General features: G+C 35.4%; 8 protein-coding genes, 1 long non-coding RNA gene and 1 pseudogene across 11 annotated transcripts; 5 read left to right on the forward strand and 5 right to left on the reverse strand.

The window, feature by feature from the left end:
• On the reverse strand, positions 5,942-7,211 carry LOC104710957. The gene is made up of 2 exons (XR_755156.2): positions 6,696-7,211; positions 5,942-6,624 (listed from the first exon to the last, which is right to left on the reverse strand). It is a non-coding gene; the product is annotated as an uncharacterized LOC104710957 (long non-coding RNA).
• LOC104710958 (probable S-adenosylmethionine-dependent methyltransferase At5g38780) lies at positions 7,717-9,241 on the forward strand. Its single transcript, XM_010427618.1, has 3 exons — positions 7,717-7,861; positions 7,986-8,630; positions 8,740-9,241. The coding sequence occupies exons 1-3, from the start codon at positions 7,793-7,795 to the stop codon at positions 9,070-9,072; spliced, it is 1,047 nt and encodes a 348-aa protein (XP_010425920.1). The 5' UTR covers positions 7,717-7,792; the 3' UTR covers positions 9,073-9,241.
• LOC104715252 lies at positions 23,059-23,544 on the reverse strand. Its single transcript, XM_010432672.1, has one exon. The coding sequence runs from the start codon at positions 23,542-23,544 to the stop codon at positions 23,059-23,061; it is 486 nt and encodes a 161-aa protein (XP_010430974.1).
• On the reverse strand, positions 24,452-26,000 carry LOC104715253 (glutathione S-transferase T3-like). The gene is made up of 2 exons (XM_010432673.1): positions 25,942-26,000; positions 24,452-25,226 (listed from the first exon to the last, which is right to left on the reverse strand). The coding sequence occupies exons 1-2, from the start codon at positions 25,998-26,000 to the stop codon at positions 24,452-24,454; spliced, it is 834 nt and encodes a 277-aa protein (XP_010430975.1).
• On the forward strand, positions 29,583-32,237 carry LOC104710959 (pheophorbide a oxygenase, chloroplastic). The gene is made up of 7 exons (XM_010427619.2): positions 29,583-30,180; positions 30,494-30,729; positions 30,826-30,952; positions 31,039-31,175; positions 31,261-31,420; positions 31,499-31,783; positions 31,874-32,237. Exons 1-7 carry the CDS (start codon positions 29,755-29,757, stop codon positions 32,126-32,128), a joined length of 1,626 nt encoding a protein of 541 aa, XP_010425921.1. The 5' UTR covers positions 29,583-29,754; the 3' UTR covers positions 32,129-32,237.
• On the forward strand, positions 32,390-34,370 carry LOC104710960 (50S ribosomal protein L9, chloroplastic). Of its 3 annotated transcripts, none has more exons than XM_010427620.2 (7): positions 32,390-32,621; positions 33,028-33,155; positions 33,278-33,323; positions 33,429-33,526; positions 33,614-33,661; positions 33,809-33,969; positions 34,148-34,370. In XM_010427620.2, the coding sequence occupies exons 1-6, from the start codon at positions 32,469-32,471 to the stop codon at positions 33,927-33,929; spliced, it is 594 nt and encodes a 197-aa protein (XP_010425922.1). In that variant the 5' UTR covers positions 32,390-32,468; the 3' UTR covers positions 33,930-33,969; positions 34,148-34,370. The 3 variants fall into 3 exon arrangements, with proteins under 3 accessions (XP_010425922.1, XP_010425924.1, XP_010425923.1); XM_010427622.2 differs by having other exon boundaries at positions 34,205-34,370; XM_010427621.2 differs by having other exon boundaries at positions 34,212-34,370.
• On the forward strand, positions 34,698-37,371 carry LOC104715254 (cation/H(+) antiporter 4-like). Its single transcript, XM_010432674.1, has 3 exons — positions 34,698-34,961; positions 35,087-36,145; positions 36,241-37,371. The coding sequence occupies exons 1-3, from the start codon at positions 34,698-34,700 to the stop codon at positions 37,369-37,371; spliced, it is 2,454 nt and encodes an 817-aa protein (XP_010430976.1).
• LOC104715256 (cation/H(+) antiporter 12-like) lies at positions 48,047-50,565 on the reverse strand. The gene is made up of 3 exons (XM_010432675.1): positions 50,353-50,565; positions 49,192-50,220; positions 48,047-49,117 (listed from the first exon to the last, which is right to left on the reverse strand). Exons 1-3 carry the CDS (start codon positions 50,563-50,565, stop codon positions 48,047-48,049), a joined length of 2,313 nt encoding a protein of 770 aa, XP_010430977.1.
• Positions 51,972-54,529, reverse strand: LOC104715257 (cation/H(+) antiporter 10). The gene is made up of 3 exons (XM_010432676.1): positions 54,317-54,529; positions 53,175-54,200; positions 51,972-53,084 (listed from the first exon to the last, which is right to left on the reverse strand). The coding sequence occupies exons 1-3, from the start codon at positions 54,527-54,529 to the stop codon at positions 51,972-51,974; spliced, it is 2,352 nt and encodes a 783-aa protein (XP_010430978.1).
• LOC109126419 overlaps positions 67,455-70,685 on the forward strand; it is a 15,878-nt pseudogene continuing 12,647 nt past the window's right edge.

A 70,685-nucleotide genomic window follows, 5' to 3' on the forward strand; every position in this document is an offset into this window, starting at 1 on the left:
CAAAGGTTCTCCCTACTGCACATGCTCTTAGAAATATATGGCTTTGAATGGAGAAAACATATCAGACAGAGCAGATTAGTGGTTCAAGCAGATCAAGCAGAATAAAAGTAGATCAAATATTTGGTTGTAAAAGTACAGATCAAGGGTGAACAACATCAAAAAAGCTGTAGACCAGATCTGCATGTATTTCTCCTGCATTTACCACAAAAAGACAAAAAAATATGAACTACACACAGTTCATCTGCATTAACTTTTAAAAGTAAAAAAAATCCTTGAATAGTAACTTAGGCTTTTAATGGGAGAATAGAAAAATAGCAGATCACCCTTTAATGTAGTCCTCCTATCACTAAATTACCATTCAAGAAATTTTTTGTTTTTAAAAATTAATGCAGATGAACTGTGTGCAGTTCATATTTTATGTCTTTTTGTGGTAAATGCAGGAGAAATATGTGCAGATCTGGTCTATAGCTTTTTTGATGATGTTCACCCTTGATCTGCATTTGAACTGCCAAATTTTTTATCTACTTTTATTCTGCTTGATCTGCTTGAACCACTTGATCTGCTCTGCATTACATGTTATCTCCATTCAAGGTCTTAGTGATAAGAGGACTACATTAAAGAGTGATCTGCTATTTTTTTGTTCTTCCATTCAGAGCCATAATATTTCCTTGGTTTTTCTTAGTGACATATTGGCTTATGGTTTTTGCCACAGCATGTCACGTTGGATTGTGTAGTGACAAATACACACATTTATCTCACATATTTCACCTTTTCAATTCAAAAATTCGGAAGTTTGGTGCTATCGATATTTGAGCTGGTTATCGAGATTGATGCTTCGATTACTGAAATTCCAGTCACACTTCCAAGAAGTCTGTATACAGACTGTAGAATTAATGCTTGTGGATTTGGTGCTAAACATTAATGCGGGTCTCGTGGATTCTCGTAAAAAATAAGCAATCGATTATGATTGTATGATTGTATCTAACGAAGAGATCAAGTTTAATCAAGCACTCTTTACAATTGTCAAACTTAATTATAGCTTTTGGTCTCATGTCGATTAAACATTAATTAAAATGGGTACAAATACACTTTATTTGAAACCTAAAATACATTTTTGACAAAATATCTATCCCTTATATATCTTTGGACTATTTTCAAATTTGAAAAAATTGTTATCTAAATATTTAATTAAGAATAGAAAGATACCAAATACCTAAGTAAACCCAACCCTAGTAGAGCTTTTCTAAGAATTTCTTGTGTTATCCCCAAACTATTGAAGTTCTAAAAGATGTTGTCTGGAAAAGGGAGATGAGGGAAGGTATAATTAAATGGCTGACGACTTTTTTTTTGTGTGCAAACCGTTAATTGAAATAAAATCCGGTTAGGCCGGAACCGGTACAAGAGTGTTAAGGGTATGCTTAGCTAACGCATCAGCTGCCCGATTACAACTTCGAGAGACATAAGAAAAGATTATGCAAATAAAGGAAAGAGATAGAGATAGGATATCAAAGATTATCCCGTGGAGTTCCAAAGGTGGATTCTCCGTGTTGATGGCTTCCACCAATTGCTTGCAATCGGAAGCGACTGAGAGGTTAGGAAGTCCCAGGGATGAATGAGCCAAAAACGTATGTCTCGCCGGCACGAGAGAAACTACTCGAGGTAGTGCTTTGGCAAAGGTTTGGACTAAAGTGATGGTTCCTTGGTGCTTGAGGTTGCTTGGTAACATTGCTAAAGAGTAGGAGTTTGGCTCAGACAGACCAAAGCATTTGTGGGTGGTGATGGCGTCAGCAGATCTTGTTGGAGGATGGGCAATGGATGCACTCAAGATCATAGGGAGAGCAACAGCCACGCTGAGCGTTGAACTTTCCGGTGAAAAGATGGTATCCCTGGCAGTAATGTTTTTTGCATAAGTGAACACGGCAACCAGGAGATACAAAGATATATGGTTATGGGGTAGACGGTAACCAACACTCCTTAGAGGTGTGGTCATAATGCCGTTTCTCGTCAACCATTTCCACTGCCTTCGACAATAAGATCCATCAAACCACCCTAGACATACTAATCTTCTTCTAGCATGGAAACGACCAGCCAAAACAGAAGTAAAAAGAATTAAAGGGGTTGAGGTTGATAGCGAGTAAAATAAACCAAACCTGGGCAGAGATGACCAAAGTCCCAGATTACATCGTCGATAATGGGTCAGCAAAAATAACCTTTCACAATATGATAAAATAAGAAAAAAGAAAAAAGTTTGGGTAAATGAACATTTTTATTTAGTCAATTAAAATCTGCCATGTAATAGAAATATATATATATATATATATATTATTCATATTAAAAAAATCTAAAATTGAATATGTCGATGTGGATTTATAAAAGAGCACTAAAAATTATATTTTACAATTAAATAATGTTATATGTAGTTTTCAGTTTAGACAGGCACTACAAGAAAACAGGGATTTTACGACTACAAATGACGACTATATTTGTAGTCACCATTTTTGGTGACTACGTAACGACTAAGAGCCAACAATTTTACGACTACAAATATTTGGTTGTATATTAGTCGTTTTTTTGCGACTATATATAGTAGTCAGTATTTTAGTTGTAATTTAGCGACTATTTAATGACTATATCGCATATCGGAACAAATAGTCGCTAAATAGTCACCAATTTAGCAACTAATATACGATTCATGGTAAAAGTCGCCAGTTTAGCGACTAATATGCGACTCATGGTAACAGTCGCTAAAAAGTCGCATATCAGTCACTATTTAAGAAAATTAAATTTTCAAAATTTAACTTCAAACTCTAAACTAAACTCTAAAACTTATATCTTAAACTCTAATCTTAAACTTTCAATTCTTAATTTTAGAAATTAACTCATAAACCGTAAAACCAAAACTTAACCATAATAATATATGTACATAAAACCAAGCTCTTAATACTTATAAGAAAGTCTAATTAATATAATACATCCAAAAAATGAGATCTAACATTGATAAAAAAAATTATAGTTTTCCAAAACTTTTTTTTTTATCAAAACTTTATCCTAAATCTTCAACCTATACCCCAAACCCTATACATTAAATCCTAAACCTTCTTTAAACTTTTATAATTCTTATATAGAAATTAAAGCATAAACCATTCAACCAAGATATAACCATTATATATGTATAAAAGCAATGTGCAAAACTATTTATTATTTACATATAATTCAATCTATCCAGAACTATTTACTTATAATTTATTTAATATAGTCATTTTAAAACCTAAAACAAATCATATTTTAAATTTAAATCAAATATAATATTCTTCTAAATCTAAAACCCCAATTCCCAAATTCTAACGTATGAATTTAAAACTGCAAAATATATGAAATTATAAAGTTTTGATGCAATTAATTATTCTTTAAATAATGAAGCGTTTTCATTGGATGATATGTAAACACAAGGATTAACCCTATCAACCGTTGATTGATTTAATCCAACGGACCAAATATCTTCCTTCTTTTTCTCCCCTTCTCTCTGTCGTTTCCCTCTCCTTGGCCGATGAGACTTTCTCTTCTTCTCGTCTCCTTTTTTTCTTTTTTTTCTGTGTGGCGATTCTCTTTTGTCTCCTCCGCCAGTTGCTTCAATCAATTCCATCTTCATTTGTGTTGTTGTTTTCATCCTCTCAAGTTGTTAGATCTGGTACCAGAGCACTCTCTCGCGGATCTCAGATCTTAGATCTCAACCCCATCGTGTCATCGATACAAGGTAGATTTGCTTCCTTCTTCTTATTATTCTTCTCAATTTTGGATCTATAAATTGAAGTCATTGTCATAATTCTTCTCTACGGCGGTGGTGGTTCGCTCTCCTCTAAATCTCGTTGTCTCCCCATAATTATGGCGCTGCTTACCCTTCGCGGTAAGTTCAATCGTTCTTTCTTAGAGATTTTGGATTCAATTGAACCCAGTTTCTATGTGTATCTACAATCGAATTGGATTAGGGTTAGCCATTGATGATTATGTTGTCTCCTTGTATTTTTTTTTTTGTGATGTTATCAAGGGAACAAAACTATCTAGGACGAGCTGAGTGTGTTCTAGGATTATATGAAAAAGGTTCAATGTTAGGGTGAAGAGTTCGATCTTGATCGACCTACTGATAGATTTGTGTGTATTTCTCAAGCTCTTGAGGATATTCGACAGGGCAAGGTTTGTGATATATAGTAGTGAGGGTGTTAGCTTTTGATGTCTTTGAAGGAGAGTATCTTATTTTTTTTAGGCTTTGCAGATCGTAATTGTTATAGATGATGAGGACAGAAAAACGATTGAGATTTGATAATGGTGGCATCGTTGGTAACACCTGAAGCTATGGGCTTTTGTGGTTAAGCATAAGACTGGAATCGTGTGTGTGAGCATGAAAAGTGAAGCTGAGATTTCAAAAGTACAAATCAAGCTGAGATTCAAGATGCCGAGAAGGATGTGGTATGTTAAGGTCATTTCAATCGGCACAAAAGGCTTCAAAGATGGAATACAAGGCAATCGAGACTTGAGTGTGTGCTTCAAGCCATTAATTATGTATAGTTGTTCATCTACTCTTTTTATTTAAGAGTATGATGAATTCTTATTTTGAATTATGTTTATAATTTTATTTTGTAATACAGTTTTTTTTTAAATCACGATTTTATAATAATAAAAATATTATTTTATTTTTTAGTATCAATTTACTCCAAACAAATATTATTCATAATTTAAATATATTTAAAGTCATTTCTAAAATATAAATATTGTTATTAAAATAATATATATAATTTGTATAAATGATGTATAAATACGATGATAGTTGTTAAATAGTCGTCAATTAGTCACTAAATTTGACGACTACATTATGACTACTTGTAAACTAATTATGTTCATATTTTATTAATCGTAACATTGTCATTAAATAGTCGTAAATATTTACGACTATATTACGACTACGTTTACGACTACGTGTTTTAGTCGTAATTTAGTTGCTATTTACCGACTATTTTACGACTAAAATTTCTTACCGACTAACGATTTACGACAACACTGTTTAGTCGTAAAATAGTCGTTTTATCTGATTTAGCGACTATTTAGCGACTATAAGTGCAGTCGTAAATTGCATGTTTTCTTGTAGTGAGGAAATTAGAATTTAGATTTTAGAATTAAACAAAGTTATATGTGTGTTTGAGTTTATAAATGAGAATTAGAGTTTAGATTTTACAATTAAACGAATGTATATGTCGGTTTGAGTTTATAAAAGAGGATTATGATTTATATTTTACAATTAAATGAGGTCATATCTCAGTCTGGTTTTAATTAAATTAATATTTTTGTTAATAATTTTAGATAATTTGTTAGAAATGCCCATTTTGAGATACTCCTTTTCAAAAATACCTATTTTTAAACATTTTCGTTTTTGCCCTCTTTTACACAATTATAATATGTTAAATTAATTTTTAGAATATAAGGTTTGGGTTCTCTATTTTACATTGAAGGTATAATTTTAAAGGGGTAGAGTTTAGTATTTGGGGTATAGAATTTAGAATTTAGTCATTCTGTATATTAAAAAAAGTATTTTTGAAAATGAACATCATGAATAGACATTTTTGAAAATACCCCATAATTTTATTGTTTTAATATTAATTTAATTTTTAATTTATGTTTAAATGTAATATAACATTATGCAATTTCATTGGTTAAAATAGAGGGGATGGATAAAGAGTTCACCAGCAGGAGTGAACCCAAATTTTTTTATAAAATATTTTTCTAGCTACCATTTTCCTACAATATTTGCTGTAGGAAAATCAATCATTGTCTTCTTCTCCCCTTGTAGCTGGTAAGTCTTTCCTGGGATACATGACAGCTTCTATGTTTATATAAACATACTTATTGATATTCGGATCGGTTACAATTAGAGATTTGTTTGGAAGGAAAGTTATCAAAATTCTCTTTATAAATATAAGCCGAGGGTTGTAAAAATCGGATTACAAAGCTTAACTAGATGAGCTAAACACGATGAGAGTAGTGTGCTACAAAAAGGTGGACGACCTCGAATGGTTGATCAAAGGTCAATTAATAACCCAAAGCATACTCAACCACGATCTAGTGGTGTCGTTGTAGTACTTTAGGGTCGATTCCACAGAGACCAAACGATGCACTATGAAACTATATAGATCAAGTATAGCTAAAGTAGTAAGAAAGATTGTTTTTCAAGAAACCAATTAAAGACAGAAATTAAATAAGAGTTTGTAAAATCAAGAGAAAGTATTGGGCGCTTTCTCCTCTTTTTTTATCCCTTTTTCAGGTGTCGTACGTCCGTATTTATAGGGTACGGTGTCGGTTCGTCCATCAAAGTGACCAAAATACCCCTGTCCATATTTTAAGAATATGATCCATTTTTCTTGGGCTTTTACAAGATTCATGGCCTAGACCTCATGATGGAGGTGAGAACCAACCTCCAACAGTATTCCCCCCACCCTCAGTTTGCAGCTTTAGGCGGAGAGCTTGTGCCTCGTCGTAGAAATGTGTGGCTCGTCCCATGTTCATTCTGGAAAAACCCGAGTTGCTCTTGTCGTATCCTGCATCGACGACCTTTCCGTCTTTGTGCGAGGACAAATACTGGACAACTGAAAGGTGTCAAGCGGACAGAAAGTCTAAACAAACTACAGATTCACAAGTCACGTCCTCACCTTCACGATGTCGAAATTTGGCGTTTTTACGGTTCAGCTCTCTCTCTTTGCCAACTCACGAGCGTCTCTCTCTCCTTCGACGAATGATCTTTCTCTTCTCCATGTGGTTCTCTCCCCCCCTTCTCTCTCGGAGGCGACGTTCTCTCTTTTTCTCTGTTTGTGGCACGGTTTCCTTTTTCGAGTAGCATGTACGTTCTTTTTTGTTTTTAGGCTACTTACAGCAGCAACGACTTCACAAACAGTGGCGATGGTGGTGGGAATAAGTAGCAAAGAATTAAGAAGACTTTTCCTTTCGCACGCAAGCTAGCTACTCTTGTGGATTGTCTCTTATATAAGGGAAGGGGTTACTTAATTAGAACTCTAGGACTTCTTCCGAAAAAGTGAAAGTCCCCTCGACCCTATTGCATGCCGCATGCGCCTTTCGTTACAATCTTTTCCTTATTGTTTTATTTTGTCTACTGTCGGCTAGGAAATAATTTAACAATCTTTTTTAAAGCGATAAGTGATCTTTAAATTCATTTTAGCATCCAAAATCGCTAATCTTCATAATGTTTAAATAACGTTGAGGGTTATAAATGATAAATCGATAAGATTCCTAAAAAATTAGAAACTTGGTTGCATGGAAATAATGGACTGTTCACTGTTGTATCTGTGCAGTTTTATTATATTTAACACTGATCACAAGGAATCATTCATATCTTTAACATGGTCAGGGAATCATATCATATCATATCTTTTTGTAAACACATTGTTTAATCATTTCTGTAGTTTTTAATGTTATCAACTTACTATACTACGTAATATATTATTCATTGGCACGTTCTTGGTATGTAAGAGTTGAAAAGTCCACATTATTGGGCTAGCTGTCTCCAGATAAGTTGGTCCATTTTGATTCCCTGACAATGTTTAAAATATGATAACTTAAATTAATTTAGTTTATTCAGCAATATATGTTTAATAAACGAGGCCAATATATTTATTAATTAGGCCACTATATGCAATATAAGTAGGCACAAAGTCTTCCACTTAACACACCCATCATCACTCACAGCCTTAACACATAAAAAAGTAAATCATCACAAGACAAGAGATCAAAGATGTCGACTACATACTCCATGCTCGGCGGTGAAGGTCCCGATAGTTACCGAGAACATTCGAAATACCAGGTTTATTATTCATATATGATATCGTTTTTATTGTTTAGCTTCTACTAAAATCATGTTATAGAAAAAAAAAAAATCTAATAACGAATCATCTCTTATTGATTGCAAAACATTTATTGGTTCTTAGGGAGCATTGGTTATAGCTGCAAAGGAGAATATCAATGAAGTGATCTCCACGAAACTCGACATCGACACTAGTTCAAATCTCATTAACATAGCAGATTTCGGTTGTTCATCTGGACCGAACACATTCAACGCGGTACAAATCATAATTGATGCTGTGGAACTCAAGTACAAGGGTGAAAGTAATCTCAAGGACAAAGAGTTCCAAGTTTTCTTCAATGATTCTTCCAACAACGATTTCAACACTCTCTTCAAGACACTTCCTCCAGCTAGAAAATATTTCGCAACTGGAGTTCCGGGTTCTTTCTTTGGTCGTGTCCTTCCTAGAGATAGTCTCCATTTGGGGGTTTCTTCTTACTCACTCCATTTCATATCCAAGATTCCCAATGGGATCAAAGACCGTAACTCCTCTGCGTGGAACGAGGAGATACATTGCTCTGGATCTTCAGAAGTGGTTGAAAAATTGTATTTCGAACAATACAAGAACGACGTGGGCGGTTTCCTTAACGCTAGAGCTCAAGAGTTTGTGTCCGGTGGATTGCTATTGCTTCTTGGATCATGTCGTCTAAATGGAAATCAATTCTTTGAATCCGTTGAAGGAATGATGGTTGATTACATTGGATCTTCTCTTAATGAACTTGCTAAACAGGTAAATTTCGAAACTCATAAAAGATTTATCAACTCTTCTAATCATAATATTAGTACTAATCGAATATTAACATATTATATATTGTTGTATTTTTCCATAAATTTAAAAGGGTATAATAGATCAACAAAAGCTTGACGCTTTCAAATTGCCTATCTATGCTACACAAGCGGATGATTTGAAGCAAATCATCGAGGATAACGGATCTTTCACGATTGAGGCATTCGAGAAGATTACCCACGGGAAGGGAGAGTATCCGTTAGACACCAATTATTTGACGCTCGCGTTTAAGGCCTCACTTGGAGGATCTATAGCTGCACTATTTGGGCAAGATGCTATGGAGAAAACGTATGAGCTTGTGAGAGAGAAGACACAAGAAATGCTTCCTCAATTAGCCAAAGCCAAACCCGGAATGCAGTTCCTCATTGTGCTTCGAAAGAACTAAATTCGTGATCTATGAAATGGAATAAATCTGAGAGTACTCTAATAATGTTTTTACAATGATGTGTGTTTGTGTGTATGTGTTGTGTTCTTATCATTTAAACAATCCCTTTTGTTTATTTATATCACATGCTACACATATTACGCTCAAATATCAGTTACTATTACTTATATCTAAAATCTTGTTAAGGCATGTTCATTAGATAACTACAAGAAATGGACTACTTTGTCTCTGTTGATTGATGCCATTTTGGTTTTCCATCTAAACTTAAGAAATCAAGTAACTAGAGAAGATTAGTACTTAATGAGGTTGTTGGAGTTGTTAAGTTACTTTTGAGTCAAGTAAGATTAGTGGAAGTTGTTAAGTAGGTGTTACAATATAGTTTAGTATATTTTCTTTAGAAAGAGTTGAGATTTTTGCACCCAAAAAAAAAAAAGAGTTGTGTGATTAAATAGGAAAATATTAATTTTTGGGTTCACTTTTTACTCTTGGGAAGCTACATATAGGAATAAAGCAAATGCAATTTGTAATGGCCACAAAAAAAAGTTCTAAAGGCCACTTGCGTCAGATTTAGAAGTATATTAGTAGTGTTCTCGGCACTAGTCGGCAATATATTAGTTAAGTGTAAATATAGGACGTCAACGATGAATAATGTGCCATTATGTTTGCTATAAGCATTAGCCTCGTGAAGGGAGAGTAACATTAACAGAAAATGGATATATATACGTTGGGATGAAGATTTCATAGTCAAATTTGATTTAATTTTATCATTGTAACACAAGTCATAATATAATGTTACAATTTATTTTACAAAAAAAAATATAATGTTACAATTTTTACATGCAAAAAATTACACATAATAGAGTATTATAAACCAATTAATTCAACTAATATATACAATTGACAAGAAAAAAAATCATAACTATACATTTACTAATACAATGATTGAAAGTCCTTTAAAACGTAGATGTATTACAAATTTACAATCAAACAACTTTGTTTAAAAATATAATATATAAATCTACGTTTTAAAGTAACTTCAATTTCAATCTGTTATGAAAGTAGAGAAACTAAAAGTTGTATCCTCTTGTGTTTTGTGTTATTGATTCAATCGAATAAGAGTACATATATATAGTACTGGACAAAGCCCTAACACATTAGGATTCCTAAACCGACTTAGAATAAGAGAAGGTGGCCGATGGGCCTTGTGTGAAAATGTATTGGATGACTGAAGTAGTGTCTATGTGATTCAAGATGTGATACAGAATTGTTGTTGTTTTATGTGCGTGAGAAGTTTCTAGAAGGTTTGAGAAGACAATATTGAAGGACGGTTTGAAGATAAATTAAAGAGGAAAACTACTATTTCTTTGGATGATTAAATTGAAGTTTTGCAAGGAAAAGGAAAATAGCAAAAAGGAAAAAAGCTTTTTCTTATGAGATTTGGAAATCTTCTCCTATTGTGATTAGGAAGTCTTGATGGATATATAAGGAGGTGTTGGGCACGTCCTAGAGAAGCAAGAGAGCTGAGACATAAAGTTTAGAACCCTAGAGAGCTTTCTGTTGGTGTGCGGCTTAGTTTCGCGGTTTGGTGCTTGTGTTGTTCAAGCTTCATTGTTCGTCGGTGTGACGTGTGTGTGTGAAGGTTGCTCAAGAGAGTTGAAGACCTGAAGTCTAGACTCAGGGGGAGTATAACCCAAGGTTAGGTTATCTTGGTTTAAATCTAGGCTTGTTGTTAGTCTAGTTAAGGGTAGAGAATTATCCTTAAGATTCCATGTTATAGAATGGAGCGGTGAATTAAGAGGGTTGTGCTTGATTTACGCGTTTGCAAATAGGTTTTATTTGCTTTCTTGTTCTAGTGGAATCGAAATCTGGACGTGGTCCCGGGGAGTAGGAAAAACCGAACCTCGTTAACAAAGTTCTTGTGTTCTTTACTTTTTGCACTTTATTATTACCTCATCCGCATTTACATTGTGGATTTGGACATATGTGTGGACCGGTTATGGAGATCCATCCTTAGTGATTTACAACACTCCCCTTTGGATGACATAACCGTGCGGATGCTAAGAGATCACCATAATACGCTTGGGGATGCTGCCTCATTAAAACCTTACCAGGAAAACCCAGTGGGACAAAAACATGGTGAAGGAAAAAGAGTACAGCACGTATTACTCCCCCCTGTTCTAAACATCACTAAAAGTCCTTGAGTCTCTGCATCCCAATCTGGTGCGTGAGCTTCTTGAATGTTGATGTCGGTAATGATTTGGTGAAGTGATCGGCTGAATTGTCGCAAGATGGAACTTGCACCACTTGAACTTCTCCGGCCTTTTGTAGTTCATGTGTGAAGAAGAACTTAGAAAAAATGTGCTTCATCCGATCTCCCTTGATGTAACCTTCCTTGAGCTGTGCCATGCAAGCGGTGTTGTCCTCATATATGACGGTTGGTTCCTTGTCATCGGCCATGCCACAATCTGACCTGATGTGTTGAGTCATTGATCTCAACCAAACGCACTCACGGCTTCATTAACGCTCTTGACAAGGAACCACCAAACGGACAAGAACTAAATCTTGCTAGGAGGTTCACGACAAAACAAATGTCTGGTCTAGTGTGGCTAGCCAAAAACATTAACGCTCCTATAGCACTGAGGTATGCCACTTCCGGACCGAGAATCTCTTCATCGTCCTTTCTTGGACCAAATGGATCACTGTCCAAATTTAGACTTCTCACAACCATTGGGCTAGGCAATGGGTGAGCCTGGTCCATATTAAATCTCTTGAGTACCTTTTCAGTATATGTCATTTTATGCACAAGGATTCCATCATTTATGTACTCAAGCTGCAATCCCAAACAAAACTTTGTTTTACCTAGGTCTTTCATTTCAAATTCTTTCTTGAGATATTCAACTGTTTGGGCAATTTCTCCAGAGGTTCCTAGGATATTCAAATCATCCACATATACTGCTATGATTACAAACCCTTTGTTTGCAAACTTCTTTATAAAAATACATGGACTGATGGGATCATTCTTATAGCCTTCTTTGGCTAGGTACTCACTCAATCTATTGTACCATATACGCCCACTTTGTTTCAGTCCATAAAGGGATTTGTTTAGCCTTATGCAGTATTGTTCTCGAGAACCATTCTTATTTTTAAGCTCAATACCCTCTGGTAATCTCATATATATTTTATCCATTGGACCATATAAATATGCGGTCACTACATCCATTAGCTGCAAGTCAAGTTTTTCTCTTATAGCCAGATGATATATCATGATTTTAGGTGTTTTTAGCCATGATAAAAGTCTTATTTATAGAGTCTTTTTGGTATTTTTAGAGTCTTTTGAGTCTTTATAGGATTTAGCATGGATGGGAGCTTAATGGAGCTAAATAGGAAGATTTGGAGCTTAATCAAGCATTGAGGCTGAGCTACGAAGTTGAGAGGCGAATTCAGAGGATGCATCGACCGATGCAGCCACAGTGTCGATCGATGCAAAGCCAAATTGGAAGTTTTCCCACAAGTTTTGAAGATTTAGAAAGCTGCCCTAAAGTTTTCCATATTTGCATCATTAGTCCCTGGACGTGTTTAGGAATATAAATAGGATTTTTATGGTCATTGTTTAGACCTAGGCTTTATTTTTCCTGAAACTTTTGAGAGCAAAACCCTGAGAGATTTTTAGAGAGCTTTTGGAGAGAAAAATCAGGACTCCTTCAGAGAAGATTCAGAACTCCTTTTCTTCTACTATTAATCTCTGAATGCTATCTATTTTATTCATGATTTGTGTTATTACAATTATGTCTGAGTAGATCTGCTTGTTAGGTTTAGGGTTTCTCATTAGGGATTTCATGAATTATTAGATCTGTTAATTTAGGATTCATTATCTTTCTTGTTCTTCACCATATGTTGTTCTTAATGCTAGATCTTTGATTAGTCATCTGGATTTGGATCTTAAGATTATTAATTGATATGAGAATATAATTGATTTTCCTAAAAAAAACCTTTTGGTGAGCAAAATTACTTTTTACAAAGAGATTTGAATTAGTGATTTTGTGAACTTATCTAAACTTGATTTTATTGCTGATTTTTAACCTAGAATTTTACAAAGAGATTTGAATTTTCTGGTTTTAAATTTAGATAATATTTGCAGTGAGAACTAATTTATTTTACAATTGTGTTTAGAGTTCAAGAACGGTGCTTAATTGTTGAATCGTGCATCCTTAATTAATTGATCTGATTTTCCATGATTTCCTGAGAATTTCCCTAGGCCTAGCGTTTATTCATATTGAATTACAACTCTTTTATTTTCTGTTTTTGCATTGCTATTTAAATTACAATCTTGGTTTTGCATAATTAAAAGAATAATAAGTCTATTGTGTGAATTTAGAGTTCTTGTGGATTCGATCCCTAAGTACTACAATTGATCTCTTAATTTGAGAGAGTAGCTCTAGGGTAAATTTGAGCATATCAAATTTTGGCGCCGTTGCCGGGGACTCTTTTGATTCACCATTAGATTAAAATCTTTGATTTTGTCTAAATTTTTCTTTTTCTGTTTTACTCACACGTTTTTGTTTCTTTTCTCTTGTGTGTTTCAGGATACATGCCTAAGCCTAGCACCAGAAAAAATCCTACTGGTCCAGTTGTTAAGCTTACAAACCAAGAGTTAGGAGAACTAGAGCGTGAAAACACAAAGGCAGCCAAGTCGGTGAAGATGGCCAACACAATCATACTGAGACCTGATGCGGCTGGAGTTTTGAGGGATCAAGAGGGTCATGTGCGCAACGAACTAGGCCAAAAACTTGATGCTGATGGACAGGTTATTCAAGAAGAACTCGTCGTGGTCGATGAGAATGCAGGTTGCATCGATCGACGCAATGATGGAATCGATTGACGCAACCAGGTAGACATCGATCGACGCAATGCTGGTGTTGATCGATGCAATGCCAGAGCTGGTGCGAATGGTGCAAATTTGGATGGTAATGACCGGCAGATTCTTCAGGGCAGACGGGACAACAATGGAGAGCTTGTCAAGACTCTTGCGGACTTCAACAGACCAGACTTGTTCTATGAGAACCGCTCTGCAATTGTTCCTCCTCCTTTTGGAAGGAATGATTTTGAGCTGAAGCCTGCCTACTTCGCTCTTGTTGGACAAAGGCCATTCCAAAACCTGCCACATGAAAAGCCTCTAGACCACATTGAACACTTTGAGGACATAGTCACAAGCATCAAGGCTAATGGAGTCACAGAGGACTATCTCTATTGCAAGTTCTTCCCCTGCTCTCTTGCTGGGGAAGCTTCTCATTGGTTAAGGCAGCTGAAACCAGGATCTCTGACAACCTGGCATGACATCAAGGTGGCATTCTTGAACTATTTCTATGATGATGTGATGTCTGATGAGCTGAGGATTAAGCTCTCCACCTTTAGACAAGGACCTGCTGAATCTTACAAAGCTGCTTGGGTAAGGTTCAAGGCATACCAGAGAGATTGTCTGCATCATGGTTTCTCAGAGGTGCAGTTGATCAGTATCTTCTTCAGTGGTATTGATTGGAGATATCAGATGGCTTTAGATGCTGCTAGTGATGGGAACTTCAAGACAAGGTACCCAGATGACGCTGAAAAGTTGATAGAAAGGCTAGCATCAAGCAACAGTGCCAAGAATGCAGACTTAGAGCGGAAAAGAGCACATGAAGGCCATGATTCAAATCAGTTTGCTGCAGTGAATGCTAAGTTGGATACAGTGCACAATCTTCTTGTGGGAAAGAAGTCTGTCTATTTTGCTGAAGATGTTGAGACTTTTGAGCCAAAGCCAGAGATTTGCGAAGAAGGTGTCAACTATGTGTATGGAGCTGGGTATCAAAATCAGAGATTTGGTCAGAAGAATTCCTTCACAGGAAATCCAAACAACTACTTCACTAGGAACTATAGTTCTTCTTCTTACCAACCCCTCCCTCCACCCAATTCAGAGAGCAAGATGGAATCAATGATTGGACAGATTTTGGAAGGTCAACAGAAGTTAACAGTAGACTTCAATGGGAAGATTGATTCTGTATACACAGAGCTGACTGGGAAGTTTGATGCATTAAACACTCATGTCAAGAAGCTGGAGAATCAAGTGATTCAGACTGATGGGTCTGTGAAAAGACAAGAGAAATTTCTTTCTGGAAGAACAGAGTCCAACCCCAAGCATGCTTGTAATGCAATTTTGGTGAAGGAAGGAGATGAAGATACGTTGGTTGAGCCAGCATTGATCAACACTACACAAGAGCATCGATCGATGCAAACTCAATCAAGCGTCGATCGACACAACATCAACATCGATCGACACCCCCTACAGACAGCTTCGGTTTCTCTTCCAGTTCCACCATCTGATTCAGAGCAAGCCTACAAGCCTAAGGTTCCTTTTCCTAAGCCTAGGAGGTCTAAGCAGGAGCTTGAGGAAGCTAGATGCAAGGCTATGATGGACAAGGTAATGATTGAGATGCCTTTATTGATGCAGTCAAGTTTTCTCCTGGGATTAAGCGGTATGTCAAGAGAATGGTCACCAATGGTTTAAGTCCTGAGAAGGAGCACTGCTTACAAAGGATGTCAGCTCAATTCTGTTGAAGCAGCCTCCACAGAGGAAGAAGGATAAGAAGCAGGAGATGGTTGTCTCTAAGGAAGTAAGTGCAGTGATTCAGAGTAGGATTGCAGAGAAGTTACCAAATCCTAGAAGTTTTGTGTTAGATTGCTCTATCTCCACAAGAAGGTTTCCTCACTCACTTTGCGATCTTGGCTCTAATATCAATTTAATGCCACATTGTGTTGCTGTGAAACTTGGCATGACATATTTCAAGCCAACTAGGATCTCTCTTATCTTAGCTGATCGATCCAGAAGGATTCCTGAAAGTGTCTTAGAAGATATTCTGGTTAAGATTGGAGAATGCATGATTCCCACTGACTTTGTGGTGCTGGAATATGACAAAGAGCCTAGTGATCCTCTCATCTTAGGACGCTCTTTCTTGGCTATAGCTGGTGCCATCATTGATGTTAAGAAAGGACACATATCTTTGAATGTGGATGATTTGGTCATGAACTTTGAGATGGACAAGCTGAGAAGAGCTCCCACTATTGATGGTCAGACATTTTCTGTGGAGATTGCTTCTGATGATGATCCACTCATAGAGCCTCATGAAGACATTACTACTGGGTATGTCAAAGAGTTGGAGACTGCTGAGAAAGTTAGCAAACTAGCTGTTAAGCTTGAAGATTGGAGTGGAGATCATCTAGTAAGTACTAGAGATCATGATGAGGTTCTGATGCATGACAAGTGGCTGGTAGTGACGTTTTTATAATGGAAACACGGATTTCAGAGGTTAGTTGTAGAATCGTTGAAGAAACACGAGTTGNGATGCATTAAACACTCATGTCAAGAAGCTGGAGAATCAAGTGATTCAGACTGATGGGTCTGTGAAAAGACAAGAGAAATTTCTTTCTGGAAGAACAGAGTCCAACCCCAAGCATGCTTGTAATGCAATTTTGGTGAAGGAAGGAGATGAAGATACGTTGGTTGAGCCAGCATTGATCAACACTACACAAGAGCATCGATCGATGCAAACTCAATCAAGCGTCGATCGACACAACATCAACATCGATCGACACCCCCTACAGACAGCTTCGGTTTCTCTTCCAGTTCCACCATCTGATTCAGAGCAAGCCTACAAGCCTAAGGTTCCTTTTCCTAAGCCTAGGAGGTCTAAGCAGGAGCTTGAGGAAGCTAGATGCAAGGCTATGATGGACAAGGTAATGATTGAGATGCCTTTATTGATGCAGTCAAGTTTTCTCCTGGGATTAAGCGGTATGTCAAGAGAATGGTCACCAATGGTTTAAGTCCTGAGAAGGAGCACTGCTTACAAAGGATGTCAGCTCAATTCTGTTGAAGCAGCCTCCACAGAGGAAGAAGGATAAGAAGCAGGAGATGGTTGTCTCTAAGGAAGTAAGTGCAGTGATTCAGAGTAGGATTGCAGAGAAGTTACCAAATCCTAGAAGTTTTGTGTTAGATTGCTCTATCTCCACAAGAAGGTTTCCTCACTCACTTTGCGATCTTGGCTCTAATATCAATTTAATGCCACATTGTGTTGCTGTGAAACTTGGCATGACATATTTCAAGCCAACTAGGATCTCTCTTATCTTAGCTGATCGATCCAGAAGNACATCGATCGACACCCCCTACAGACAGCTTCGGTTTCTCTTCCAGTTCCACCATCTGATTCAGAGCAAGCCTACAAGCCTAAGGTTCCTTTTCCTAAGCCTAGGAGGTCTAAGCAGGAGCTTGAGGAAGCTAGATGCAAGGCTATGATGGACAAGGTAATGATTGAGATGCCTTTATTGATGCAGTCAAGTTTTCTCCTGGGATTAAGCGGTATGTCAAGAGAATGGTCACCAATGGTTTAAGTCCTGAGAAGGAGCACTGCTTACAAAGGATGTCAGCTCAATTCTGTTGAAGCAGCCTCCACAGAGGAAGAAGGATAAGAAGCAGGAGATGGTTGTCTCTAAGGAAGTAAGTGCAGTGATTCAGAGTAGGATTGCAGAGAAGTTACCAAATCCTAGAAGTTTTGTGTTAGATTGCTCTATCTCCACAAGAAGGTTTCCTCACTCACTTTGCGATCTTGGCTCTAATATCAATTTAATGCCACATTGTGTTGCTGTGAAACTTGGCATGACATATTTCAAGCCAACTAGGATCTCTCTTATCTTAGCTGATCGATCCAGAAGGATTCCTGAAAGTGTCTTAGAAGATATTCTGGTTAAGATTGGAGAATGCATGATTCCCACTGACTTTGTGGTGCTGGAATATGACAAAGAGCCTAGTGATCCTCTCATCTTAGGACGCTCTTTCTTGGCTATAGCTGGTGCCATCATTGATGTTAAGAAAGGACACATATCTTTGAATGTGGATGATTTGGTCATGAACTTTGAGATGGACAAGCTGAGAAGAGCTCCCACTATTGATGGTCAGACATTTTCTGTGGAGATTGCTTCTGATGATGATCCACTCATAGAGCCTCATGAAGACATTACTACTGGGTATGTCAAAGAGTTGGAGACTGCTGAGAAAGTTAGCAAACTAGCTGTTAAGCTTGAAGATTGGAGTGGAGATCATCTAGTAAGTACTAGAGATCATGATGAGGTTCTGATGCATGACAAGTGGCTGGTAGTGACGTTTTTATAATGGAAACACGGATTTCAGNTAGAGCGGAAAAGAGCACATGAAGGCCATGATTCAAATCAGTTTGCTGCAGTGAATGCTAAGTTGGATACAGTGCACAATCTTCTTGTGGGAAAGAAGTCTGTCTATTTTGCTGAAGATGTTGAGACTTTTGAGCCAAAGCCAGAGATTTGCGAAGAAGGTGTCAACTATGTGTATGGAGCTGGGTATCAAAATCAGAGATTTGGTCAGAAGAATTCCTTCACAGGAAATCCAAACAACTACTTCACTAGGAACTATAGTTCTTCTTCTTACCAACCCCTCCCTCCACCCAATTCAGAGAGCAAGATGGAATCAATGATTGGACAGATTTTGGAAGGTCAACAGAAGTTAACAGTAGACTTCAATGGGAAGATTGATTCTGTATACACAGAGCTGACTGGGAAGTTTGATGCATTAAACACTCATGTCAAGAAGCTGGAGAATCAAGTGATTCAGACTGATGGGTCTGTGAAAAGACAAGAGAAATTTCTTTCTGGAAGAACAGAGTCCAACCCCAAGCATGCTTGTAATGCAATTTTGGTGAAGGAAGGAGATGAAGATACGTTGGTTGAGCCAGCATTGATCAACACTACACAAGAGCATCGATCGATGCAAACTCAATCAAGCGTCGATCGACACAACATCAACATCGATCGACACCCCCTACAGACAGCTTCGGTTTCTCTTCCAGTTCCACCATCTGATTCAGAGCAAGCCTACAAGCCTAAGGTTCCTTTTCCTAAGCCTAGGAGGTCTAAGCAGGAGCTTGAGGAAGCTAGATGCAAGGCTATGATGGACAAGGTAATGATTGAGATGCCTTTATTGATGCAGTCAAGTTTTCTCCTGGGATTAAGCGGTATGTCAAGAGAATGGTCACCAATGGTTTAAGTCCTGAGAAGGAGCACTGCTTACAAAGGATGTCAGCTCAATTCTGTTGAAGCAGCCTCCACAGAGGAAGAAGGATAAGAAGCAGGAGATGGTTGTCTCTAAGGAAGTAAGTGCAGTGATTCAGAGTAGGATTGCAGAGAAGTTACCAAATCCTAGAAGTTTTGTGTTAGATTGCTCTATCTCCACAAGAAGGTTTCCTCACTCACTTTGCGATCTTGGCTCTAATATCAATTTAATGCCACATTGTGTTGCTGTGAAACTTGGCATGACATATTTCAAGCCAACTAGGATCTCTCTTATCTTAGCTGATCGATCCAGAAGGATTCCTGAAAGTGTCTTAGAAGATATTCTGGTTAAGATTGGAGAATGCATGATTCCCACTGACTTTGTGGTGCTGGAATATGACAAAGAGCCTAGTGATCCTCTCATCTTAGGACGCTCTTTCTTGGCTATAGCTGGTGCCATCATTGATGTTAAGAAAGGACACATATCTTTGAATGTGGATGATTTGGTCATGAACTTTGAGATGGACAAGCTGAGAAGAGCTCCCACTATTGATGGTCAGACATTTTCTGTGGAGATTGCTTCTGATGATGATCCACTCATAGAGCCTCATGAAGACATTACTACTGGGTATGTCAAAGAGTTGGAGACTGCTGAGAAAGTTAGCAAACTAGCTGTTAAGCTTGAAGATTGGAGTGGAGATCATCTAGTAAGTACTAGAGATCATGATGAGGTTCTGATGCATGACAAGTGGCTGGTAGTGACGTTTTTATAATGGAAACACGGATTTCAGAGGTTAGTTGTAGAATCGTTGAAGAAACACGAGTTGCAGGCCAAGCATTGATCGATGCAGCTGTTGCATCGATCGACACACCTTCCAGAATCGGCTCGAACTTGTCCAAAACCGAAGATTATCGAGTTGATTCCTTAGCTGCAAGTCCTAGACCAGTTATAAAGCTGAAATCTCACCATTCCACAGTCAAGAACCCACAAGTAAGGCCAAGGTACACATCTTCTTCACCCAAACCTTCTCCTATCATCAATCAGACTTTCAAAGGTACAAAAACTGTTTTGCAGTTAACCAAGCCCCGAGATTATCGTAGAGCGCTTGTTTCTTCTATTGATGATTTTTCATGACATAAAAGGAAGCCACCCATACCTAAATCCCGCCCTGGTCCTGTTCCTCACATCCTTGGCAGATCTCATGCACATACTGCCTACACATCACCTTGGATGAAGAGGCCAGTCTCTCGGAAGCATTCATTTCCATGTTCCGATTCGCCGGATGCCTGAAATCCGACACAGTCAAGCTAATGACTGAAAACAAGCGCTTAGTGGGAGGCAACCCAATCATAGGTTTTTCTTTTCCACTTAAACTGAGTCATTTTTATTCTTGCTTTGAGTCAGTTTGAATTTGCATTGAATTATGAACTTTTATCTATCATGTTGCGTTTAATCTTGTGTTTGAGTGATTCTTAGCAGTGCTAACATCCAAGGAATGAGAAAAACACAGCTAACTCAGGAGTAATGTTCGAACTCTTTGCATCTGCAGAGTGCATCGACCGATACACCATCAGCATCGTTCGACACAGAACATCCGGATTGGTAACACATTTTTGTTCACAATTTCAATACTTATTCGTTTTTGTTTATTTTTCTTCGCCAATCTATTACTTGATAACACTGGGGACAGTGTTGTTTAAGTCTGGGGGAGGCAGTTACTTACTACGTTTTTGTTTTTGAGAATCAGTCAAAAAAAATAAAATAAAATAAATTTGTTTTATTGAGTCAAAAATTTTGTTTGGAACTATGATTTTTATTTTTAGTGTACTGCCTTGGTTGATTAATGCTGCAGATTGAATCCAGAATCCGACTAATGAAAAATCCAAAGGCTGACCAGTGAACCAGAGACATCCGAATTTCCAACAGAATCCATAAAAGCCTGAGGTAATTTCTGCACTTTTCTTTTTAACTCATCAAGGAGATTGATGTTCATAGAGCTTGACTCCTTGTTCATACCTGACAAGTAAGATTTCAAAAGAAAATGGTACTCCTCTCCTTGATTCAAGTTAAAAAAAAAAAATCCTGAGAGCTTTGTTAAAAAAAAAAAGAGAGAATAAAAGATGAGATGATTTTCATCAGTTAAGAGAGGTAGGTAAATTACCTGTGACCTCATTATTCTACTCTTGAGTCAAATGATCATACAAAGCTTGGAAGCGAGGGGTAGGTAAATTACCGATGACCCCATTATTTGCCTACAACTTTGAGAAAAAAAAAACAAAGCAAAGTTCTAAGGAAGAATAAATAGAATAAGTCTGGGGGAGAGAAAGAGTACCACATGTGGTAAAAGATATGTCTTGCTTGTTATGGTATTGTACGGGAATGAGTCTAGAAGGTTCTTGATATTGATCAAATTGATGAAACCCACCGATGAAGGCTTAATGGGGGAAGTAGTGGAATTTGGTTTGAATTTGGGATGCTATGAATGTCAACGAAGAAGTACATGGTGGTTCGATTTGGATTTATCTGCTAAGCATATGGATTATAGTTTGGATGATCATGGCATTACTTTAAAAAGAAAATGAGTTCCTGCGTTTTCAAACCTCTTTCACAGGGCTAAGTTTATGTTTTGCTTGAAGGAAAGCAAAGGCTAAGTCTGGGGGAGTTGATATATCATGGTTTTTAGGTGTTTTTAGCCATTATATAAGTCTTATTTATAGAGTCTTTTTGGTATTTTTAGAGTCTTTTGAGTCTTTATAGGATTTAGAATGGATGGGAGATTAATGGAGCTAAATAGGAAGATTTGGAGCTTAATCAAGCATTGAGGCTGAGCTACGAAGTTGAGAGCCGAATTCAGAGGATGCATCGACCGATGCAGCCATAGTGTCGATCGATGCAAAGCCAAATTGGAAGTTTTCCCACAAGTTTTGAAGATTTACAAAGCTGCCCCAAAGTTTTCCATATTTGTATCATTAGTCCCTGGATGTGTTTAGGAATATAAATAGGATTTTTATGGTCATTGTTTAGACCTAAGCTTTATTTTTTTCTGAAACTTTTGAGAGCCAAACCCTGTGAGAGATTTTTGAGAGCTTCTCGAGAGAAGAATCAAGACTTCTTCAGAGAAGATTCAGAACTCCTTTACTTCTTCTTTAATCTCTTTCTTAATGCAATATATTCAGAAGATGTTTTGTGTTTCATTGATTATGTCTGAGTAGACCTGCTTGTTAGGTTTAGGGTTTCTCATTAGGGATTTCATGGATTATTAGATCTCTCAATTTAGGATTTATTATCTTTCTTGTTCTTCACCATAGGTTGTTCTTAATGCTAGATCTATGCTTAGTCATCTGGATTTAGATCTTAGGATTATTAATTGATATGAGAATATAATTGATTTTCCTGACAAAAACCTTTGGTGAGCAAAATTACTTTTTGAAAAGAGATTTGAATTAGTGATTTTGTGAACTTATCTAAACTTGATTTTATTGCTGGTTTTTAACCTAGAATTTTACAAAGAGATTTGGATTTTCTGGTTTTAAATTTAGATTTATTTTACAACTGATTTATTTGCAGTGAGAACTGATTTATTTTACAACTGTGTTTAGAGTTCAAGAACGGTGCTTAATTGTTGAATCCTGCTTGCTTAATTAATTGATCTGATTTTCCATGATTTCCTGAGAATTTCCCTAGGCCTAGCGTTTATTCCTATTGATTTACAACTCTTTTATTTTCTGTTTCTGCATTGTTTTTAAAATTAAATATTTTGATTTAGCATAATTAAAAGATTATTAAATCTATTGTGTGAATCTAGAGTTCTTGTGGATTTGATCCCTAAGTACTACAATTGATCTCTTAATTTGAGCTCTAGGGTAAATTTGAGCATATCAGATACTCGTCTCCAAAAAGATTATAACTCCATCTACAAATTTTTCAAGGCATTTGTGGGCGGTTGATTCAGCCAGTCGTAAATATTCATCCATCGCATCTGCCGAACATCCGTATGCCATCATACGGATACCTGCCGTGCATTTCTGAAGTGCAAAAAGACCGAGCCTTCCAGTAGCATCTCGTCTTTGTCTAAAGTATGGGACTCCATTCTCAATAGTATTAACAATACGAATGAACAATGGTTTGTTCATTCGAAAGCGACGGCGGAACGTAGCGTTAGTGTAAGTCGGATTCTTACTGAAATAATCATTCCATAAGCGAATGTGGCCTCCTTCGCGGTCTCTATTAATGTGCACTCTATGGAATATTGGAGCTGGTGGTACTTCCTCTTGAGTATAGTTGTATTGAATCTCCTCCACTATACTATCAACTTCCTCCTCTACCATTTCATCAACTTCTTCATCAGAACTCCAATTAGACATTATTGTACAATTTTGGGTTTTATTTTTAGGCTTGTGGGAAGTTATGATTATTTTGTATTGGAAATGGTTTTCTGGTGTAAGGTTTTTGGAAATTAGTTTTGTGTGATGGAAATGGTTTTCTGGTGTAAGGTTTTTGGAAATTAGTTTTGTGTGATGGAAATGGTTTTCTGGTGTAAGGTTTTTGGAAATTAGTTTTGTGTGATGGAAATGGTTTTCTGGTGTAAGGTTTTTGGAAATTAGTTTTGTGTGATGGAAATGGGTTTCTCTTAATGGAAATTTGTTTTGTGTAATGGAAATGGGTATGGAAATTTAACAAGAAGAAATGATGAGAAGAAGAAATGATGATAACAATAATCGGCTGATAAGAGAAAATAAATGAGAAGAATCGAGTTTGAACAAGCAAATGAAGTTCTACATGGCATTGATCAATATATAGCCCTTACAAAAGACACAACCAAAAAACACTCATTCAGGGGTTACAATGCAAGACGACAACAAGGGCAGAACAACAGATACCCGTGATAGTCCTAACAACAAGCAAAATAACACATATTTGATAACAAGAGAGACCCGTGATAGTCCTAACAACAAGCAAAAGAACACATATTTGATAACAAGAGATACCCATGAATGACACTAGAATACAACACCCATTCACGGGTCTTTAGACGAAACAGCTTCCATTCGCTTGACAACCAACCTTCATACGTCGTCCCAAAACCTGAAACAAAAGAAGAAGACAAGTAGAGTTAAAACACAACTCTTTTAATCACAACAAGAGTTAAACAAGAGTTAAAGAAGAGTTAAATAAGAGTTAAAGAAGAGTTAAATAAGAGTTAAACATAACAAATGTTTTGTGTAATGGAAATGGAAATTTGTTTTGTGTAATGGAAATGGAAATCGAAACCTAAATGTTTGTCAACATTTGATCAACGAGTTTGTCTCTAAGTAGTTCTTCAGCGGGTGTTAGTTCACTCTTGTTAAGCAGGCTGTCTAGCAACCTCATTTTGCTGTGCCTCTCTTTAGCCGATTGTTCTTGATCCTTCATTGCTATGATCCTATCTAACTTGCCGAAGGAACCATCTTCCACATCAGGACTAACTGCTGGTTTCTTCCCTTTTTTCTTTGCAGCTTTAACCCCCGGAGGCCTCATCTCAGCTCCATCATTGGCTGGACTCGGTGAGTATATTCCGTCTGATTGTAGCTTCATCCTCTTGGAACTATATTCCTCCCTGATCCATTTCTGATCATGCTTCAGTTCCCTCCAGCAATGCTCTAGAATAAATGGTTTTTTGATGTCGTTCATGTAAATCTCATGCGCCAATTTGATCACATCGTCTTCTGATTCTCCACTCTTCTTTCTAGTACTGGCTTGTGTGTAACATCCAACAAACTTGTTAACTTGATGGTTTATCTTGCTCCACCTGGCCTTGCATTGACTAGCCCCTCGACCGTTTGAACCGCTCCCTCCACCATTTGATTTGTAGTAGTCAGCGACTCTCACCCAGAAGCTATTTAACCACTGCTCGTTACTCACAACTGGATCCTTGCTTGTGTTTAACCAGGCGCTTATGAGGTTGATATCCTCATGTGCACTCCACCTCTTCCTACTTCCTCTGCCTCCATCTTCTTCATTGTCGTCCACCGTAACTTCAATACAGTCTTCAGATTCTGATTGGGTGCTAAGATTAACCGGTTGAGAAGAGAATAGATGATAGTGTGGATAGGCTGAGAGGAGAAAGGAGGGCCAAATTGGACAGGCTGAGAGGAGAAAGGAGGGCTAAATTGGACAGACTGAGAAGAGCTAAATTGAGTAGGCTGAGTAGAGAAAGGAGAGCTAAATTGGATATGCTGAGAGGTTTGTTCGAAATAAGCAAAAGCGTTGGATTTTTTTCGAGAATTCAAAAGATCCATGAAATTTTCCGATTCACTACCAAAAGGGTTTCTAGAATCCATTGATTGTGTTGTAGAGAAAAGGGTAATGGATTAGGTTAGTGTTTGTTTAAAGTTAACATTGAAGGTTTATATTGAGGTGAAGGTTTGTTTAAAGTTAATGAATGGTTAGTACAAAGGAGATATACTTTTCATTATATCTCTTTGAATAGACAACTGCAAAACTTTTTCAAAAAATCTTTAGGTTCAAAAGCACATCAAAGGTGTATTTAAAGTCAAGAATAATTTCAATTTCAATCATTTTGTGAATAAACCAGTAAATTATTTTTTTATTAAGCTTCAAATCAAATATCAATTTCTTTTGATTAAAAAACAAACAAATGGTTACGGTTTATGAAAATTTTCAAACAGTTGTTAGAAAAAACACATCAACAAACGGTTCACCCAAAAACATAGCCAAGCTTAACCTAAGAACAAAAATACAATGACATAAAAGGAGCATACCTTTTCAAGTAAGAGATTACACTCCCAATGTCAAGTTGATGAAGACCACTCTTCACCATCAAACCCCATTGTCCGGTTGATGTAAACCTCGCACAAAACAAGACAAAAGAGTGAATATTTATCACACCATAACAATTACAAAACATAAAACAAAACTCAGCTACACTCCTAAGAACAACACACAGGTTACATTTAAAAAACATCAAACATTATCACAATCAAATACAACAACAGCCGGTTCATCTCAATACTACTAAACAGACGACTCATACCATTTCATCCCATAACCAAAGAACTCAAACTAAAATATTTGAGTTCCGGATACAATTACATTACAAAAGATTAGATCACTGTCTTGTAAACCCTTAAAGCACCGAAACCGTCAAGTGTTATTGTTTGTTCAACTAGGATCAAAAGATTAGATCACTGTCTTGTAAACCTTTAAAGCACCAGAAACCGTCAAGTGTTATTGATTGTTCAACTAGGATCAAAAGCATGATTACCTCTACAATCTAAAACACAAAGACGGTTCATCCCTATACAATCTAAAACACAAGGAACAAATATCATCTTATTAGACAATCAATCTATTTAAGCTGAAACGTGTAATCTCTCCAAACAAATCTCAAAACCAATTGAACATCTAATCAAATAGATTTTAATCCTAAAACCTAACATTAACAACATGCAATAAGTAAGATATGAGAAGAAAAACCTTCTCTTGTTATTCGTCTCCCAGTGGATCTCGCCATCCGCTTAACGCCATCAGAAGAAACCGCCGCCGTCGTTGTCGCAGAAGGAGGTTGATCAGAAGCGTCAAATCTTTCGGGTTAAGCCGATCACAGTGTCCATCGCCTTCCTCAACCAAAACCTTCCTGTTTTAGCCGGAAAAATCAAAGGATTAGAGGTGAATCCACAGATTTTTCCGGTTTCCATCGTAATCGCCGTCGAGTCGCCTTCTCTGTCGAGAGAGAAGAAAGAGAGAGAGTCGGCAGACAAATAAAGATAAAAATGGGAAAATAAAAAAATAGCTTTTATAGTTCTGTATCATCCAATCCATGTGTGCCACGTACCGTTTCTTTTCAATTGCTTCCCAAAGAATCGATACTCAGCGTAATGGACCTGAACATAGATTTTTAATTACAATTTTGGGGCCCAATCTAAAGAGCAATACTGAGAGTCACTACCAGTAGAGGTGGTCTTAGTTGTATAATTTTTTTGTTGGTTATACAATGCAATTTCCCAAACATGAATCAGAAATAGAAGAATTGAAATCATCTGTGTTTTATTGTTGAAGAATTGAGAAGTGGACATAATAAGATCGTGGGGAAGGGAAGCGTTGCAGTTTTTTTTTTCTTTTTGGAAGCGTAGTTTTCAATCATTTTTTTATTTGTTAAAAGTAAATTTAATTGTTTTAATAAGTGTTTTAAAGCTAAAATAGCGGAAGATAAAAATTTGAGACTTATGACAGGTGTCAGATGGAAAGAGTTGCAGTTAACAGAGAATTTACTTGTGAATTACTCCCTCTGTCCCTGATAGTTTGATGTTTTGCCACTTTCACATATATTAAGAAAAAGTTAAAGTTCTATTTATAAATTAATTTATAATTACTTTTAAGTAGAAAGAGAAAATATTGACTTTATACAGCATGACATGTGGAGAAAACATAAAGTAAAAAAACCAGTTTATTTTTTTTTAAATATACAACATTAATTTTTTAGAGACAAAGAAAAATTCTAAAATATTAATTTAAGAAGGATAGAGAGAGTCTATATATATAAAGTTGGCTTTTCTCTCTTCTCCTTCTTCCACCTCATCACTTTTTATTTTTAATTTTAACAAATTAATCCACTTCATTAAAGAAACATAAAATCTAAAATTAATGCATCAATTAATTCACTTATTTTATAATATTTTTATAATTACTAAAAATAAAATTTACATTTTAAACTAAAATATTAAACAAAAACGAAATGAAAAAAATATCAAAGTAAAATATAAATAAAGATTACATAAATATAAAATTAGATATTTTTATCATAACATATAATATTTGTGTAAATATTTGTAAAATGACTAGACATAGGAGAAAAGAAAAGCGCTATCATATATTTAATAGAACAACAATTATTTTCAATAGTTACAACTATTAGGGTAGAAAAAATAAGAGTTAAAAACACAGAAATTTAAAGGTTTTTAAATCAAGAGATTATTTAATTCTTGGTGTTAAATTATAAATTCATGTTATCGATAAAAAAGGTCAGTTTATTATTTTCAATTATAGTATAATATAATTAGTAATATAAACTTGAGACTATGTTTGTTGATGTTAAATTATAAATTCATGTTACTGACTGAAACTAGAAAGATTTGGTGCATGTTATTATTTAAAATTCTAAATAGTATAAATAATTAAAGTAGCTTGAGTGATCTATGTTATTTATCGTTTTCAAAATGGTAAAATTTGTTAAACAAAGTTATTTCCAAACAAAAAAGAGAAAATACTAATCAAGTGCTCAAAAATTAAAATAATATATATATATATATATATATATTATAAGAGAAATGTATAAGGTTACTTGTAATAAAACATATTAAAGAAAACTTATTCTGAACATCACCAATACCAAATATAATAGTGAAAAAAATACTAAGAAGAAATTGGAGAAATCCATTTGTAATAAAAAATAATTACAAATGTAGTGGTAGATTGTAGAGTTTTAATTGAAATTTCAAAAGTATTACATTTTTGCATAAATACACATATTTAAAAGTTATAATAATCTTATGAGTTTGTGGATTTAGGAAAAATCAAAACACAAGAACATTATATAGAAACATAGTAGACTATACATATTTTAAAGTAAAAAAATAATATACCTGAAAATAATTTTTCTTTTGTCAAACAATTAAGATAAAATGTATTATTTGATGTTATAATGTGATGTTTATGGATAGAAATAAGTCCAATTATGAGATTCATTACTAGGAAGCAAAATTTACGTGTAATATAACACTGTCAAAGAAACTTCACGACAAAGAGTGTGTATATTCTCTAAGTGTTTTTTTAGTCTATGTTAGTAAGTAAGTAATGATCACTTAACCGATAAAATAAATTATTGGAAGATGAAAAAATATGAAAAATAGTTATGATATGTCTTTATAATCAATATAATATAAGTGAAATAATAGAATGTGAAAAAGAGTAGATGCAAGAGATGACGAGTGTATACTGCAAAATAAAGAAAGAATTAATTGTGACAAGTATTAAAAGAAATATATAACTTATATATCACTTAATAAAATAAATTAATTGACATCGATATAGATTTATATTTTTAATATTAAATATAATTATATTCAGCAGTTCGCATAAATAAATCTAAAATTATAGTCCTGCGTGTGCGCGGGTTATAACTCTGGTATACTATAAGATAATGGAAAGAATTGCAGTTAACAAGAATTTACTTGTGAGGTACATACAGAGAATTTATTTGTGAATTATAAGATATATATATGTCAGATGGAAAGAGTTGCAGTTAACAAAGAATTTACTTGTGAATTATAAGATACAGATACAGATGTGCCAAAAGTTCTCCACGTGTTAAACCATTTTGTTCACAGTTTCTCTCGTTACAAAACAAATGGTATCGATAGCCACGGGATATTGCATACTTGCACGCAAACTCTTCTTCTTCTTCCTCTTCCTCCTCTTCTTCATTCTTCTCGCTGATTTCAGAAGCTTCATATAGATTCATCAAAAGAGTAAATAAACATCAAAATCTATTACCAAAAAAACCAAAATTTAGAAAAATGTCAGTAGTTTTACTCTCTTCAACTTCTGCAACAACAATCACCAAATCCCAATCCAAAAAGATTCCCTTTTTATCACACACCACCAATTCCGCAAAACTCTCATTCAAGGTCTCGTTTTCTCCATCAAGATCGAAACTTTTCAACAACCCTCTACGCGTGGCGGCGCCTCTGTCAGTACCCACTTCGGATCCGGCGGAGGAGAAGCAGGTCGAAGAAGATTTCGGCGGAGAGAAGGAAGAAGAAGGGTCTGAGTTTAAGTGGAGAGACCACTGGTATCCAGTTTCTTTGGTTGAGGATTTGGATCCGAATGTACCAACCCGGTTTCAGCTCTTGGGTCGAGACCTTGTCCTCTGGTTTGATCGGAATGATCAGAAATGGGCTGCGTTTGATGACCTCTGCCCTCACCGGCTCGCTCCTCTCTCTGTAATCTCTCTCTCCCTCTCTCTCTCTCTCTCTATCTGTTTGAACAAGTAGTTTCATTAGGTAGAAGAATAAAGTATTGGAGATGATGAATAAAGTATTCCAATTAGGCCAGCTTCAAAACAAGTTTATAATAAAATATTAGGATCAGAATCAGAACAGTTATGTGTAGACACTTTTGCTCTGTTTTGAAGCTTTCTTTAAAGTGGTAAAACAAGTTTTGAGCTTTAATAAGTTTCTGGACCTTTGCATGATATGCATATATATATATATAGAAGTGGATGTGTAATGTGTTGATGCGTTGTGGTTTAAGTAGGAAGGGAGGTTAGATGAGAATGGACACTTGCAATGTTCATATCATGGATGGTCCTTTAGTGGGTGCGGATCTTGCACGAGGATTCCTCAGGCTGCTACTTCAGGTCCTGAAGCTCGTGCTGTTAAATCCCTGAGAGCTTGCGCTATTAAGTTTCCGGCAATGGTGTCTCAAGGTCTTCTCTTTGTGTGGCCTGATGAAAATGGCTGGGATAGAGCCAATTCAACTGAACCCCCTAGGTAACGAGCGAAAGGATGATCTTCTCAGGCTTTCATGAACATATATAGCTCATAGCATACTCGTTTTGTTGAATGTTTTGGTCTTTAATGATTTAGGTTGCCAGATGACTTTGATAAACCGGAATTTTCAACGGTGTCAATTCAAAGGGATCTTTTCTATGGATATGATACTCTCATGGAGAACGTATCTGACCCTTCCCATATCGATTTTGCTCATCACAAGGTGGTTCTCTAGCCCAAAGATCCCAATGTGTTTGAATCTTCGCCAAGAAAATTTATCCTCAGCTGATGATTTCGTGTTGTAAACAGGTTACAGGAAGAAGAGACAGAGCTAAACCATTACCATTCAAAGTGGAGTCAAGTGGGCCTTGGGGTTTCCAAGGTGCAAATGATGACAATCCAAGGATAACTGCAAAATTTGTTGCTCCGTGCTATTCTATGAACAAGTGAGTCTTTAGTTTCCTCACAATACATAATAAGTAGCTACCTTACAGTTTCTTACTTAATGCTGTTGTGTATGTTTGTCTATAGGATTGAGATAGATGCTAAGCTACCAGTCGCTGGTAATCAAAAATGGGTAATTTGGATTTGCTCATTCAATATACCAATGGCTCCTGGAAAAACACGTTCCATCGTTTGCAGCGCCCGTAACTTCTTCCAGTTCTCTGTACCCGGACCTGCTTGGTGGCAAGTAATAAAACAAATTTGTATTCCATCTCTTATTCTGATTTACTTGTGTAACTTTGCTTCTGACACGGTTCCTTGTTAGGTTGTACCAAGATGGTATGAACACTGGACTTCGAACTTAGTCTATGACGGAGACATGATCGTACTTCAAGGACAAGAGAAAGTATTCCTCTCTAAATCAATGGAGTCATCGGACTACGACGTGAACAAAGAGTACACAAAGCTCACATTCACTCCAACTCAAGCAGACCGTTTCGTTCTAGCCTTTAGAAACTGGCTCAGACGGCATGGAAAGAGTCAGCCTGAATGGTTCGGCTCCACCACAGCTAACCAACCTCTCCCTTCCACTGTCTTAACCAAGCGCCAGGTGAGCCGTCGATCATTGCGTCCTCACATCCTTTCATCTCTATATCTACAATCACACATGTCTGAATAATATGGTAATTTGAACAAACAGATGCTGGATAGATTTGACCAGCATACACAAGTGTGTTCTTCATGCAAAGGAGCTTACAATGGTTTCCAAACCCTCAAGAAGATTCTTGTTGGCGCGACGGTTTTCTGGGCCGCCACGGCTGGTGTTCCTTCTGATGTTCAGATTCGGCTGATTCTGGCTGGTCTATCCCTGATTTCAGCCGCTTCTGCGTATGCTTTACATGAACAAGAGAAGAACTTTGTGTTTAGGGATTATGTCCACTCTGAAATCGAATAGGTGTGTTGTATATTAGTATATTTGTACAATCATCATACAAACATTGTAAATTAAAATACCAGAGAAAACTTCTAGCAGTTTACATTACACCTGTACCATACTGTATCAAGCCTTCTTGTATATATTCTCCAGTCCAAGAGCCTATTCATCGAATGGATATTTTGGGTACAAAATTGAACCTTAAGAAAAGTTTAAGGAAAAAAACAAAAAAAGAAGAATAATTAGGGGGTCAAATTAGAAACATAAGAAAAACATCCGTCACTTCACCTTGTTACGCCGATAAGAAGATAACACACTTCAACGCTCTTATCTCTGCTCGGAACTGAACTCAGCTTTCGCAATGGCTTCTTCGACAGCGTTGTCCCTCTCATGGAGTTCCTCACCTTGTTGGGGTCACAGCTTCAATGGCGGAGGAAATGAAACCCTAAAAGTAGCCGAGCGAAGGTTCAATTTCGAAGTTGTTTCCCAGAAGAAAGCCAAGAAACTTCGAAAGGTATAAAGTCATTACCTTTCAAGTGTTTCATCCAAGAATTTGATTTGGGTTTCAGGTTACTTTTCGATTTGAGCTTGTGGTCTCGGAGAAGTGAGAATTTTGATTGAGATGAAAGCAAAACATAAAGAAGCTTAATTTATGGGTTTAGTGCAAAAACGTAGTCTTTGTTCTTGTATCAGTGTAAAAACTGAATCAAAAATTGAAAAACTGAGCTCCGTTTCAGCTTCTTATGGCGCATATGCACTGTTTCTGTTCATTCGAATGTAGTTCAGATGGAAATCTGAAATAAAATTGGAATGCAAGGAAATGGTGATTTGAGTTTCGAAGAAGATATCTTTGTCATACCAGTTTAGCTCCAAGATAGTGAATGAAACACAAAATGGTAATCTTGTTTTGTTTCTTTTAGGTAATCTTGAAAGAGGATGTGACAGACTTGGGTAAGCAAGGGCAATTACTAGACGTGAAAGCTGGATTTTTCAGAAACTTCCTCTTGCCCACTGGAAAGGCTCAGCTTATGACTCCACTTCTGCTCAAGTAAGCTGCTTAAGTCACCCTCAACTATGGAACTTCCATTCACATAGCAGAAGCTCTTACTTGCTACATTGCCTGTGAGATGCATCATTTTCTGATTTTTTTTGTGTTGTTTCTGTTTCCAGGGAATTGAAGATGGAAGATGAAAGGATAGAGGCAGAAAAGCAAAGGGTAAATCTGAGATGAATACATTCATTGTTTCATTTTGTTCATCATGTAAAGTTTTGGTGTTTGAGTTTCACCTGAGAATTTTGTTTGTTGTTCTTCTTTTTGCAGGTGAAAGAAGAGGCACAACAACTGGCCATGATATTCAAAAGCGTTGGGGCTTTCAAGGTTAAACGCAAAGGCGGTAAAGGCAAACTAATATTTGGATCGTAAGTCATGTTCAAGCAAATCTACAGATTTTTAATGGTCTTGGGAATCATGTCTACCCTCTACTTAACTTTAAAATTTTCCTGCAGTGTCACAGCACAAGACGTCGTCGACATCATCAAGTCGCAGCTTCAGAGGTAACATAACACAGAAAATTTTGAACAGTTCCCACATAAAAACTTGCAAAGCTTTTTCTTGCGATTTCGTTGTATCATTTGGTTTTCACTGTTGTACAAAGAAACCTAATATGGTTTCATCTGCTTCCCTGTGGCTGGTTTTTGCAGGGACATAGACAAACGTCTCGTCTCTCTCCCGGAAATCCGTGAAACCGGAGAATACATTGCTGAACTCAAACTTCACCCAGATGTCACTGCTCAAGTTAAGATCAACGTTTTCGCCAACTAAACCTACCTTCAACAACTCAAGACTCCTCCTACATGCCAAGGTATTTCTTGATTCTCCATGATCATGTGGCTATAATTTTCACAACTGGATAATAGACGTTCGTTTTGTCTTAATTCGCCTGGAAATAGGTAGTTAAACCCATATCCTGAACCCTCAACATCAGCATTTAAATGTTGGTTGGTAATATTTAGCCGTTGATTGGAATTTTTCGTTTAAAGGTTTAGCGGCAAAACGCAGATGCTGATGGACCGTTGCACTGTGTTTGGTGTTTTGAGGTTGCAGGAACATAGAGAATGGGAAAAGAGAGTGGCCAGTTTGTGAAGTTTTTTCTCTTGTAGATCTTTTGCTGCATTTGTTTTTTGCTATTTTCTAATGTTAATTGTGGATTCTGGATATTAAAAGAACATAATATTTTCTTCTAGTTATTTTTATTTCATTGAAGTTATTTTATTGTATTCATTTGTCTGTTAAAGTGATGAGAATGATTAAATTAACACTAACAAAACTGTTAATAAAACTAACACATAACCAGAAACCTGTAAAAAACTATGTAGCCGTCTCTTGTTCCCACAAGATTGACTATTTTTAGAGAGTTGTTTTCTTAAAATGACAAAACCCAGATGTTTTTTTGTTTCACTGCTTCTCTTTAATTCTGTTATCTAACCTTCTTATTTAAAACATATATAGCTCTTTCATTCGATTTTTATAAAATCATAATCGTCTTGTTCCTACCATCCTTGTTTATTCTTGTTAAAAAGTTTTTGTACAATGGAGTTTGGAGATGATAGGAACCATTACCTGAGAGATACATGGAGAGATGCAAACATGATCTGCGGTGTCGTGCCCATTAACCCGAGCTCGAACGGGCTGTGGCCTTCCCAGAAGCTACCTGATCCTATCGCCAACATTGAGTTCTGGAATTACATGTTTCCACATGTTGAGATTATTTTCCTCATTGTCACCGTTCTCTGGCAGTTCTTCCATTTCTTCCTCAAACCTCTCGGCATGACTCGTTTCACCTCCCATATGCTTGTAAGGACTTGACTCAATCAATCCTCAAATCTTTACTTCTTCTTAGTTTGCATTGTCATGTGTTTGATATTTGAATGATTCAAAACTTGACCAAAGTCTATATGCGTGTGTTTGTGTTTTCGCAGACTGGGATTCTCCTAAGCAAGTCATTTCTGAAGGAGAATACACCGGCTAGGAACTTCATCTCGTCGGAAGACTACAAAGAGACTCTGTTTGGTCTAGTTGGTGCATGTTCCTACATGATGTTTTGGTTCTTGATGGGAGTCAAAATGGACTTAGGTCTGATCCGCAGCACAGGGAGAAAAGCCATAGCGATCGGTGTTTCTTCTGTGTTACTCTCGATAATGGTTTGTGCCTTTATCTTCTCCTTTATCCTAAAAGATGTAGGGACGAAAAAGGGAGAACCAGTTATGGATCCCTTTGAAATCATCTTGATCTATTTGATCCAATGCCTTTCGTCGTTTCCTGTCATTGGAAACCTTCTTTTCGAGCTTAAGCTCCAGAATTCAGAGCTTGGCCGTCTCGCTATGTCTTCCGCAGTGATCAGTGACTTCAGCACTTCGATTCTCTCCTCGGTTCTAGTCTTTTTAAAGGAACTCAAGGACGAGAGAACTCGTCTTGGATCAGTTTTTATTGGAGATGTTATCGTTGGAAACCGTCCTATGAAGCGTGCAGGCACAGTGATGTTCTTCGTCTTGTTTGCCATATACATTTTCAGGCCATTAATGTTCTTCATCGTCAAGAGAACGCCTTCTGGTCGTCCCGTTAAAAATTTCTATGTATACGCAATCATCATTCTTGTCTTTGGATCAGCCATTCTTGCTGACTGGTGCAAACAAAATATATTCGTAGGACCTTTCATATTAGGTTTAGCTGTTCCCCACGGTCCACCTTTGGGTTCTGCAGTCGTTCAGAAGTTTGAGTCTGTGGTTTTCGGCACATTACTTCCATTCTTTGTAGCTACCTCCGCCGAAGAGGTCGATACTTCCATCTTGAAGTCTTGGATAGATCTCAAGAGTATCTCCATCCTCGTGTCTATATCGTTTCTTGTCAAATTTGCTCTCACGACTCTCCCTGCCTTTTTATACGGTGTGCCAATAAATGACTGTATTGCTTTGTCTCTTATTATGTCATTCAAAGGCATTTTCGAGTTTGGCGGTTACGCTTACGGGTATCAAAGAGGGGTAAGTGTATCTCTATCTATATATTGATTCACTTTGAAACTGAGCTTTAGTTTTTTTTATTCGACCTGTGACATTCATTTTCATATTCATTGCAGACCCTTCGACCGGTGACCTTTACGGTTTTATCTCTTTACATATTGGTGAACTCTGCAATCATACCTCCGATATTGAGACGCATTTACGATCCTTCGAGGATGTACGCAGGATACGAGAAGCGGAACATGCTTCACATGAAACCAAACTCCGAGCTTAGGATTCTATCGTGTATCTATAGAACAGACGATATACGTCCCGTGATCAATCTCCTTGAAGCTACTTGTCCCTCAAGAGAAAACCCTGTAGCTACTTACGTCCTTCACTTGATGGAGCTTGTGGGACAAGCCAGTCCTGTCCTCATCTCTCACAGGTTGCAAACACGTAAAAGCGAGAACACGTCTTACAATTCTGAAAACGTAGTTGTCTCATTCGAACAGTTCCACAAAGATTATTTCGGTTCTGTTTTCGTTAGCACGTACACGGCTTTATCGATACCGAAGATGATGCATGGAGACATTTGTATGCTGGCTCTCAACAACACAACGTCTCTTATCATCCTTCCTTTTCACCAGACTTGGTCCGCTGATGGATCAGCCATTGTTTCAGACAGCAAGATGATCAGGAAACTGAACAAGAGTGTCCTCGACATGTCTCCTTGCTCTGTCGGAATCTTTGTTTACCGAAGCAGCATTGGCCGAAGAACAATCAAAGAGACAGCTATAAACTTCTCATCTTACCAAGTATGTATGCTCTTCCTCGGAGGTAAAGACGATAGAGAAGCTTTAACACTCGCTAGGAGAATGGCTCGTGATTCAAGAATCAACGTCACAGTGGTTTCCCTCGTCTCTTCCGAACAGATATCCAAACAAATAGCCGATTGGGACCGAATCCTCGATTTAGAACTACTCAGAGATGCGAAGAGCAGCGCTGTAGCCGGTGGCCACATTGCCTTCTCCGAGGAAGTAGTGAATGACGCGTCTCAGACATCGGAGTTGTTGAAATCAATTGCAAATGAGTACGAACTATTCATCGTTGGAAGAGGAAAAGGAAGGAAGAGTGTTTTCACGGAAGGGCTTGAGGAATGGAGTGAGTTCGAGGAGCTTGGCATCATTGGAGATCTCTTGTCTTCACAAGATTTTAATTGCCAAGCTTCTGTGTTGGTGATACAGCAGCAACAACAGATGATTTAGGGTTTTATGATATCAAAAGCTGACCGACCAGGTGTTTTTTGGGGACAGAAACATCGATCGATCAGCTGGAAATGGCAACAAGGACTTCATTAGGACTTGTGGAAACTGCAAGACACATATACATAGTTCGTAATTTCCAATTGTCATTAATTTCCAACTGTTAGACATTTTTTAGAATTAAATAGTTTTCTTGAGATCATTACAATGTTTTGGATGTTGAATATATTTCGATTTTTTTTTTATCTGTGAATATTTTGAAAATTTTTTTTCCAAGCCTATGATGAGAAAAATGGTACTCCCTCCGTTTCAAAATATAGGATGTTTTAAGCAAAACACGCAGATTAAGAAATTTTTACTAAGTTCAACGAATCAGAAACAATACTACATAATATAAAATATTAAATTAATCTAAAAGTTGCATTGAAATTTGAAAGCATCATATATTATAAAACAAAAAACTTTTCCAAAACATCCTATATTTTGAAACGGATGGAGTAATAAATAAAACTTTTTAGGGACTTTAGCCAACTGGCAGAATATGCACTACATGAAAACGGGTATTAATAGCATTTCAGGATATAAAAAGTATCTCAGCTACATGTTTTATGTACATTAGTACAATTGCTTTATGCCTGATTTTTATACCGTTTCTCAAATAATAATGATAAGATTGATTCTCCATTTGCGTAGTAAAACGTCACTGTAAGTTACTCGTCAATGAAAAAAAATTCAATACGTGCCAAAGTAATAATAATAAAAAGTTATACTACACTTCGTTTTTTGAAAAAAAAAAAAATTGTTTTTCCCTTTCTCTTTCTATGAAGCTACACAAATATAGAACAAACCTATAAAGTTAAAACTAATAACATTCAGAATAATAAAATCTAAACGTGTAAAGCAAAAAGGTTGCATAGGTTAACCATGTCAAAGATACAGGGTTAGAAAAATATTTCGGAAAGAATGAAATGTGTGAACATTTGTTCTAATAAATCTTATATAATAAGATAAGGTTTTTTCTAACTTTGCTTAACAATGTAACATCTGGCACTTCACTTTTGTGACACATGTCATTCTCATTAATTTTAAATTTAACATTTTATTTTTTCATTTTACTTTATTTTATTTGTACCTGGTGTATAGTTTGTTAAAAAAAAATATTCTATAGTTTGCTTTTTGATATTTCCCAACATTGTAACACAAATTTCTTTTTTCCAATTTTTAGTTTTAACATCTAATATATTTCATAATGAAATCTGATATATCATGGTTTTTGTGGTTTTTAACCATGATATAAAGAGTCTTTTAGTGTCTTTTGATTTGTTTTCTAGGATGTTTTTGAGTCTTTACAGATTTTTAGCATGAAAGGAGCAAAGTGGAGCAATCTGGATCAGTTTGGAGCAATAATCCGCAAGAAATCAACTTGGAATCGATCAGAGGAGATGGTGTCGATCGACACTGCCTTAGCATCGATCGACACCCAGTCCAAACCGACGAGAGAGCCAAATTTGGAAGTTTTACAAAGTTGCCCGAAGTTTTCCATATTTGCAAGACTAGTCCCTGACGTGTTTTAGGACATATATATATAGTTTTTAGGTTTTCCAAACCCTTAAGTTTTATTCTATCAAGTTTTATTTTTCCTGCAACCCTGTGAGATTTTGAGAGCTTTGGAGAGAGAGATCTGCTTTGAGAGAAGAATTTCTTGAACTCCCTTTTACTCTTTTTAATTTCAATTGCTTATTATTCAGAAAAGATGCTTTGTTCTTCATTAAACATGTCTGAGTAGTTTGCTTGTTAGGTTTAGGGTTTTTCACAGGGATTTTATGAATTATTAGATCTGTTTATTTAGGATTCTTTATCTATCTAGATCTTCATCTTAGGTTGTTCTTCATATTAATCCTTGATTGGCCATCTAGAATTAATACTTTAGGAAAATAAATTGATATGAGAATATAATTGATTTTCCTGATAAAACCTTTTGATGAGCAAAATTATTTCTTGCAAAGAGATTTGATTTAATAATTTTGTGAACAATCTAAACCTGATTTTATTGCTGATTTTTAACCTAGAATTTTACAAAGAGATTTGGATTTTCTGGTTTTAAATTTAGATATTATTTGCAGTGAGAACTGATTTAATTTACAAAAGTGTTTAGAGTTCTAGATCTGTTCTTAATTGTTTGAATCCTAATTTATTGATTGATTTAATATTTCATAATTTCCTGAGAAATTCCCTAGGCCTAGCTTTTTGATCTTCTGAATTTACAACAGTTTTCTTTAATATTTTGCATTGCTTTTATTTCAATTCAATTTAATCTGTTTAGCATAATTGAAAAACTCTATAATTTATTGTGTAGTCTTGAGTCCTTGTGGAATTCGACCCCTAAGTACTGCATTGACTTCTTAATTTGAGAGAGTAGCTCTAGGGTTTAATTTGAGCTTATCAAATTTTGGCGCCGTTGCCGGGGACTCTCTGATCTACCATTAGATTTAAGTTTTTAATTTCGTCTAAACTTTTCTTTTTATTTTCTGCTTACACGTTTTTGTTTTTCTTCTCTTTGGTGTTTCAGGTGCATGCCTCCTAGACCTCACACAAGGAGCAACAAATCTGTTCATACTGTGAAGTTGACAAACAAAGAGTTGGGAAAACTTGCACGTGAGAACAGAAAAGCAGCTAAATCTCTGAAGATGGTTAATACGATCATTCTCATGCTTGATGAAGCTGGTGTTTGGAGGGATCAAGAGGGCCATTTGCGCAATGAGCAGGGCCAAAAGCTTGATGCAGAAGGAAACGTGATTCCTGAACCTGTTGTCAACGAGCAGGCTGTCGTGAACCAGCAAGCTGGTGTCGTTGATGAGCCGGATCTTGGTGTCGATCGACACCAACCAGGTGGCATCGATCGACACCCACCTGCAGACGTGCGTGGAGCTGCCAACCACGTACAGAACCCAGTTCGACGACAGGAGAACAACCGGGATCTGATCAGGACCATTGCTGACTACAATCGGGCTGATCTGGTGTATGAGAACCGGTCTGCTATTGTTCCTCCCCCTTTTCAGAGGAATGATTTTGAGTTGAAACCTGCGTACTTTCAACTAGTTGGGCAGAGACCTTTCTCTGCTTTGCCCAATGAGAAGCCCTTGGATCACATTGGGGTGACTGTTGCATTTTGAGGATCTGGTGACTAGCATCAAGGCTAATGGGGTGACTGAGGACTACATCTTCTGCAAACTCTTCCCTTACTCACTTGCAGGAGAGGCATCTTAGTGGTTGAAACAGCTGCTAGCTGGATCATTGACAAGTTGGCGTGATGTCAAGGTGGCTTTCCTCAACTACTTCTATGATGATGCAATGTCAGATGAGTTGAGAATCAAGCTGTCTTCTTTCAAGCAAAGACCAGATGAAGCTTTCAAAGCAGCTTGGGTGAGATTCAAGGCTTACCAAAGGGACTGTCCACACCATGGTTTCTCAAAGGTTCACTTGCTAAGTATCTTCTTCAGAGGGTGTGACTGGGAGTATCAGTTAGCTTTAGATGCTGCAAGTCATGGAAATTTCAAGACAAGACTTCCAGAAGATGCTGAATGTTTGATTGAGAACTTAGCTGCTAGCAATAGTACTAAGAGAGCAGATGCTGAAAGGAAGAGATTACATGGAGGATATGATTCAAACCAGCTAGCTTCTGTTAATGCTAAGCTTGATTCAGTGCATAATCTCCTTGTGGGCAAGAAGTCAGTTCACTTTGCTGCTGAAGTTGAGACATTTGAGCCACAACCTGAGACAAGGAATGAAGAAGCAGATGTCAACTTTGTCTATGGAAATCAGGGTCAGAGATTCAGTAATCAGCAAGGCAACAGGCCTTACAGTGGGAACTTTTCAGGCTACACTTCCAAGCCAGAGTATCAGCAGCAGCAACAAGGCACTGGGTACACAAGGACTTATGGCAACAATTCATATCAGTCCCCTCCTCCCAAAACAGCTGAAAGTAGTAAGATGGAAGCTATGCTTGAGCAGCTTTTGCAAGGTCAGGAGCAAATGACAGTGACTTTCAATGGGAAGCTTGACAATGTCTACACTGATCTTAATGGGAAGTTTGAAGCTTTGAATATTCATGTCAAAAAGCTGGAGAGTCAAGTGGCACAGACTGCTGGGTCTGTTAAAAGGCAAGAGGGTTTTCTCCCTGGAAGAACTGAGTCAAATCCAAAACATGCTTGCAATGCCATATCAGTGGGGGATGAAGAAATTGATTAAGCTGTTTCTGCAGAATTGGGAGAGCAATCAGACAAATTATTGGTTTCAGATGATGGTGTCGATCGACACCACCTGGGTGTCGGTCGACACTCCTCTCAGACGAACCCAGAAACTGCAAAATCTCAGGTTCCAGCAGTTGAGAGGGTGTACCAACCGAAGGTTCCTTTTCCCAAGCCAAAAAAGTCTAAGCAAGAGATGGAGGAAGCTAGATGCAAAGCAATGATGGATAAGGTGATGATTGAGAAACCTTTAATTGATGCAGTAAAGCTTTCACCACCTCTTAAGCAGTATGTGAAGAGAATGGTATCCAATGGTTTGAGCCCTGAAGAAGGAGCACTTCTTACAAAAGATGTCAGTGCAATTCTGTTGAACCAGCCTGTTCAGAGGAAGAAGGAGAGAAAGCAGGAAGTGGTTGTCTCTAAGGAAGTGAGTGCAGTAATTCAGTGTAAGACTGCTGAGAAGTTACCAGATCCTGGAAGCTTTGTACTTGATTGCTCAATCTCAGCAGGAAGGTTTTCTCATTCTCTTTGTGATCTTGGTTCTAGCATCAACTTGATGCCACATTCTGTTGCTGTGAGACTTGGGATGACAGAATTCAAGCCAACTCAGATTTCTCTTATCTTGGCTGATCGCTCCCGAAGAAGTCCTGAAGGTGTTTTAAAGGATATTCCAGTTAAAGTTGGCAACTTTATGATTCCCACTGACTTTGTGGTGCTGAAGTATGATCAAGAGCCTAAAGATCCTCTAATCTTAGGAAGATCTTTCTTGGCTACAGCTGGTGCCATCATTGATGTGAAGAAGGGACACATAGCACTGCATGTGGATGGTTTGAGTTTGAATTTTGAGATGGATAAGCTGAGGAGGGCTCCTACTATTGATGGACAGACTTTTTCTGTTGAAAAAGTTTCTGCAACAAGAGCATCAGGCTCAGTGTCGATCGATGCCACCAAGAGGGTATCGATCGACACCCCTCCACGACCGAGACAGAGCAACTCCAAGACTGATGTTTTAAGTCAGAAACCTGTTCCCAAACAGAAAGTCTCCCACTCCACCTTCCAGAGTCCTCAGGTAAGGCCAAGGTATGCATCTTCTTCTCCTAAACTTCCTCCTATCATCAACAAGAATTTCAGAGAGATAAAAACTGTTTTGCAGTTAACCAAGCCACGAGATTATCGTAGAGCGCTTGTTTCTTCTGTTGATGATTTTGCAGGACATAAGAGAGGCAAACCAATCCCTAAATCCCACCCTGGTCCTGTTCCTCACATCCTTGGCAAGCCTCATGCACCTAAAGCTTATACACCACCTTGGATGAAGAGGACTTCAATGCCATGTTCTGATCCTCCGGATGCCTGAGCTCCAACACAGTCAAGCTAATGACTGAAAACAAGCGCTTAGTGGGAGGCAACACACTGGTAGGTTTTTCTTTTTCTTTTGATTTTGATTTTTGTTTATTTTATTTTTATTTTTGCTTTCCTCTTACTTGATAACACTGGGGACAGTGTTGTTTAAGTCTGGGGGAGGTTAGTTACTAACTATGTTTTCTGTTTTTGAGTTTCAGTTGTGTCAGTCAAAACCATAAAGTTTGAGTCAAATTTTTCAAAATTTTTCTTTTTGTCTTTGGGAATTATGATCTTGACTAATGATTTCTCTTATTTGGCTAACACTCTAATGATTATTTGTTTATGCTTGATCTCAGAACTGAAGCTTAGAAAGACTATGAGCCTTATCAACAATCCTGAAAGCCCTTATTCAATGGATATCTGATTGATCTAACGTTGTCTCAACTTTTATAGGGATTTTAACCGGACTTAATCTCTTACTTTGGGGTTGGAAATCAGTGGACTAGACTTCTTCTTCAGGCCATACAAGACAGTGCAATTTTTCAAAGTATGTCTCCCCTCTCTCTTCCCTTCAGTGCTTTAAAAAAAAGAGAGAATAAAAGATGAGATGATTTTGATCAGTTTAGAGAGGTAGGTAAATTACCAGTGACCTCATTATTCTACTCTTGAGTCAAATGATCACACAAAGCTTGGAAGCGAGAGGTAGGTAAATTACCGATGACCCCGGTATTAGCAAACACCTTTGATTTAAAAAAAAAAAAGAAGAAAAAAATTGGAAGTGAGAAAAGGGAGAGGAAAGGAGATGTAAGAAGAATTTCTTGGCCTGAAGAGAGTCCATATGCCACTGATCAATACACCCAAGGTAAGAATTCACCTTATTTGTGCTTTAATATTGACTAATGAGATGACAATGGAGATTTCAGAGATTCCAAAGGATTGTGGGATTTGAGTAAGGAATGTTGATGCTTATCATGGTTGAGTATAAGAAGTAAGTTCTTGAGTCAGGTAAATGAAGAGTGCGAATAAGAATCATTATGCAGTTGAGTGAGTTCCCAGTTTTCAAACCTCTTTCACAGGTCTAAGTTTATGTTTTGCTTGAGGGCAAGCAAAGGCTAAGTCTGGGGGAGTTGATATATCATGGTTTTTGTGGTTTTTAACCATGATATAAGGAGTCTTTTAGTGTCTTTTCATTTGTTTCTAGATTGTTTTTGAGTCTTTACAGGTTTTTAGCATGAAAGGAGCAAAATGGAGCAATTTGGATGTTTTGGAGCATAAATCTTGAAGAATCAATTTGGTCTCGGATGAAAGCAGGAGCATCGACCGACACCAAGATAGGAGGCATCGATCGACACTCATCTCTGCCGACTCAAGACCCAAGTTTTGGAAAATTTACAAATCTGCCCCAAAGTTTTCCATATTTGCAACATAAGTCCCTGACGTGTTTTAGGACATATAAATAGTGTTTTTAGGTTTTCCAAACCCTTAAGTTTTATTCTATCAAGTTTTATTTTTCCTGCAACCCTGTGAGATTTTGAGAGCTTTGGAGAGAAAGAGATCTGCTTTGAGAGAAGAATTTCTTGAACTCCCTTTATTCTTTTAATTTCAATTGCTTATTATTCAGAAAGATGTTTTGTTCTTCATTGATTATGTCTGAGTAGTTTGCTTGTTAGGTTTAGGGTTTTTCACAGGGATTTTATGAATTATTAGATCTGATTATTTAGGATTCTTTATCTTGCTAGATCTTCATCTTAGGTTGTTCTTCATATTAATCCTTGATTGGCCATCTAGAATTAATACTTTAGGAAAATAAATTGATATGAGAATATAATTGATTTTCCTGATAAAACCTTTTGATGAGCAAAATTATTTCTTGCAAAGAGATTTGATTTAATAATTTTGTGAACAATCTAAACCTGTTTTTATTGCTGATTTATTACCTAGAATTTTACAAAGAGATTTGGATTTTCTGGTTTTAAATTTAGATATTATTTGCAGTGAGAACTGATTTAATTTACAAAAGTGTTTAGAGTTCTAGATCTGTTCTTAATTGCTTGAATCCTAATTTATTGATTGATTTAGTATTTCATAATTTTCTGAGAAATTCCCTAGGCCTAGCTTTTTGATCTTCTGAATTTACAACAGCTTTATTTAATATTTTGCATTGCTATTTTAATTTAAATCAATTTGTTTAGCATAATTATAAAACTCTATAATTTATTGTGTAGTCTTGAGTCCTTGTGGAATTCGACCCCTAAGTACTGCATTGACCACTTAATTTGAGAGAGTAGCTCTAGGGTTTAATTTGAGCTTATCAAAATCATTCACCATAGAACCTTAAAAAAAATATTGATCAACCCAACTAAAAAATATAAACAAATTGAAACTAAATAAAAATAGAAAATGGTTTCATACTTATAAAGTAAAAACTGAAACCAAATTAATTTATAATAGACTAATTTCAAAAAATTGATTTTCTAATATATATATATATATATATATATATATATCACATTGTATTCAATAATCATATATAATGTATTAAAGACATAACTCAAAGTTGTATTTAATAGGATTCTATAAGTTGCAGTTTGACTGTCTTTAAAACATGTACTAAAAAAAAATTGGGGTCATAACATAATTGTTTGATCTCCCCCATGAAATAACAGACAACAATTTAATACAATTTATAGATTCAAAACTATTATGATCTCCCCCATAATAGTTTAAAAATTTAATTTATTGTTAATTGTACTATTTATTTTAAAATGATTAGAAATAGAGACAATTTATAGAAGGAAAAAAATTTTTACATTAAATTTGACACACTTTTATTTTCATGAATTTTAATAAAAAAATTAGTTAGACTTAGAGTATAAGATATTTGTTTTGTGATATCGTTTTAATAAATTATATTAAAATTGACTTATCATATTATAAAATTATTTTTTGTTAACCATTACTCTTAGATATGAAAATAAAATTAATATATAGGACAATATAATTTATCTATCAAAGTAATTAAGTAAGGTTTTTTTCTAACTTTGCTTAACAATGTGACATCTGGCACTTCACTTTTGTGACACATGTCATTCTCATTAATTTTAAATTTAACATTCTATTTTTTATTTTACTTTATTTTATTTGTATCTGGTGTATAGTTTGTTAAAAAAAAATATTCTATAGTTTGCTTTTTGATATTTCCCAACATTGTAACACAAATTTCTTTCTTCCATTTTTTAGTTTTAACATCTAATATATTTCATAATGAAATCATTCACCATAGAACCTTAAAAAAAATATTGATCAACCCAACTAAAAAATATAAACAAATTAAAACTAAATAAAAATAGAAAATGGTTTCATACTTATAAAGTAAAAACTGAAACCAAATTAATTTATGATAGACTAATTTCAAAAAATATATAAGATTTTCTAATATATATATATATATATCACATTGTATTCAATAATCATATATAGTGTATTAAAGACATAACTCAAAGTTGTATTTAATAAGATTCTATAAGTTACAGTTTGACTGTCTTTAAAACATGTACTAAAAAAAAATTGGGGTCATAACATAATTGTTTGATCTCCCCCATGAAATAACAGAAAACAATTTAATACAATTTATAGATTCAAAACTATTATGATCTCCCCCATAATAGTTTCAAAATTTAATTTATTGTTAATTGTACTATTTATTTTAAAATGATTAGAAATAGAGACAATTTATAGAAGGAAAAATTTTTTTACATTAAATTTTCATGAATTTAAATAAAAAAATTAGTTAGACTTAGAGTATAAGATATTTGTTTTGTGATATCGTTTTAATAAATTATATTAAAATTGACTTATCATATTATAAAATTATTTTTTGTTAACCATTACTCTTAGATATGAAAATAAAATTAATATATAGGACAATATAATTTATCTATCAAAGTAATTAAGTAAGGTCTTACACTTTTTTTCTTAGAATGCTTATCAGTTTTTTGTTTTTCCCAAAACAACCAAACTATAAATAAATTAATTTATCTTAATTATTTAACGAATATATCAAATTTAATTAACTTTTCTGTAACTAATTGTCCTATTACTATATGATAGAATAATTTAAAAATATAAAAGATTTTCTAATAAAAAAACTCACATTATATTCAATAATCATATATAATAAAAAACTCACATTATATTAAATAATCATATATAGAAGACACAAAAGAAATTTGTATTTAATAGTAATTTATAAGTTACAGTTTGATTGTCTTTAAAACATATGTACTAAAAAAAACATAATGGTATCATAACATAATTGCTTTATCACCCTATGATATAACAGAAAACAATAACTTCAAAACTTAATTTATTGTTAATTATACTATTTATTTTTAAATTATTAGAAATGGAGACAATATATAGAAGATATAAAATTTATTAAATTTTACACACTTTTCTTTTTAAGAATTTTTATAAAAACTGGTTAAACTTATAGTATAAGATATTTGTTTTGTGATATCGTTTTAATAAATTATTTTAAAATTGACTTATCATATATAAAATTATTTTATGTCAACTATTACTTTTAGATAATGACAATAAAATTAATATATAAGAAAACATAAAATTATCTATCAAAATAATTAAGTAGATCTTACACTTACTACTTATCAGTTTCTTATTTTCCAAAAAAAAGAAAAATATATAATTTATCTCAACTATTTAAAAAAAATACCATAATTAATTGACTTTGCTACAAGTAATGGTCTTATTGCTATAGTAAGTTAGTAACATACTGTTTAAATAATTTCAACAATACATTGTAATCAAAAATATTTAGTAATATGTACTTTAACTTTCCTCTTTTTCATGACCCTTCTATGAAACACTATATAACATATATAAACTATAAAATTGTAGTTGAACCGTATTATTATGAATATTAATTTTTAACACATATATTATGTGTACGTTTCATATATAATTAAATAACTACTTTATTTTATATTTCAAGTTAATAATGCATACATAAACCACGCATCGCGTGGGCTACTTTCTAGTATATTATACAATAACCAGACAAATACTTTTTATGTCTGTTGTTGTTGTTGAACTACCAAAACAGAAACTCTAGAGTCAAGATCTCTAGCCGCTAGCAAATCTCCAATGACACCTAACTCTGGGAGTTCAGTCCACTCTTTGAGTCCATCAAAGTCCGGTTGTGCCATGCCGTGATCTCTCCCAAGCACCATGAGATCATAAGCTTCAGAGAGCAACCGGACGGTGGTGGCTACTTCAGGACCACCGGTCACAATCCTCTCTGTATATGAAATACAATTACTGGCTTCTGTATTTCTAAGATCCTCTAAGACTTCGTGATCAAGAATGTATTCCCAATCAGTCGCCTCCGTTTCTCGGTTTGAGATAACTTGGATCACTGTGACTTTGATTCTAGGATTATGCTTCATCTTCTTCACTAGTGAGAGAGCCTCACGGTCATCTTTGCCTCCAATGAAGAGCACACCAACATTGATGTGGTACCTTTTCGTGCCTCTACACGAGAACTGTCCACGGTCCACGAGTATTCCAATAGAACAAGGTGCATTTTGGAGTAACGACTTGTTTAGACGTCTTATGGCTTCGTCCTCTGACTCAAACGTCCCATCTATAGCCCATTTCCTCCCCGACGGGATAATAATCATCGATGTGGCATGTTCCAACGCGAGCATGCAGATGTCATCGTGCATCAGGTTCTCGTGTGTGAGGGCAGTGAACATGGTCATGGTTACCGACTCCAACTTGCTAAAGGCAAGGTTTGCGGTATGGATGTAGGAGTTATTCACTAGCCGTTTCGTTTTCTCGTTGTGCGAGATTAAAACCGGGACAATTTTCCCTATAAGCTTCACGAGGTGGAGAACTGTGACCATGATGCTGGAGGGAAATAATTGGAGAAATGAAATGGCTGCAGAGATGTTCTCAGGTTTGTGTACACAAGTTAGGATACTAAGATCTGAGTTTGGTTTGAGATTCATGATGTTTCTCTTTTGGTAACCAATGTACTTCTTCTTTGGATCGTACAGTCCGGCCAAGGCTGTGGGGATAACTCCGGAGTTTATAAGCGCACAAAGTATCAAGAACGTATATGTAGCCTGCGATATATACTGCAAATACAAAGCAAATAAATATGTGAAGATCTTGGGAAATGGATTGTGAATATTATGTGGGAAAAATTTACCGAATCGTCGAATGTTGATTCATATAGAAAGATTTCAGAGAAACTCTTGGTGCATAAGAGAAGGGAAGCGGCTATGGACTCCTTGAGTGGTACCTTGCAGTACAAGCAAGGTACCATCCCAGCCGCCATTTTCAAAACACCAGTAAAAGCAATTAAGAAGATGTTGTACATGATGTCATCGTACTCGTAGATGATCTTCATCACGTCGCATCTCATTGTACTGAATGCGATTGAGATTGGTATAAGAACGTTCATTGTAAGAGCCTCATACTTTGCTTCCAATGCGGATCCTATAGGTGGACCTTCTGGTATGATGATGCCCATAAAGAATGGTCCCAAAAGGTATTTCATATTGAAGAATGAGGAGTAGACGGCGGAAGCAATTACGCTCAAAACCGCACCATGTACATACACATCTGCCACAGGTTTGCCTTCTGGTGTGCGTTCTACTATCCATTCTACAATCGGCCTAAAAATTAAAAAGACTATAAGAATCAAAACTATCACCCCTATAAGGTCACGGTAGGCTGTCACTGGGGAGATATTTTTGTACGTTCCCCTGAGATAGGCTAGTATGTGGACCAAACACCCGAATATGTCATTAATTAGGGATGCAGACAACACAAGGCGACCGAGTTCGGAGTTGAGGATCTTTAGTTCCGACAGGAAATAGGTGACTGTGGGCAAGAGAATCGAGGATTGGGTTGAGATGATAACAGTGCGTTCGGCAAGGACTTTCTTATGCGGTAAGTAGTGAGGGTCTATATTGCTCGTGTAGAGATTCCGCACACACAAACCACCGAAGAAAGGAACAATGAAGGTCAAGATCCCGACCACGATGGGTAGCCATCCGTTGTGGAATGCCAATCTACGGCTGATTTTGACTGTCATCAAAAACGCAAGCATAATGTTTCCACACACTGAGAGGCCTCTTAACGACGCGTTTCCATCTAGTACTGGATCCCACGATAACTTTCCTGATGATCTTTCCCTAAGATCGAACAATTGAGGCCCTAGAATCAGACCAGCCTGAAGATAATATACATTTATTAAGATGCAAGATTGTCAAATGTCGCTTAAAACTTTATACGTGCTTGTAAAGTTACATTAATTTTTGCTTTTACTTGAACGTCACGTTAACATGTGCAAAGGTATACTTACCAGCATATAAGAAGGAACCGGGGAAATGCCAATGCATCTAAGAAATATGTGAATCGTGACGATAAATGCGAAGATGAGTAATATCTGAAGCTCCATGAGAGGCAATGAATATCCGAAGATCACATCTGGCGAGTTTAGGTTTTCCCAAAATCCATAAGACGAGATGTTGAACACTACGGGTATGCAACCGTGGAAATAGGTCGTTGTATTCATATATTTGTGTATCAATTCTGAAAAATAATTAAGAACAAAAAAAACTATAAAGAATGAATTTTTTGGTTTTCAAAGGAGACGAGTAATCCATTTCTTTTTGTTTTCTTTAGGTCTTTGATAAGTAATCGATTTGTTTGCAAGAGTTAGTTAGTGGAAAACTGGTTGAATTTGTTTAAAAACATAATACAAGCTGTAAAAGCTACACATATGTTGACAACAAAATCTTCCTGGAACTAATGGAATCCTAAATTTAGAAAAGAAAAGAAAAAGTCTATCATTTGTTCGTTGAAAAACGTGAATTTACGAATATATGAAGAATTTACGTTTGGTGCAATATTTTTCTTTTCGAATCCCCAAGCATCACTTGTTAATACGTGGTTTTTGACTATTAGAAAAGTTGATATTGCAGGAGTTTTGTAAGGTTAAATATATTATTACTAGTAAAATTTATTATGATAATGTGATCCTAACTAAAAATATTGAATTAATGGTTTTCCTAAATAAATGCAAATTTCTAATAATTAATAAAATATATTTAATAATGAGTAAAAATGTATCAACGAAAAATAAAAATAAAAATACACCATTTTAAAAAAGAAAATAATTATTTTTACAAAAGTTATGATAAATAGAGGCAACTATAAACTAAATGTTAAGTTGTATTAAATTTTTATACTGTTATAATTATTTCAAAAGAATTTAGTTAGATTATAAAATAATTTTGAGTATTAGATATTAAATTATTTAGATTTAACATAAAACAGAAAATGTATTTAAACGAATAATGATTTGTTAATTATTGATAAAGAGACAAATATATAAAAAGTTTAAAAGTCATGACTATTTAAATAGACACATCTGTTATAACAAAAAATTGTGATAAAAAATATGAATAAAATATGATGAAAAGACATAACTCTACAATGAACCGTTGCAATCGTATGAATGTTTTTCAAAAAAACATATAAAAACAATTTTTTACAAAAAAAAAAGACAATTAAAGATCGCAAATGTTGTTTGCATTTATTCGGATTGTTATTATTATATAAATATTATTTATAGTTATTTATTTTGACCTAAACTCATGATTAGTGCATCCTTATTAAACTGTTTATGTATAATATAAAAAATAGAATAATAATACTTCCTGCAATTGGTTTACTCATTTGCAAATATGTTGTATTTACATTTCTTTTATTCTAGTGGATTTAATCCCTAAACATAATCCAGGCAAGTGGGAAAAGCCGAATAAACAAATTTTGTGATTTTTTTTTTCTCTTTTCTAACTTCACCGAATATTTCTATAAATGTATATTATAATCAAACAAATAAATGACTATTTTAGATAAATCTTCTCTAAACTCCTGTCCTAAGGAAATGGATAGTCTTGCGATCAAAACATGTGGTCACACTTGTTGTTGTTGTTGCTGAACTACTAAAACCGAGACATTAGAGTTGAGATCTCTAGCTGCCAGCAAATCCCCAATGACACCTAACTCTGGAAGTTCGACCCACTCCATTAGTCCTGACAATTCTTTTGATGTCATATCATGATCTCTCCCAACAACCATAAGATCGTACTCTTCAGCCAGCGATCGGACAACGGTGACTACCTCTGCACCACTGGTCACAACCCTTTCTATATAAACAATATCATTGATTTCTTCTCGAACCTTTACATCCTTTAAACCTTCATTATCCAGAACGTTATCCCAGTTTGGCTCTACGTCATTGTTGAATACGAGTCGGGTCACGGTTACACGGACCCTAAGGTTATGTTTCATCTTTTTTACCAGCGATAGTGCCTCTCGATCGTCTTTGCCTCCAATGAAGACCACACCAACATCAATGTTGTACATTTTTTTGCTTGTTACAATACTTTTTCGTGAGAACTGCCCGCGGTCCACTAGTATGCCTATAGAACAAGGCGCACTGTCTAGCAATTGCTGGTTTAAATTTCTTATGGAATTATCGTCAGACTGAAATATTCCATCGATGGACCATTTCCTCCCCGACGGTAGGACAATCATCGATGTTTGCTGGTCAAGTGCGAGTGTGCAAATATCTTCATGCATCAAGTTCTCATGAGAGAAGGCGGTGAACGTTGTCACGGTTACGGACTCTAAGCTTTCTAGCATGAACTTTCTGAATGCAAGATTTGCGGTATGGATGTAAGAGTTGTTGTTAAGTCGTTTCAATTTCTTGTTGTGTGATACTATGATAGGATTGATCTGACCAACGAGCTTTACGAGGTGAAGAACTGTGACCGCGATCGGGAAATCTAGGTTTGGGGAGGATAACAATTGGAGCAATGCAATGATCTCAGAGACGTTTTCTGGTTTGTGCAAACAAGTTAGGATTCGAAGATGTGAGTTTGGTTCTAGGTGCAGTATGTCCCTTTTCTGGTAATTAACGTACTTTCGTTTCGGATCGTACATGCTCCTTAAGACCAGAGGGACAATCCCAGCATTTAGTAACGAATAAATGATCAAGAACGCGTATGTGGCCTGCGATATATACTGCAAAAAACAAACCATAAAATATGTTTAGATTTACGTAAATAAAACAATACTAACTATAATAGACACGTTTGCGGGTCAGGAGGTTACCGTGTCATCCAATACAGCTTCATAGAGAATGAAATCAGAGAAACTTTTGTAGCTTAAGATGAGAGAAACAGCAATAGATTCATTGAGAGGTAGCTTGTAGTACAAGCAAGGTGCAAGACATGCGACCAGTTTTAGGACAAGTGTTAAAACTGTTAGGAAGACGTTGACGAAGATGTCATTAAACTCGGTTAAGATCCTTATTCCATCACATCTCATTGTGCTGACTGTGATTGAGATTGGTAAGAATATGTTCATCGTAAGCTTCTCGTACTTAGCCTCCAAGGCCGATCCTAACGGTGGACCTTCCGGTATGATGAGGCCGATCATTAATGGTCCCAAGATGTATTTCATGTTGAAGAACGAAAAATAAGCAGCAGAAGCAAATGCTGTCAGAATCACGGCATGAACGTATACATTCTTCACAGGCTTGTCTTCTGGTGTGCGGTCAATGACCCATTGCACAATCGGCTTAAAAACAAGAAAGACGATGAGAATAAAGATGAACACCGCGACACTGTCACGGTAAGCTGTGACATGTGAAACATGCACGTAGGTTGCTTGTATAGAGGCGAGTACCATGGAAAATATCCCCAAGATGTCATTAATGACAGTAGCGGACAATGCAAGGCGACCAAGCTCGGAGTTGAGGATATTGAGCTCTAGCAAGATAAATGTTGTGGAAGGCAAAAGTATCGCAGATTGGGTTATGACTATTGCAGTGCGTTCACCTAGGGCTTTATCTAGCGGCATGTAGTGAGGGTCAATGCTGTTAGAGAAGACGTTTTTGAAACCGAGACCAAACAGAGGAGCAAAGAAGGACACGATCCCGATCACAACAGGTAATTTTCCGCTGTGGAACGCTATTCGCCGGCTGGTTCTAACAGTCATCAAAAACGTAAACATTAGGCTTCCAAACACCGAGATGCATCTTAACATGGCGGTTCCATCCAACGCAGGATCCACGGATAGTTTCCCGGAAGATTTCTCTAGAACATCCAAAAGCTGAGGCCCTAGAATAATTCCAGCCTGCACATAAATTTATATATATGATTTTATTTTTCAGAAAACTTTCTCAATTGCATGCATTGTCCCTGAAACATTTTGTACGTGCATGTCAAGTTACATATAGAAACGCTGCTTACAATCATATATGAAGCGATCTGGGAAATGCCGATGCATCTAAGGAACATGTGAGACATGACAATGAAGAAGAATATAAGTAGTATTTGCATCTCCAGGAGAGGCAGCGAGTACCCGAAAATCACATCGGGCGATTTTAGGTTCTCCCATAATCCTTGAGAAGAGATGTTGAAGACGGATAGTCGGCAATCGCCACTGTAGATAGTCGTGTCCATCAAAATAGCTAGGCCAAGAAATTAGCCAAACCGTAGGAATTTGTTATAGAAATGTCTTTTTGTGTAATTATGTTTTTGAGTCTTTGAATTTGGGTTTTCAAAGGATCATGCATTTGTGTAGTTTTTTTTTTGTTTTTTTTCTGGTCTTTGACAAGTATCTGTAAAAAAATCCATCTGGAATTAATGGAACTTCCTATTTAGTAAAAAGGTTCAAACTAACAGTTGTATGATTTTGTTTCATTAAAAAAAAAACTTGCATCTAGTTAGAACATGGAGAATTTGCTTCGCTAATTAAAAAGTGCAAGCTAAGGTTTGATACAATGTTTCTCCTAAATTAGCGTAAAGTGATCTGTTTGGACACCCCAAAGTTAGGAGATTCTAAATAGCAAGGAATTAGTTGAATGCCTTTTAACTAAAAAAATAGCATGGAATTTTACGAAATATTTTCCAAGTGCTCTAAGTTTATAACGAAATATTTTCCAAGTGCTCTAAGTTTATAATGAATTTATCATGCTAAAATCTGATGTACACTCTGATAGAACTAGACGACGTACATAAAAAAAAAAAAAGGTGAGGAAAGATTCAACCATATATAATTGATGAGTTGGATAATGGAGTCATGGAGATGTAGATGGTGGTGAAAAGTTCTCATTTAAATTACTAGATCTAGTATCTTATATAATAAGAAAATGTTTTTCTCAACTTCGCTTAGAACATAATATATGGCTTATTATATAACTGACATATATCCTCTCTTATTCTTAAAGATCATTGTTTTTACGTTTTCATATTGGACCTAACAAAATAAGACCAATTACAAGCCCAACAAATATAATTGACAGCTCTTACATCCATCAAAAGGCTACGAACCAAACGATGTCGAATTCATCTGTACTCACCTTCTCACAACCATCGTTCCCAGCAGCTACCACCTGCAAAGTACCTTCACAAAAATCTCCTAATCCTTGGGTTTCTTTGGTTTAATTCTCCTACTCCACCACCAAATTCTAAATCATTTCTGGTTTAATGTCTGTGTCAAGATCCTGAACACCTATTTGAAGTTCCGAATTGTATGTAACATTAATCATGTCCAAAATCGTTTTCAAATTGTTTGGAATCAAATTTAAAATTTTTTTAAAAAGGGGTTTAGATCTGCACTACCAATTAGAATCATATGAACCATTATTATGATTACGTTATTTGTATTACTTATTACAATCTTTAAGGTAATTAAAGAATTCTATTGAAGTGTATCTTTCATTTTCATCTTTACGTTTACCACCCAATTATAACGTAATGAAATAATACCAAACACCTGTGTATGAATATAATGCTAACAATGGGCCATATGTATTCTTGACAAATTCAAAATTAGAGCATGGCTTGACAATTACAAAATTAGAGCATGGTTGATACTGTTTAAGACTTGATGTTCTTCATCGTCAAATCAATAAACCGTGCAAAGCTAAATATTGTTTTAGTAACTTCCTGTGACAACCCATCCCGTTGACCCCACTAGCCCACCGCTAGCTTGCCCCCATAGGCCCGAAGCTGGCCCTGCAGGGCATCGATCCTAACCCCTCACTGGGCAAATGGAACTATTCATCCAAATCCACAGTAGGTTATTGGTGCGCCAGGCGTTCCTTGAACCCTGGTCCCCACCCTTTAACAACCTTCCCACAGGACAAGTTACCACCAATTGATCTGCAGATCAATTGGTGACAACTTGTCCTGTGGGAAGGTTGTTAAAGGGTGGGGACCAGGGTTCGAGGAACGCCTGGTACACCAATAACCTACTGTGGATTTGGATGAATAGTTCCATTTGCCCAGTGAGGGGTTAGGATCGATGCCCTGCAGGGCCAGCTTCGGGCCTATGGGGGCAAGCTAGCGGTGGGCTAGTGGGGTCAACGGGATGGGTTGTCACAGGAAGTTACTAAAACAATATTTAGCTTTGCACGGTTTATTGATTTGACGATGAAGAACATCAAGTCTTAAACAGTATCAACCATGCTCTAATTTTGTAATTGTCAAGCCATGCTCTAATTTTGAATTTGTCAAGAATACATATGGCCCATTGTTAGCATTATATTCATACACAGGTGTTTGGTATTATTTCATTACGTTATAATTGGGTGGTAAACGTAAAGATGAAAATGAAAGATACACTTCAATAGAATTCTTTAATTACCTTAAAGATTGTAATAAGTAATACAAATAACGTAATCATAATAATGGTTCATATGATTCTAATTGGTAGTGCAGATCTAAACCCCTTTTTAAAAAAATNTCCCATTATCGGCTTTAAATCCCAATAAATTAGCTTACATTTATATCAAAAATTCAGTTTCAATGTTTAGTCATAAATTTATATTCCAATCTCTTATTTCTCTTCATCTAATATTTTATATTGACCTATTAATTTTAAACGGCCAAATTCTGCTATTATAATTGATGATTGGCTGGTTCCTTAATATGTATATTTCATGTGATTGTATTCTATTTCGTACTCAAATTATTGTTATGATTCGAGGAAAGTTCTAATGTCTTTGAAGCATTTTTCCTTTAGATCACGTGAATGATTTTCTCATTGCACAATTCATTTTTAAATGAAAATGGAGAATTTAAGATCTCAGACAAGGAACTAAAGTTTATGCAAGCATGTAAAGTAGTAGTCTGGACTGGTGGTTAGGTGGAGGAGAAAACCTTTACAGAATGACCAAACAATCAAATAAAAAATTTAGTTACTTTTATTTTCTCATTTAAGCTTTTTTTTTCCTATTGCCATATATTGAGTAAGGTGTAATAACATTTTCTGTTTTATCTCAACGAGTTCTAAAGGTTAATTATGGTATGGAGACACCATGAGCTTACATGCATGTACACTACAACATATTCATAAATTCAAAATAATGCAAGTTAGCCTAAGATATATATATCACACAACGGTATAATTGTGTTAGAAAATGATTTTTTGAGTTTAAAATTTAATTATACATTCTTTTATTTTATATATTATTTTAACTTGGATATTTGTTAAGATTACTACCGATAGGAAGACCTAAAGCTTAAAATAACTTGGATATTTGTTAAGATTACTACGGATAGGGAGACCTAAAGCTTAAAATAGATGATCAGATCTCTATTATATATATGTCGAAGGAAGACATTAGAAGAAACAACGATATACGAGGTGATTTGTAATTGATTTCAGTTAACTTGTGATATGGGACTTCAATTTCAATTTTCGCTTATGTCTTCACGTAACAACAAAATAAAGATGATGAGGATTTGCCTTAAACAATGTCGAAGTGAATAAAATCACCAAAAAGTGATCTTTATTTTATTTTATTTTAGGTTTAAAGCCACTGAATAGGCTTTTGAAGCTTGAAGGATTTGTATCATTTTCCGTCTTGTGTTGACAGAACAAAAAAGGTGTTTTTGATGTTAGGGGTTACCAACAGTTAAAAGGGAAATAAATCATACATTTATCTGAATCTGAGGATGAAAAATGTTCAACATTAAGGAATATAATATTTATTTTCTGTATCTAATCATCTTAAATAAAAGATTACTCATGGGATAAATTCAAAACTCAAAAATGATGGTAGCTCTCGGCTATTTCTGTAAGGCCACAACGGAAACAACGTCCAAACAAGTTATTGTCGTAGTTTGAAAGTGACATGTATTAATATGACTATATGAGTCTATAATCTTTAGTTGACAAATTACGTCTTGACCCAACAGAAAATACAAAGACGATGATCATTTTCCCATACAGCTTACATCAAGCATGAAGTTGTTTAAATATTGATTGACCATTTTAATGTAAAATATCATTTTAATGTTTACAAATATATTACATAAATCATCTATTTTGTAATCATAAAATTTGCCATGAATGTATTGCAAAATGATTACATCGCAAAACAACATGTCCTAAAAGAGAATCACTTTAAATATTTTGTTATTCAAAAAAAAAGTAAACAATTAATAAAATCCATCATACATGAGGGTGTAGTTTACTTAAGATACATACTTTTCCCTAAAAAATTTATATCATTTTTATTAATAAAAAAATCCAATTAAGAAAGCAAAATACAGAAAGATGAAAATCTAACAGTTAAAAAAATTGCCAATGAAACAAATATGAAGATAAGCCTATGCATAGCACGGGGCAACTCCTAGTATTCTATATTTGCATGCTTGCACTTAATATACCAGATGATATATGAGCCATGTGTACATAGACAAAGATAGTATCATATATATTAGGCTGCAAGAGGAAATGAAGAACGCAGCTGAGAAATGGAAAAATGAAAATGGGAAGACAATGAGATGGAAAAGAAAATAGAAGTTACAGATCGGGTTGATCCAAGATATGACTTATGATTTCCTTGGTCACTTACATATATAGAAAAGAAAGAAAGGAACCTTAATTAGGAGTCGTTCTTCGTAGGCTGCCAGAAAGGAGAGGAAAAAAAGGAGAAGAGGAGAACAAAAATACAAGGAACAACGGCCAAGTCGTTCAAATCTCGTTGAGTCGTGCAGCCGTGCCGACGATAATGAAGGCCAGTGGCGAATTTATAAATAATGGATTAGATCATTTAAAATTATATTTTAATGTATATATAATAGCAAATCTACTTTCATGAATTAATTTAAATCTAACAGATGAGATTATTTTTATTATCTCAGTTAAAATAATCTCATCTAACTGTTTAGATTTGTTAATGATCTTAATAGTTATAATATTTTGATCTAATAATTGTGATTCTTCTTCGTACCTCCAACTTTCAATGTATGTACTTGCTAGTTCTCGCCCCTTTTTATTTCACACTTTTTTGTTTTACACCTCTTTGTTTTCACACGTTTGTTTATATATATAGAGAGTTTTATGGACTTTAAAAAAAAAATTTGTTTTTTTGAGTATTGTTTCACACCTCCAAGTTTTAAATATTATAAGTATTATTTTCTTTCAATTTATTAATCTACATTGATTCACTTATCTTCGTTAAAATTTGGATTGTGTTTATTTATTGATTTCTTCATCTAACTTTTGTTTGGTGTCGTTTTCCATTTATACTCGCATCGATCATCTCTTCCAAGTATTAATCATGTAATTGGTTGTGATTTCTATTTTTTTCATAGATTTTTTTTTTAGTCAATTTGGTTGGTTGCAGCTATGAGCTCTTTCACTTTGCTTCTCTTATTAATTTTTATAAATTTCGATGGAATAATAATTTAAATTTTGTTTTATGTGAATATCTTTCAAAATTGATTATCTGACTAAGATTCATCAAACCTAGATTCATATATCTTTAACATTGTTTTCTTACTGTCACTGAATCGATTTTTATATATACAACAAATTTTTATTTAATTAATTTACTTGATTCATCTTAGTCATTATTTCTGACTTTTATACTATACAGTCAAATAATTACCATAAAGCTTCTACTTGAAATATGAAATTACTAATGTTAGTCATTTCAAATTTTCACTTTCCCGTATGGCAAAGCACGGGCCGAATTCCTAGTTTATATAAAAGAAATTTACAATACATACAATAGATATGTTGTAAAAAATAACTTAAAATATCATATATGCTATATGCATGTTTTCCCTTAAGTGGATAAGAAAATAGAGTTTACGTATGAGAATTAGCAATTACACAACCTTCCAAACGATGAAATAAAGAATAAAATGAGAAGCCCCTATAAGTCATTCTCATTTTTAATTTCTAAACTAAAGTTGTATTTGTGAGAATAGTTTTTATTTTAACTAGGACTTATGATATGTCGCGGGGAAGTATTTAAAAATAAAAATTTTAAATTTTAAATTATATATTATAAAATCATTTGAAAGTAATATAATAGTTTGAAAGTATGTGATACGAATAAAACTAAAATTATATTTTTTTAAAAATAATAATAAGTAGGTTTAAATATATAAATATTAAATATAAACTGTTAGTAAAAATATAACCGTCAAAACGAAAATTTATAATAAAAAATATTATGGCAAAGAGACACAACTTTGCAAAAAAATTTTTGTTAAAAGTATTATAAACATAAAATATTTTATAAAGAATAATGGTAAAGAGCTACAACCATCATATAAATTATTTATATTTATATTACTAGTAAAAAAACTGTTATGACAAAGTTACAACGAAAAGTTTAAACATTGAACTAATGGTTGTATTGAGTAAATGTATTCATTATTAACTAATGGTTGTAATGAGTAAATGTACTCCTAACTGAGAATTTTGAACTAATAGTTGTAATGAGTAAACACAATTTTCTAATATATAATTATAATTATAAAATATATTTAATACTGAATGAAAATGTAACAACAAAAAATTAAAATTAAAATACTTAACTTTTAAAAATAAAATAAATTTTAAATATTAAAATAGTTTTTTACGAAAAATTATGATAATGACGCAACTGTAAATTATATATTAAATTATATTAAATTTCTATATTACTATAATCATTTCTAAAAATTTTAGTTAGATTATAGAATAACGTTGAATATTGGATATTATTTTTAAATTATTTAGATTCAACATAAAACAGAAAATTTATTTCAACGAACAATGATTTGTTAGTTACTGATGAAGATACAAATAGACACACCTCTTGGAACAAAAGAAAAAGTATGATGAAAAATCTATACTATGAAAGATGGTCAATTCTCTCCATTTGAGTGATACGTCAACAATGGAGAGTGCCACCTGTCTAGCCTCATTAAAAATAAACATATCTAAACTAAAAGGAATAGGAAACATCTTCCATGTCTTTTATTCTCTTTATATATATATATCACAAAAACAGTTTCAATATTTACATAAGAAATTTAGAGAGGCTTAGAACATGTCCCAAGAAAGTAGATACATCACATAGAACCACTTCTTCCTCTTGGCGTAAACTATGAATGTATGGACATATGGTTTAGGCGTTACAATTTTGTCAATAGTTTGAAGCATTACAGCAGTGATCGAGATATTTGTTAATATTGTAGAGAAATTCATGAAAGTTTTTCCCTAAAGAAATAAAATTTTGTATATGAAGAAGATAATTGAATAAAACTGTAAAAATGTTGGTTTAGAAAAATACAGAGACGAAGAGGAAGGGGATTTTCATATTCTAATATTTAGAAGTTGTTAAAAAGAAAATTAAATGAAATTCTTATAAAAAAATTATAGAGTTATATTCAAGAAATCGAAGAGCTAACATGAAAGAAAGATGTGTATTTTAATTATATCTATTAAAGAATTAGTCTAGCTGCAATTCTTGATAAAAGAAATTGTTAGTGTTTCATAGTATATAATTGAGAAGCTTAAGTATGAATATATCTAAATACTTAAGCTTTCTATTTTTGAATGAATGTAAAATTTATTCAACCAAAAAACTTTTTGTTACAAAATATGCATCCTTAGATCAAGCTTTTATTTCAAATATGTTTTTAAAAGTTTTAGAAAAGAATTGTAGAATGTTTAAATCTCTCAAAACAAAGTTGTTCATACATGTATCTATTAATTCAATTATAAAATGAGAAAACCTACGTAAAGTATTAAAAAAATCAACGTCAAAATTCTATTTTTCAAAATTTCCACAATTAAAAAAAAGATAAACTTTATATAAAAAAACAAATTAGTAGCAAAACTGTTTAAAAACGATAAGTCATAAGCCCGCGCATAGCATGGATAAAATATGATGAAAAACACAACTCTACGATAAACAGATACAACTGTATGAATTTATTAAAAGACATAAAAAATACTATTTTTAAAAAATGTACAACAAAAAGTCGTAACTATTATTCACATTTACTCAAATTGTTATTATTATATAGATTATACATTAGAGTTGTACTTGATTAGATTATATAAAATCATGATTATATACATTACATGGTAAGTCTAAACTTACAATAATATTTTTTTAATTGGCACTTTAATGTTTCTATGAAAAGAGAGGACGTAGGCCAATGTTTCAAGTCTTATAACTATGGCAGGGCTGCCTTTTATGATTCGAAACCCTGTGGTTGTAGGTGTAGATTAGATCTCAGTTTAATCATAAGAAATTGTTAATGAAGTGTGCACAATGTTGTGATGTGTTTGATTTTCTGACAGGTGCATGTCTTGTATGTTTTTTTTTCAATTAAATTAAGGCATGTGCGTAGATGGCCAAGAGTGGATCGGGATGAAGATAATGTTTTAGCCATAGCATTGCATCATACTGTTTATCTGTGGGATGCTTCTAAGGGTTCTACTACTGAGATTGTGACAGTTGATGAAGATAAAGGACCTGTCACAAGTATCAACTAGGCCCAAAATGGTCGTTATCTTGCAGTTCGACTTAACAGCTCTGAAATCCAGATTTGAGATTGTTCTAATAGTCGTAAAGTGAGAATGTTGGAGTGTGGTCATGNTATTTCAAATATGTTTTTAAAAGTTTTAGAAAAGAATTGTAGAATGTTTAAATCTCTCAAAACAAAGTTGTTCATACATGTATCTATTAATTCAATTATAAAATGAGAAAACCTACGTAAAGTATTAAAAAAATCAACGTCAAAATTCTATTTTTCAAAATTTCCACAATTAAAAAAAAGATAAACTTTATATAAAAAAACAAATTAGTAGCAAAACTGTTTAAAAACGATAAGTCATAAGCCCGCGCATAGCATGGATAAAATATGATGAAAAACACAACTCTACGATAAACAGATACAACTGTATGAATTTATTAAAAGACATAAAAAATACTATTTTTAAAAAATGTACAACAAAAAGTCGTAACTATTATTCACATTTACTCAAATTGTTATTATTATATAGATTATACATTAGAGTTGTACTTGATTAGATTATATAAAATCATGATTATATACATTACATGGTAAGTCTAAACTTACAATAATATTTTTTTAATTGGCACTTTAATGTTTCTATGAAAAGAGAGGACGTAGGCCAATGTTTCAAGTCTTATAACTATGGCAGGGCTGCCTTTTATGATTCGAAACCCTGTGGTTGTAGGTGTAGATTAGATCTCAGTTTAATCATAAGAAATTGTTAATGAAGTGTGCACAATGTTGTGATGTGTTTGATTTTCTGACAGGTGCATGTCTTGTATGTTTTTTTTTCAATTAAATTAAGGCATGTGCGTAGATGGCCAAGAGTGGATCGGGATGAAGATAATGTTTTAGCCATAGCATTGCATCATACTGTTTATCTGTGGGATGCTTCTAAGGGTTCTACTACTGAGATTGTGACAGTTGATGAAGATAAAGGACCTGTCACAAGTATCAACTAGGCCCAAAATGGTCGTTATCTTGCAGTTCGACTTAACAGCTCTGAAATCCAGATTTGAGATTGTTCTAATAGTCGTAAAGTGAGAATGTTGGAGTGTGGTCATGAGTCTAGAGTAAGATCATTGGCATGGAACGATCATATCTTGACAACGGGAGGAATGGATGGGAAGATCATCAACAATAATGTACGGGCTAGTTCACACATTGTGAAAACTTACAGGGGTCACACTTTAGAAGTTTGTGGGTTGAAGACTTGAAGTGATCAGAATCTGGACAGCATTTAGGAAGTGGTGGCAATGACAATGTGGTTAATATATGGAACCGTTCTATCTCTCAGCGGCTGCACAGGCTTGTAGAGTGTGAGCAATACTAGTCCATTACAACATCAAGCCCATTTGAAGAATCCAGGCCCAATCGAAAGATCCAATACAAAGCTGAAGAAGAAGACAAAAGTTGTACCTCCAAAAGAAGAGAGGTTGAAGACAGATACACTGCTCGTTCAAAACAGATTTGATTCCCTCTCATCTTCGGAACCGCTTATTATCCGCACTTGAAACCACTGACTCATCATAAGTTTGAACCAAAATCTCTCCAGTGTGTATTTCTCGGCTATACCTCTCATTACAAAGGATACCGTTGTCTCTATCCACCAACAGGAAAGGTCTATATCTCTCGCCATGTTGTCTTTGATGAAGACACTTTTCCCTACAAACAACAATACCAGTCTCTCTCGCCGAGATATCAGACTCCTCTTCTTCAGGCATGGCAATCAGCAACACCTATAGCTCCTCCGATAGTTGAATCTCAAGTCTCACGAGTATTGTCTCCACCTGACATAGTCCCTGCAACCACCATTCCAACTGCAGAAGCTGAAGAAGAAGACAACACCATCACTCCTGAACCAGAGATTATGCCAGTAGCAACAGAGATAATACCAATCGTTCAAGGTGACAATCTCCATCCCATGACTACTAGAGCTAAAGCAGGAATACACAAACCAAATAATCGGTATGTTCTTCTAACATCTAAATTCAGTGTAGAGGAACCAAAGTCTATCACAGCAGCTTTAAAACATCCTGGATGGAATTCAGCTGTTGGTGATGAGATGACAACAATACATATGTTTCATACCTGGACCCTCGTTCCGCCAGATGAAGACATGAATATTTTAGGATGCAAATGGGTTTTTAAAACCAAGCTACGACCTGATGGATCAGTTGACAAACTCAACGCTAGGTTGGTGGCCAAAGGGTTTGACCAAGAAGAAGGCCTAGACTATCTTGAGACGTACAGTCCGATAGTCAGAACAACAACTATTCGGATGGTTCTCGATGTAGCCACTGCAAAAGGTTGGAACATTAAACAGCTTGACGTCTCCAACGCCTTCCTTCATGGTGAACTAGAAGAACCGGTTTTCATGACACAGCCCCCTATTTTTATCGATCCCAATCATCCCACACATGTCTGCAAGCTGACAAAGGCTCTGTACGGCTTGAAACAAGCACCTAGAGAATGGTTCAACACATTCAGCAACTATTTGATTGACTTTGGTTTTGTGTGCAGCAAATCTGATCCATCGTTATTCACCTATCGACAAAATGGGCAGTCTTTTTGATAAGTTAGCAGTGCCTCTCGCTTGTGTCAAGAAGGGAAAAAGGTCTGGAAGAAGGTCAGTAAGAGTGGAGTTTGTTGAAAGTGGCTAAAGTGAAGAACAAGAGGATGTGAAGAAAGACTCTGGGGCGTCGAGAGTCTCCTTATTAGCTTATCTTAAATAATAGACTGCATGTAGTTTTAATATCAAGTACTTGTCGTTTTAAGAGTTGAAGGCTTAACATGGTGTTGTTGACCTAAGACTATATAAGTTAATGTGTGTGCTAGGGTTAAGGGGATGAAATGAATTAAGAAATTATCTATTTCCGTCTTGTTGTCTTCTCCTCTTATCTACTTCTTATCTGTTCTCCTCTCCTTCTATTCTCCTTATCTTCCTTGTTAAGCTCATACTTAACANTTTTTACGAAAAATTATGATAATGACGCAACTGTAAATTATATATTAAATTATATTAAATTTCTATATTACTATAATCATTTCTAAAAATTTTAGTTAGATTATAGAATAACGTTGAATATTGGATATTATTTTTAAATTATTTAGATTCAACATAAAACAGAAAATTTATTTCAACGAACAATGATTTGTTAGTTACTGATGAAGATACAAATAGACACACCTCTTGGAACAAAAGAAAAAGTATGATGAAAAATCTATACTATGAAAGATGGTCAATTCTCTCCATTTGAGTGATACGTCAACAATGGAGAGTGCCACCTGTCTAGCCTCATTAAAAATAAACATATCTAAACTAAAAGGAATAGGAAACATCTTCCATGTCTTTTATTCTCTTTATATATATATATCACAAAAACAGTTTCAATATTTACATAAGAAATTTAGAGAGGCTTAGAACATGTCCCAAGAAAGTAGATACATCACATAGAACCACTTCTTCCTCTTGGCGTAAACTATGAATGTATGGACATATGGTTTAGGCGTTACAATTTTGTCAATAGTTTGAAGCATTACAGCAGTGATCGAGATATTTGTTAATATTGTAGAGAAATTCATGAAAGTTTTTCCCTAAAGAAATAAAATTTTGTATATGAAGAAGATAATTGAATAAAACTGTAAAAATGTTGGTTTAGAAAAATACAGAGACGAAGAGGAAGGGGATTTTCATATTCTAATATTTAGAAGTTGTTAAAAAGAAAATTAAATGAAATTCTTATAAAAAAATTATAGAGTTATATTCAAGAAATCGAAGAGCTAACATGAAAGAAAGATGTGTATTTTAATTATATCTATTAAAGAATTAGTCTAGCTGCAATTCTTGATAAAAGAAATTGTTAGTGTTTCATAGTATATAATTGAGAAGCTTAAGTATGAATATATCTAAATACTTAAGCTTTCTATTTTTGAATGAATGTAAAATTTATTCAACCAAAAAACTTTTTGTTACAAAATATGCATCCTTAGATCAAGCTTTTATTTCAAATATGTTTTTAAAAGTTTTAGAAAAGAATTGTAGAATGTTTAAATCTCTCAAAACAAAGTTGTTCATACATGTATCTATTAATTCAATTATAAAATGAGAAAACCTACGTAAAGTATTAAAAAAATCAACGTCAAAATTCTATTTTTCAAAATTTCCACAATTAAAAAAAAGATAAACTTTATATAAAAAAACAAATTAGTAGCAAAACTGTTTAAAAACGATAAGTCATAAGCCCGCGCATAGCATGGATAAAATATGATGAAAAACACAACTCTACGATAAACAGATACAACTGTATGAATTTATTAAAAGACATAAAAAATACTATTTTTAAAAAATGTACAACAAAAAGTCGTAACTATTATTCACATTTACTCAAATTGTTATTATTATATAGATTATACATTAGAGTTGTACTTGATTAGATTATATAAAATCATGATTATATACATTACATGGTAAGTCTAAACTTACAATAATATTTTTTTAATTGGCACTTTAATGTTTCTATGAAAAGAGAGGACGTAGGCCAATGTTTCAAGTCTTATAACTATGGCAGGGCTGCCTTTTATGATTCGAAACCCTGTGGTTGTAGGTGTAGATTAGATCTCAGTTTAATCATAAGAAATTGTTAATGAAGTGTGCACAATGTTGTGATGTGTTTGATTTTCTGACAGGTGCATGTCTTGTATGTTTTTTTTTCAATTAAATTAAGGCATGTGCGTAGATGGCCAAGAGTGGATCGGGATGAAGATAATGTTTTAGCCATAGCATTGCATCATACTGTTTATCTGTGGGATGCTTCTAAGGGTTCTACTACTGAGATTGTGACAGTTGATGAAGATAAAGGACCTGTCACAAGTATCAACTAGGCCCAAAATGGTCGTTATCTTGCAGTTCGACTTAACAGCTCTGAAATCCAGATTTGAGATTGTTCTAATAGTCGTAAAGTGAGAATGTTGGAGTGTGGTCATGAGTCTAGAGTAAGATCATTGGCATGGAACGATCATATCTTGACAACGGGAGGAATGGATGGGAAGATCATCAACAATAATGTACGGGCTAGTTCACACATTGTGAAAACTTACAGGGGTCACACTTTAGAAGTTTGTGGGTTGAAGACTTGAAGTGATCAGAATCTGGACAGCATTTAGGAAGTGGTGGCAATGACAATGTGGTTAATATATGGAACCGTTCTATCTCTCAGCGGCTGCACAGGCTTGTAGAGTGTGAGCAATACTAGTCCATTACAACATCAAGCCCATTTGAAGAATCCAGGCCCAATCGAAAGATCCAATACAAAGCTGAAGAAGAAGACAAAAGTTGTACCTCCAAAAGAAGAGAGGTTGAAGACAGATACACTGCTCGTTCAAAACAGATTTGATTCCCTCTCATCTTCGGAACCGCTTATTATCCGCACTTGAAACCACTGACTCATCATAAGTTTGAACCAAAATCTCTCCAGTGTGTATTTCTCGGCTATACCTCTCATTACAAAGGATACCGTTGTCTCTATCCACCAACAGGAAAGGTCTATATCTCTCGCCATGTTGTCTTTGATGAAGACACTTTTCCCTACAAACAACAATACCAGTCTCTCTCGCCGAGATATCAGACTCCTCTTCTTCAGGCATGGCAATCAGCAACACCTATAGCTCCTCCGATAGTTGAATCTCAAGTCTCACGAGTATTGTCTCCACCTGACATAGTCCCTGCAACCACCATTCCAACTGCAGAAGCTGAAGAAGAAGACAACACCATCACTCCTGAACCAGAGATTATGCCAGTAGCAACAGAGATAATACCAATCGTTCAAGGTGACAATCTCCATCCCATGACTACTAGAGCTAAAGCAGGAATACACAAACCAAATAATCGGTATGTTCTTCTAACATCTAAATTCAGTGTAGAGGAACCAAAGTCTATCACAGCAGCTTTAAAACATCCTGGATGGAATTCAGCTGTTGGTGATGAGATGACAACAATACATATGTTTCATACCTGGACCCTCGTTCCGCCAGATGAAGACATGAATATTTTAGGATGCAAATGGGTTTTTAAAACCAAGCTACGACCTGATGGATCAGTTGACAAACTCAACGCTAGGTTGGTGGCCAAAGGGTTTGACCAAGAAGAAGGCCTAGACTATCTTGAGACGTACAGTCCGATAGTCAGAACAACAACTATTCGGATGGTTCTCGATGTAGCCACTGCAAAAGGTTGGAACATTAAACAGCTTGACGTCTCCAACGCCTTCCTTCATGGTGAACTAGAAGAACCGGTTTTCATGACACAGCCCCCTATTTTTATCGATCCCAATCATCCCACACATGTCTGCAAGCTGACAAAGGCTCTGTACGGCTTGAAACAAGCACCTAGAGAATGGTTCAACACATTCAGCAACTATTTGATTGACTTTGGTTTTGTGTGCAGCAAATCTGATCCATCGTTATTCACCTATCGACAAAATGGGCAGTCTTTTTGATAAGTTAGCAGTGCCTCTCGCTTGTGTCAAGAAGGGAAAAAGGTCTGGAAGAAGGTCAGTAAGAGTGGAGTTTGTTGAAAGTGGCTAAAGTGAAGAACAAGAGGATGTGAAGAAAGACTCTGGGGCGTCGAGAGTCTCCTTATTAGCTTATCTTAAATAATAGACTGCATGTAGTTTTAATATCAAGTACTTGTCGTTTTAAGAGTTGAAGGCTTAACATGGTGTTGTTGACCTAAGACTATATAAGTTAATGTGTGTGCTAGGGTTAAGGGGATGAAATGAATTAAGAAATTATCTATTTCCGTCTTGTTGTCTTCTCCTCTTATCTACTTCTTATCTGTTCTCCTCTCCTTCTATTCTCCTTATCTTCCTTGTTAAGCTCATACTTAACAAATTGGTGCTTTCAGAAATGGCTCCATCTTCGAATCAAACTGCTCAGTTGGATTCGGAGGTTGATGCAAAGGTTTCCGAGCTTTCGTCGAAGCTGGATACCGCTGTTCAAGGTCTGCAAGCGAAGACGACGTCACATGATGAGACGATGCAACGGATCTTCGAAGCCCTCGACCAGATCCGCGGGGACATGAAGGATCTGAAACCTACCGTCGTGGGGACTAGTGAAGTTTCAGCTGGGCTTACTGGATCTTCGGCACCGTCTCCGACGGTGACTCCGGCGGTCTATGTGACTCCCACGGCACCGGCTAAGTCAACAGGTGAAGGGATATTACCTTTACCTCCCGTAGCTGTGTCGATTCCGCCGAGGGATACTTTTCAGAGCTCCAACAGGTATCAATACTCATCCCAGCTCGATTCATCTAACCATTCCCTGGAATCCCCGGGACGGCGCGTGGATCCACCAGTTTTTGAGGGTCAGAACCCGGATGATTGGATCTTTCGCATGGAGAAGTTCTTTTTGCAACAACAGATCTTGGAACACATGAAAGTGGATGAGGCGATGGAGTGTATGGCGGTGGGAGCTCCGGTCACGTGGTTGCGTGGAGTTCAAGTGCGAGGATCATTTCGTGACTGGCCAGATTTTAAACATAAGTTCCGCAAACGTTTTAAACCAAGTCACGGTGGGTCTATGGTGTGGCAGTTGCTCAACATCCGACAACTGGGGTCGATTGAGGATTACAGAGAGCGTTTTGAGGAGCTGATTGTGGAAGTTCCGCATGTGACTGATGACTTATTGGAGGGTATCTTTTTGAAAGGTATGCGCCGGAATATCAGAGATCAGGTTATGCGTACCAGACCGGTGGGAATTGACGAGATAGTCAACACGGCACGGCTCATTGAAGAAC

This window comes from Camelina sativa, chromosome 9, assembly GCF_000633955.1.
Source record: "Camelina sativa cultivar DH55 chromosome 9, Cs, whole genome shotgun sequence".
In the NCBI taxonomy this organism is placed as follows: Eukaryota; Viridiplantae; Streptophyta; class Magnoliopsida; order Brassicales; family Brassicaceae; genus Camelina; species Camelina sativa.

Excerpts from the sequence above, each read along its gene's own strand:
- LOC104710958 (XM_010427618.1), top strand. The coding sequence starts at position 7,793 with ATGTCGACTACATACTCCATGCTCGGCGGTGAAGGTCCCGATAGTTAC. Across the intron at positions 7,862-7,985 it reads GAGAACATTCGAAATACCAG|GGAGCATTGGTTATAGCTGC; the intron begins GTTTATTATTCA and ends ATTGGTTCTTAG. Across the intron at positions 8,631-8,739 it reads TTAATGAACTTGCTAAACAG|GGTATAATAGATCAACAAAA; the intron begins GTAAATTTCGAA and ends TAAATTTAAAAG.
- LOC104710960 (XM_010427620.2), top strand. The coding sequence starts at position 32,469 with ATGGCTTCTTCGACAGCGTTGTCCCTCTCATGGAGTTCCTCACCTTGT. Across the intron at positions 32,622-33,027 it reads AAGCCAAGAAACTTCGAAAG|GTAATCTTGAAAGAGGATGT; the intron begins GTATAAAGTCAT and ends TGTTTCTTTTAG. Across the intron at positions 33,527-33,613 it reads GGCAAACTAATATTTGGATC|TGTCACAGCACAAGACGTCG; the intron begins GTAAGTCATGTT and ends ATTTTCCTGCAG.
- LOC104715252 (XM_010432672.1), bottom strand. The coding sequence starts at position 23,544 with ATGTCTAATTGGAGTTCTGATGAAGAAGTTGATGAAATGGTAGAGGAG.
- LOC104715253 (XM_010432673.1), bottom strand. The coding sequence starts at position 26,000 with ATGGTGAAGAGTGGTCTTCATCAACTTGACATTGGGAGTGTAATCTCT. Across the intron at positions 25,227-25,941 it reads GTAATCTCTTACTTGAAAAG|CACCCAATCAGAATCTGAAG; the intron begins GTATGCTCCTTT and ends GGTTAATCTTAG.
- LOC104715256 (XM_010432675.1), bottom strand. The coding sequence starts at position 50,565 with ATGAATACAACGACCTATTTCCACGGTTGCATACCCGTAGTGTTCAAC. Across the intron at positions 50,221-50,352 it reads CGGTTCCTTCTTATATGCTG|GCTGGTCTGATTCTAGGGCC; the intron begins GTAAGTATACCT and ends TATTATCTTCAG. Across the intron at positions 49,118-49,191 it reads AATCAACATTCGACGATTCG|TATATATCGCAGGCTACATA; the intron begins GTAAATTTTTCC and ends TTGTATTTGCAG.
- LOC104715254 (XM_010432674.1), top strand. The coding sequence starts at position 34,698 with ATGGAGTTTGGAGATGATAGGAACCATTACCTGAGAGATACATGGAGA. Across the intron at positions 34,962-35,086 it reads GTTTCACCTCCCATATGCTT|ACTGGGATTCTCCTAAGCAA; the intron begins GTAAGGACTTGA and ends GTGTTTTCGCAG. Across the intron at positions 36,146-36,240 it reads CTTACGGGTATCAAAGAGGG|ACCCTTCGACCGGTGACCTT; the intron begins GTAAGTGTATCT and ends TATTCATTGCAG.
- LOC104715257 (XM_010432676.1), bottom strand. The coding sequence starts at position 54,529 with ATGGACACGACTATCTACAGTGGCGATTGCCGACTATCCGTCTTCAAC. Across the intron at positions 54,201-54,316 it reads AGATCGCTTCATATATGATT|GCTGGAATTATTCTAGGGCC; the intron begins GTAAGCAGCGTT and ends ATTTATGTGCAG. Across the intron at positions 53,085-53,174 it reads AAGCTGTATTGGATGACACG|TATATATCGCAGGCCACATA; the intron begins GTAACCTCCTGA and ends TGTTTTTTGCAG.
- LOC104710959 (XM_010427619.2), top strand. The coding sequence starts at position 29,755 with ATGTCAGTAGTTTTACTCTCTTCAACTTCTGCAACAACAATCACCAAA. Across the intron at positions 30,953-31,038 it reads TCGATTTTGCTCATCACAAG|GTTACAGGAAGAAGAGACAG; the intron begins GTGGTTCTCTAG and ends TGTTGTAAACAG. Across the intron at positions 31,784-31,873 it reads CTGTCTTAACCAAGCGCCAG|ATGCTGGATAGATTTGACCA; the intron begins GTGAGCCGTCGA and ends TTGAACAAACAG.